General features: G+C 30.6%; 1 non-coding gene across 1 annotated transcript; it reads left to right on the top strand.

Annotated features, from left to right (window-relative positions):
* The first annotated feature begins 71,145 nt into the window (after positions 1-71,145).
* Positions 71,146-71,216, top strand: Trnat-ggu. Its single transcript has one exon. It is a non-coding gene; the product is annotated as a tRNA-Thr (tRNA).
* Positions 71,217-72,089: the final 873 nt, after the last annotated feature.

The following is a 72,089-nucleotide window of genomic DNA, read 5'->3' as shown; positions in this document are numbered from 1 at the left end:
TAAACCATAATTATCAATGATGTGTTAAATTCGATTTTATTCAATTCTATTTCATTAAAAAGAATTACTTAATTACAATTTGTAAAATAATTATTTTATATGATAAATGGATATTAGTTTATTCCATTATTTTGTGTAAACACTTGAGTGTCCACGAAATATTGTTAGTGTTGAACAAAACGAGATTTTTTTGCATATTTCTCATGATTGTTGAATGGTAAAACGTTTGAAATTTTGTTTACATATAAATTAAACGAAAATGCAATAAAATCTGACGAAAAAGGTAATAAATCTGAACAAAAAGACATAAGTGATGTTGTGTAATAAATTGATTACAATTTTCTACTTAGTCTAGAATCTACTCAGGCAAAAGTTGGCATTTCGAACTAACCTGGATTTGGTTTTCCAAACTTGGTTGTAACTCGAGAGTGTCAACTCTGACACAAATTGGATCTGCAACTCGTATTTAACATTGGAAACTAGTACAACAGACTATGACGAAACTACGATTCAACAAAACTTACTTCCTAGATGCACCTGTCACAAATTATCTCTTTAAAATTGTATAATATATTTGTAAATTTTATAAAAGTATATACAGCGTTTTACAAAAGGTAGATAAAAATATTTTGGGATATAATATATTAGAAGGAATATATTAATATATAATTCTTCTTCAAATATTTACCAACAAAAATAAGTGCCATTTATTATGTTTCTTTTTAATCGATAAAAAAATTCAAATAATAAGTATTGACGTTGAAAAAAAAGAATTCGTATATTTTTGAAATCAATTTTAATATTATAGTGAAGCTTAGTACTTTAAGAAATACTATTACTTTCTAAAGAAGCTTTATTAAAAAAAATAGTAAATACCTGTTTTATAAATTCATGGGTTAGGTTTTGTGTGTAAAACAAGTAACAATCGGTGGGTTTTACCCTACAGTATTTATTAAAAAACTAATTGTAATAAAAATGGTTCTGTAAAAATGTCCCAATAAATAAAATTCAGTTGACAAACTAAAACATTATTCATTAACCTAATACGTATTGAATATAAAAGGATCAAAGTGGATCCTTGCCCTTTTTGCAGCTAAGCTAGCTTTATAACCATTTTATAGCTGTTTTCTTTTCCAGAATATTTTCAGATATACAGGGTGTAACTGAAATACACTGAAAACTTCAGAAGATTTTTCATGGGTAAATACCTATAAATGTATGTCCTTAAATGCATCGTTTTCCGTCTGTCCATCTGTTTGTTTTTTACATTAAAATGTTTTGTAAACAACAAGTAATGGTAGAAAGTAAAAATTTTCAACATATGATAACGTAGTAAAGATCGTAAATTACAAAAAAATTAAACCGTGTTAGTCAACAAAATTCAAAACTACTTGTTATGAATATTTTAACGATTTTATTACAAACTACTTCCTGTATAACAAATTTACTAGAATAAAACAAATTTTAAATTTTATTTTGAAAAACAAACTGTACATACTTTTTTTCATCCCTCAAGAGTGAAAAAGTTGTGGCATTTTTCTTAATCTAGCGACATATCTTATTCAGAAATTCAGAAAATTAAAATATTCCACAACTAGAAAATCGAACAAACATCTACATGCCAAGTAGTTTATTATCTCACCTAATATGCAAGTAAAAAATGCAAATTCAAATACATGTATTACTGTAGAATAACTATGAAATGGTAATAGTACCAAGGATCATTATTCTCCAATCTAATGAAAAGGCTATATTGACATGATGATTCATTAATGCACTCAAGGCACATCAGGCGTGTTGTTTTAATGATCGCTCGCCAACATCAATAGCATCAAAGGGAATATTGCTGATGCAGAAACAAGTGCTATAAAGCCAAAAAAATTCCGATATATCCATTTTACGCAGATATCATTTGTCTGTCACGTTCCATTACGATTGGCTTTACAAATATCAATCAGAGTGCTCTCAATGTTCGTCTTTCATTTCTTTAACTATAGAAAACAATTGTGATAGCAAGTACGGCTTTCATTACATTTCCGTTGTTCCCACAACCTTTTGATATTTATGCCTTTTTTATGAGCTTTAGCATTGTATGTTACAGGAGAGTGGAAAGTTTTACTGCCATCTACTTATTAAACAGATCTAACCCATAACGCTGCAGAATAGAACATTGCATGATTGTCATATATTTGACCATATTGTAATAAATTTTTAATAGCTAAAGAAAAGTAACTAAAACACTTTTAAAAATCTTTTGATTGTCATACACGTGTTTCGGTTTTTCAACCATCATCAGTGTAAATTAATCTCTAAATAAATAAATAATAAACAATTAAATATACACATGCAGATCTTTTAAATATATGTTAAATTTAAATAACACATTTGTAATTTTTGATTAGTAATCTGAGTAATTACAACTTTGCCATTTAAATTTAACATTTGTTTAAAAGATCCATATGTGTATATTTAATTGTTTTTTATTTATTTATTTATAGGTTAATGTACACTGATGATGGTTAAAAACCGAAACACGTGTGTGTCAATAAAAAGATTTTTAAAAGGGTTTTAGTTACTTTTCATTACATTAATATATATATATATATATATATATATATATATATATATATATATATATATATATATATATATAGATAATCCTATAAGTGGAGTTAATAACATAATAGCAAAAGAATATATTTAACAACTAAAAAGACAGATAATAGTGAAATTACTCGTAATACCATAACTTTTTTTTAAATAATTCTACTACTTAGTTATAACAAAAAATATAATATTAACATTCAAGTTGTGCAAGGTTAATGTTTTTTTTTTTTTTTTTTTTTTGTTAAGGAAAGGCAAGGAATGGATAAATATGTTGCTGCATCTATTTTTAAAATAACAATTTATTTGATTACGGAGTGACAGGATGGATTAGGTTGGAGTAAGGAAGCGCATCCTGTCTAAATTGTTTGTTGTATTCAAAATGGGGAAATAACAGGGACAACTTCAGTCGTTTGACCTTGGAAGAAGGGGACGCTAAACCTTTTTCGTATAACAGAAATTTACAAATTTATCTGCAACATTTCACACTATTTTAATTATAATTTATAAATTTCGTTAACACTTAAACTATTAGGCCAGAGTTAAGATATACTACATTAGTTGAAATTTAAGCGAAAGCACTTATGATTTATTGTAATTTAGAATTTGAAATAAACATGTTAAAATATATATTATTTCACAGTTCCTTGTAAAGAGGATGGAAAGTTCACAAAGTTGACATAATTAACACTCGATAGCTATATGTGTACCTGAATAATTCCAAAAAGTTAACACACAAAAGTAAAAACATTATTTAAACCGAAATAGCTTACACTACAAAAGAAATAATAAAATAAGTCAATCTCTTTATAAAGTAAAATAAATTATACTTAAAACTGCATTATTCACTTTCTTTATGAAATAACTTCTAATGCCTATAACGACTTGGATTGTAGATATTAATATTCCAGAGTATTAATATTTAAATTATCAATGAGACATCCAAGACGATATAAAATATTTTTTGATTAGTAAGCTCCTAGTGAATATTCAGCACAATTTATTACTAAATTGTTTAACTAATAAAATATTATCTGGTTTGTCTAAAATAAAAATCACAGTTCTAAATAAAAACAATGGACTTATTATAAACTGGCAAATTAATAAGTTCAACGTTTCAGAATTGTTATCACTCTATTTTCCACAAAAAATTGACAAACCTTTTAGTAAATTTAAAAATTCCTTTGGCAAGAAATAAAAATATTAATAAAATATAGGCTATCAAACTAAAAATCAGAGCTCTCTTCTGAAATAAAATAATAATTTTTTAAAATAAAAATCAAATACCACTTGGAAATAATTAAAATAAAAATTTTCACTTCTAAGTTCACTCAAAATTCAAAAAATAAAAATTTAAAATTCTCTTTACACTAGTTGAACCTTAACTTTCAAGTCTCTGCAATTCAGATTACAACTCTCTCCAACAATTATTAATGTTCAATTCATTTCCAATTAATAATTCACAATGAAACAGTTCCAGTTAAATATTAATAAATTTTTACTTTTCCAAATCTCAATTCAAGTTATTAACAAAGTTCAATTTTAATTCACTTTTCTTGCAAGCATGAACCAAATGTAACTTGTATGATTGTATTATGCTCTATTGTTCCTCGAGAATAAGTTATTCAGATTGCTCTGTAGTTTCTATGAATTTAATTTTTTCCTATAAAAAAGACAACAAAATTAATTTAATATCAGATCTGGTAGAATATTTTAATAAAACGTACAATAAATTTGGTGCTTACCTCAAAATCCCTCGCGGAAAAAAATTTAAGAAACACGGCGCACTGTAATCAACTTAATCACGTAAATAACCAAAAGAAGGGCGAAAATTATGAGCGGGCGCTTAATTAAATACTTCCCTTTCCAACCAACCCTTCAGGACATCCGCGGTGTTCTCTCATTGGTCCAGCTGTATTAAACAAGGAGAACAATACTCGCAACAAGACAAGTTCTTATCAATTCAAGGCAGTCAACCTGCCTTCCTAACAGTTTAAAACTACCAGTACTAACTTGCCAAAGGATTACATGTTCGTTTTTACCCTGACATTTCACAATCTCATTTTAAATTAAATCCCAATATTTCGATCCCAAAATTTGTATTTAATTTAAGTTTTAATTAAAAAAATAAATCAATGTAGCTTTAAAAACGCTACAAGGCCCTTATTGAGTACTTTATTAAATATAAAAATAATAGTTTTAGTTATAAAATAAAACCCTAGGATTATGGAAAATTTTCATTTATACATTATATAAAAAGAATAATTTTCATAACTGGTAGACTAATAAATATATATGTACTGGCCGGAGGGATAAATTGTGCCCTTCAGTAAGGGTCATGAAAGAGTGAAGTTAGCTCAAGCCACGGCGCTGCGGCCGTCACAGACCTTTGTCACACTGTTGAACTACAACTACAAACCTCAAACTGTTCAGTTCTCTTTGGCTGCTCTAAGGTCACAAGCCTAATACACTCTTTCCTCAACTGCACTTCTTGGTGGTCCTTACTATAGAGGAAACCATACTATACAGGAAACTTACTATACAGGAAACCATATAGATAGAAATAGAAACTTTTACAACCCTATCCGTGTTTTAAATTAAAAGACAAATGTAAAATCATATTTGCATATGGGGATATGATATTGGACTCATAGCAAACAATTCTTCCGTCAAAACTTTATTTTCAAAATTCCCCACACTCTGAGCGCGGACGGAAATAGCCCAGAATGACAGGACGCTATCGATCTATATGACCTGGCTTCAGATCCTGGCACCTACACGTGTGTGTGGGAGAGAAACAAATGTTTACACTCCAGTAAAGTAACAAATAAAACAAAAATACGCAATAGAGAATCCTTCTCGCCATATTACTAATATCGGTCTCTTATGGATTTCTTTAACATACATTAACTTTCTTGTTTATTATAAATTTACGAAAACTATTAGGTTGGAAATTATTTATTATTGTTTAAATTTATTGTTTCACATGGCGTTTGAAGTAAATGTCTATCTGAAACTTTTATTTAATTTTGAATATACGAAAGTTACATAATTAGGTCTAAGGTTTTACCTGGATTATATTGCTAAGCCGAAGGATAGCAAAAAATTTTAAAACCAGCCAAGTTACGTTCTTGAATGATATAATTTTGCATTTTTTTTAGGATGGTAAGACTGACTTTCCCGACTAAGTACGAGACACGTAAGTCTTACGAAAAGGTTGCCAGTAACCTTGAGATGTAGCATGAGGTAAAAAAAGGATTTGCTTGTTGTATTGTGCAATTTATTTAATATCCAAGTGAACACGCATATATACTTATAGGTTACTGTCTGTTTAAAAGCATCTCTGCAACATTCACACATTCAATAAAACCTTGCTATAATGTTACTTAGTGTTTAAATTTATAGTTTGAGTTCATCCTTATTCTTTCAACCACAATGCCTTTTACTCCCATTTTCATAACCACTCGAAATCTCTGTCACAAATAATTGAGTACCAAAGTTAAGAGATGATGCGTCAGAATCATCAATTCTTTTGGCTACTTCATGTGTTTCTTTCATGGGCTTATATACTGCACGGTTTATATAAGACAGAACAAAAAATGCAATTCAGTAAATATTGAATGAACACTCAAGCACATTTCATTGAGTAAATGACGTGTTTGTGAGAGTAAAAATATTATACAGTAGAAGTAGGCAACGCGTACTTTTATACCACACGTTCTTATCACGACTAAAATGATTATTGACGCAAGTGTAATACAAGTTATGAGTACGCCATACCTTCTGTTACGTAACATGCCTTAATGAGGTAGCGAGCAAAACTTTTAATCTGCATAATATTTAATTCTCGAGATATACCGCGGACATATAAATGTACATATATGTATATAGAGTACAATCATACAGGAAAAAAGATTTATCCCAGGTAGAAATTAGGTTTCATGCCCAAATTAAATTCTACAGATGAAATATTTCTCAAGATATCTCGCCAAATAGTACATTCACAACTGTGTTTGGTTTCATAGCAGTATTATATTAATAAAAGTTCCCATGGGCTTGGGTAGGTACAACAACGAAAGAGTGCGCAGAAATTCAATTGTTTCACTCTTTAAGATTCAATTTGCACTCTATTATATTAACTCAGGTAAACTGGTTTGTTTGTGATCCGCAGACAATCCACTATGGCTTGCCGAAATGTTTCGTAAATTTTCAAATCATTATAAGTATATTAATACCATTTAATCTAAATTATTACCAATGGAGACAGTTATAGTGAATTTGTGAAGGTATAGATACGATTAGTTTTTTCCATAATCCTTTGAGAAAAAGAGGAAGACTTACAAATAGGCCGCGAGGGCAAAAACTTGTGCTCTAAGCCCTAAGTAAGTATTAATCATTACACTTTCCAGTAATGTTAATCGACGTATTTAAACTATCTATCCTTTAATTGGTTAAAAAATATAAACCAGAAATGTATATTTAACAAAATGTAAAGGTAACAAAATTTAATATCCTATCCATAACATAAACTATAGTATTACATAACTATTTCTTAATGTCTATATGTGTGTTTGTGTGTGTGTGTGTGTGTGTGTGCGTGTGTGTATTTTAATTATTCTAATACTACTAGGCCGATTGTACTACAATTTGTCATGTACGTACTGATTATCACTGATTAAAATACATGTCTGTTCCTATTTCGACTATCCCGCCGTGCTTCGCTTTACTAAATGTACTAAAGAATTCAAGCCAAACTAAGAATTTATCTTAATACAAAAAATTTTTAATGTGCATGAATAGTACTTGAATTTAGTTTCCTTAGATATCGTACGACGGTATATTTACAGCAGTTGCAGGAACAAAAACGAAGGGTCCGAGAGTCACTAACATAAATCAATGAACCATTCGCTCTGTCACTATAGTTTGAGAAGTGTTTGAATTCCAATTTATTTTAACACCGACTATTGTTTTTATTGATCTATAAATTATTGTACGGTAAGTAGCCATAATTTTCAGCAATAGTTGTATATTCTCACTACAAACACAAAAGATAACAACATAATTAAACGCGAACCATAAAATCGAATTGGCCATAATAACATAAACGCTTATGAGGACGGTAAAGAAGAAAATGTAAATACGTGATACCGACAGCAATATTAGGATGTTGAGATACAGTCCTTTATTGCTCAGGTTCGTAGTTAACCTTAACCATCAGCGATTAGAGCGGAGGGTGATAACAGTTATTTTCGTAGCATAACTGTTATTGTTGGCTGTTGTGATTTGAAACCATAAATGCTCACGTACTTCAATAACGGTTATTTCAGGTCAGATAGAAGTCTGAGCGTTCAGCGATTCCTGCCTGACAATTAATGTTTTATTTAGATGCCTAAGATTAAGAAGTAATTGGATTTCAACATAGGTAGTGTATTAAATTATATAATCAATGACATTGATTTAACTTGATATAAGTTTCTCTAATAGAACGTATTATATCGGTTATATCACTTAACAGCAAAATGAGTGTAAATGTTTATTATTCTATTACACTTATAAATCGAGACCAAAATATATAAAAATCCAAAGATACACTTTATTTAAACGAATGTAAAAAGTATGTTTCTCTGAGAGACATCACAAACTGAATTTGATTATAATATAATTTTGTTTGATTATGTTGCTATTACAATATAACTACACATTTTGCTATATATATATATATATTTTTTTTTGGACAAAGCTACAGGACTTTGTCCAAAATTCTACCATCATTCATAAAAAATTCTGATGACTTTTTAGATAAACTTAAAAATGTACCCCAACCTCTTCCTATCGATGCAATATTGGTCACTGTTGATGTCACTTCTTTATACACAAATATAGAACACGATGAAGGAACTGAAGCTGTAACATACTATCTTAATCAAAAACAATTTGACACAAAACCTAGTACTTCATTTATTACAAAATTAATCCATTTTGTACTTACAATGAATTGCTTCCGTTTCAGGATACATTTTATTTACAACAAAAATGCACAGCCATGGGAACTCGTATGGCTCCGTCATATGCCAATCTTTTCATGTGAAAACTAGAAACAGATTTTCTCAACAGTCAAAATTACAAGCCTATATTTTGGAAACGTTTTATTGATGACATTTTCTTTATTTGTACACATGGGAAGAATAATTTAACCAACTTTTTAGAACATTTAAACAATTTTAGCAAAGTAAAATTCACATTTTGAGACGTCTTCAACATCAGTAAAAATTTTTAGATATGGAAGTATTTATTGAAAATGGACATTTAAAAAGCAAAAATTAACGTAAAACAAACGAATAATTTGGAGTATTTAAACTGCGACAGCTGTCATCCTGTCCATATCAAGAGGAATATACCAAAAAGTTTAGCATGCAGAGCTCAAAAATTATGTAGTAATACAAATGACTTGGAAAAATACATTGACGATATTATGAACGCATTCTTAAGAAGAGGTTATCCACGAAAATTACTTAAAGATAAACTTAATGTAAAAAAGAAAACACTACATTCTAAATTTAAAAACAGTGATCCAAAAATTAATAGTTCAATACCATCCAGGGCTTCACAAAATTAATGATATTCTTAAAACAGCAATTTAATACCTTACAAAATTCTAGTTCAACTAATGATATTTAAAAAAAAAACTCCTAGAGTAATCTTTAAAAGACCTCCTATTCTTAAAGATATTTTGGTCAAAACCTAAATTACCAATGACAAACACCAATGAAAAAATCAATACCAAAACAAAAAGGATCACATCCGTGTAATAAACCAAGATGTTTGATTTCTATAATGTTACCCAAATTCTTCAAAATTCACTAGTAGCAAAACACGCAAGACATATCCTATCATCGGCAACTTGTCTTGTGAATCTAAAAATTTGATTTACCAAATTCAATGTAAAAAAATGTCCAGCAGATTATATTGGCTCAACAACAAATACCTTGAGGACAAGAATGACAGGATACCGATTTGATTATAAAGACCAAGATTTAAAGAAAACTGTCGTGACTCATGGTATATAAATAACAATTAATATTTTGAAAATACATATTCAGTCAAACGTATTCGGCAAGTACATACAAATTCAAACCCAATTTACCTCAGAACATTAGAACAAGCACACCAATTGGTTTTAAAGAGCAAAAATTCCACATGGACTCAACATCAGATAACTTAGCCAAAAACGTCTAAATTTGAAATCAACATATGGAAAAATGTTTAGTTCATGTCATCTGCATTTATTATTATTACTTATTCACTGTTTATTTACTTTCGATTTTACTGTTTTCTTTTATATTTTTATATTTTATACAATTTTTTCACCTGAAGACGGTTTTCACCGAAATATAGTGCCAATTGTTTTAAAAACAATTTGTTTTTAATTGTAAAGTAATTTCACTACAAATAATATATATATATATATATATATATATATAGCTGTTACTTAACAGCTGTTAGCACTTTCAGTTTAAGTTTCAACAAAGAGGCAGAAAAATTTGCTTACATTTATATTGTAGAAAATATTACGTTATTATAAAGTGCCTGATCAGTAGTGTAATGCAGATTGCAAAGATGCAGTTTCACCAATTATTGTTCTATGTAAACAATATAATATTACAACACAGCCATAATGTTTTTCTATTTTAATTCTTGGTTTTCCCGACAGTTTGTGCTGCTATCAAATTTGTGCTGTTTTGTAACATCGTTTAATCATTGTGTGATTGATAATTGTAATAATACATCAATAGAGATTGGAGATGTTTGAAGTGCATAAAAAACTATTGTTATTTATTGAAGTTATTGAACTCATTTTGCAAATAAGTGAGTATATTGGTTGCATAACCTCAAATAACCTAAGTAGCATACAAATCAAAAGGTTGTGTTTCTATGTGTGAATAACTATTGTTAAAAGTTTAGATAATCAAGTTTTTAAACTAATTGGTTTTAAAATAATTTGTTGTAATTTACATTTTTAATCTGCAGTCAAAATTGGTCACATAAGTTCAGATTATGTAGCATACAAATCACATGTGTGAATAACTATTGTTAATAGTGCAGGAATTGGTTTTTTTTAAATTAAATTCTGTTAGCCAGTTTTGATACTAGGCTATACTGTAATTTTAAATAACTAATTTTATAACAGGTATATTTTTTTCAATTTACAACTTAATTTATCGTAATGCCATTAAATGAATGTACAATAATTTTTGTTAAATCTTCAGGAGTATATACAAACAAATTAGATGGTTATACGACAGAGCTGAAGTATAATAAGTGGCCTCCATCACAATCGAATTATTGATATTTCTGAATAGCCTATCTAAACTACTAAAATGACGATCCGAATTAGATTATAGTTATTTTAAGGCTGAAGTATAATAAGCGGCCACCATCACAATAATATATAACCTAATTCAGAAATTGAAAACATATAGCTGTTATAAAAATAGTTTGTTTCAACTTCTTTTACCTTCAGATTAAGTAAATTTAAGTTTTCATTTAAAACATCCTCTACATTTCACATCACTCATGTTATACTCACACACTATCGGTTGGTCGAAGTGTGATTAAATGTACATGTAATGAAGTTAGATATTGTAATAACTTTTCAATAGAAATTTTTATCAAAACAGCCCAAATTGTTACAGAGTAATCAAAGTTTAAAATTTTCGAATTAAAGACGTGTTTACAGGGTCTGTCGGGTCTGCTAGTATATATATATATATATATATATATATATATATATATATATATATATAATATATATATATATATAAACATAACACTTTTCTTCAAATCGAAATGCTTAATATTTCGTTACTTTTCAGTAACATTATCAAAAGCATGTATAAAATAAAATATAAACAAACAAAAGAAATGAAGGTTATAAAAACATTGCAAACAACAAAAACATATGGTATCAAAACAAGTAAATTAAACATGTAAACTTTCCTAAACACAGAGATAGGTAAAATGTTTGAATAATAAATTTAAATTAACTGTGTCTCAAATTTAACCCAACTAGTGATTTTAATTGAAGAGCCATTATGTTTGCTTGTTCATATCTTCTTAGTAATAATTTGGTGTAGTCTTTATTGTCATAATTTTGAAACTTCTTGATGCCAATTAAAGAGAAACAATTTTCAAAGGTTTCAGTAACATTATCAAAAGCATGTATAAAATAAAATATAAACAAACACAAGAATGAAGTTTATAAAAACATTGCAAACAACCAAAAACATATGGTATCAAAACAAGTAAATTAAACATGTAACCTTTCCTAAACACAGAGATAGATAAAATGTTTGAATAATAAATTTAAATTAACTTTGTCTCAAATTTAACCCAACTAGTGATTTTAATTTGAAGAGCCATTATGTTTGCTTGTTCTTATCTTCTTAGTAATAATTTGGTGTAGTCTTATTTGTCATAATTTTGAAACTTCTTGATGCCAATTAAAGAGAAACAATTTTCAAAGGTTTTATTGTGTTGGACAGCATGTGATGTCCATTTGTACATATGTATAAATTATATAAATATATGTATAATGTTGTGCACAGACAAATTGTTAATATAAATGAATATTTATTTGAACAAACGCTTCAAATAATAACATACCAGTATTCATATAAGGGATTCAATTCTTGCGTATTAAACAATAACTATTACTTTGGAATATTTTATGCTGAGGTACCATCCGCTACCTATACGAGCAGTACATACGTACATACAAGGAGGCTTCAAACTGCGATAACTTTATCTAAAATTTAATGCCTTAGGAGAAGTGAACATCTCTTAAAGCCATTATTTGCACCTCCCTTTCACTGGCTGGTTCTCCTTTTCTAAATTAGTATTTTTAAATATAAGCCTAATATTGTATATGTTTTATTCAGTAACCATAGTTAATTATTTTTGATTATGAACTATTATTACACATTTATTTTATATTCTGCTCTAAATACGAGTGATATAGTTTTTAATTTCAACCTATACTAATTTATAGTATTTTTTATTTTATTTAAAGTAATCAATCCCCGAATTGACACTACACAAACAGCGGCACTGCTTCACTGCTTGTTAAAATACTTAATGTACGGGATTATTTTTTTAAAAAGATATTCATAAATATAAATTGTCTTCGATGTGTGATACACCTAGCAAGAGAGACATTATATATAACCACAGATGCTTAGTTGTGGAGTGCTATTAATGCAGTGACTAATGTATATACCTATAGTTAACAACTAACTAGCGCATAATAGGATATTCTTCTAGAAATTGTGTGTTTAATCAGTTTAACAATACGTCTCAATTATTAATGTACGCAAAGAATGTGAAAAACAGGTGTTTTAAAATACTTTATTAACTTTATCTTCAATAAGCAACTACATGTAATTTATGCAAACATATAGTTACATACGATTACTTCATTAATAACATATTCTCAGAGTAACTAGTTTAGCAGCATACTAAGCTCTCAACATTCTAAGCAGTTTCACGAGTTATTGTGTTGTCCGCTCTCTAAAGAACATGACAGCTCTAACTCAGTTACGGGTTCTAGCTGAAGCATAGCACTCTTGCTCAGCTGTCAGTTTAAATCATATTCTATCCAAAACAGATTTGAATTCAACTTATAAACTCATTTTGTAACAAAAATAAAAGTCTTCTTGTTCCTTTAGTGTCTTTTATTTTAATACATGACATGTTCGTTCGGCTTTTTGGAGAAAAACAGGCCTCTTCTTCTAACATTAGATGGCTTTGTTTTTGTATCCTTGCATTGGATAATAGTTGTTAAATATGTTGATGTGTTTTCATGGAGATTTATTGTTGTTGTGGTTATATAGGAATACTACTGTTACTTGTATTAAATCCTTATAACAGTAAAGGGTAGAACCGGGTGGGGGCTCTATGTGTGCGGGCTATCCATAATGTAATACTGAGGCCGAAACCGGAAACTCGCCAGGAGTTGTGAGTGTTTATTGAATGTTAGCGGTAGATGTTGTGTTTGAGCAGGAAACCTTAGAGAAACTTTCCACTCTCCGAGATTAGCCGATCTGATACCAGGATACTTTATATGTTTATGTCTTGACATTTTTTCTCAATCCACTACCTGGACCTGTTTCAATGTACTTTGTAAATTGTTATTTGGGTGTATTAGATGTTTATTCACTAGCATTTTAGTCACTACTTACTCTTACAAAATAACATATTTTTGTATTTTACTTTATAAGGTAACACAATATAATGCATCAATTGATAAACATCACATCATGATGAAATATATTATATCTTTACGTAAAAAACTTAAAATAAAATAAATTAATTTGAAAGTAGACATGTTTGACTTAATTTATTAGAATTTACATAGGCTAATACTACTTGGATAAGTACACAAAACTTCATACAAAAGTAAACCAACAGAGTACAGCCGTATACAATTAAAATATAAAATATGGAATATAACGACATATTATATCTAGCTGTTAGAATGAAATGTGTTTTAAACTGGAATCATATTTTCCAGTTACTCATATTACTCCATATTTGGATTACATTGATTACGGAAAACTTTTCTAGATATTCTTCAGGTTTTCCCTTATGTTGGATATAGTTATTAGTTTCATGCCACATTATATGTTAGATAGAACTGTTTCCAAAACTGTTTCGTTTATTTAAATATTTAACTGTTATCATGAAGTAATACAATATTCCGATAATTTTCCAATTGCTTGAAAGTTGTAAACAATAAAATACTTACTCTTGAAGCAGATCATTGATAAGATAAAAAATGGAGTTCAGCTCAAATCTCTCACAATATGAAGACGGTACGGATGTACTCATCATGCAAATTACCACAGCTGCTAAGGTAAAGTTGAATATTTACACTTCGTGCAAAAAGTTTCAGCCTGTAAACTTATCAATATACAGCATTTATTACCTAATATTGGTGAACTGCTTATTGGAAACTTCTATACGAAATATTCAAGAGTCGTAGTATTCACCTTTTGGTACATATCAGAGAAATAAATAAATTCTGTGGCCTTAAATGGCTTGTTTACTGTATTTTGTTTAATTTGTAGCTTTGTCCATATATCATTGAGTCACAAACACTTCATAATTAATATGGCAGAAGCAGATTTATCAAAAAGAATTATTGTTGTAATAATATATATGTTTTATGATAGCTGAGGGCATAACAAAGGGAATGTTGGAATGGCCAAAGAGTAAATATAATTCTCAGCTATAATATATAATTGAACATAAATAAATGTTGATGAAATTTTGCTAAGATCATGTAAAGGGTTATCTATATATATATATATATAATTAATGAAAGTAACTAAAACCATTTTAACAATCTTTTTATTACATACACGTGTTTCGGTTTTTAACCATCATCAGTGTAAATTAACCTCTAAATAAATAGATAAATTATTTCTTCTTTAAAATGACAGGTTTGATCCATTGCTACGTATTAATATCAATTTACTTCAATGCTCTCTTAGTGAAATGTTAATTTGATTTCTGTTCTAATATCTTCAATTGATCTGACTATTACATTTTTTGCATATAAACTGTTAATTTCTTCTTTTATCCATACTATTTTCCCTCTTTTTAATGCTTTTAGCAGCTCTTGATATAGATTTAGTTTTTAATTGAACATAATTTGGAATAATAATTTCACTCAGGCATATCTTATTAAACTGTATATCTTCTCTTACCTTTGTCAACTTAAATGAGAGGTATTTGTATTTGTGGACAATGGATTGGATGTTAATCATATTTGTTGTGTTATTAACTACCACTTATAGAGTTAGCTACATAATATATATTAATGTCATGAAAGTACACTAAAACACACACACAAATCTGACACAAACACACCATATATATATAATATAATATTTACATGTTCTTAGCAAAATATAACATTTATTTATGTACAATTATATATTATAGCTGAGAACTATATATATATATATATAGATTTTAAACAGGACAGTTACTTGTAAAGACAGTCTACTGGAGAGATTGTCAATTTTAATATTAAAATAAATGTATTAAAACAAAATTTACAATGAAGGTTTACCTGTCCTGTGTTTGTATTTATACTTTTCAAGATTCAAACACTCTAGTGTTTTATTCAGGGACACTTGGTAAATTTAAACTAATTTTATCAGGTAGCTGTTAGCCTGTTTATTAGGTTGAAATTTTTTTTGGTTCAAGCTCATACTGTTCTCGTTATATAAATAGTGAATGGGTTGTTTCGGACACTCTGTATACATATTATTTAAATATTTTTAGGTAAAACAGTTATGTTATCTCATACTATATACTAAGTGTGTAAACTATTTACAGTTTGAGTCCAGTAGAGAGATGTACTCGTATGTCACCTGCTACGTTTATGCAATACAGCACAACGAGCAACTCGGATTAACTAGCAGTAATCTGTTCTAAAATGACAACTGCGATATTTACACAATAGTTAGACCGAAGTCGGTTTAACTGACACTGAATTATTTCTGCTCACTTGTTGTGATTTGACAACATATTTTTTTGCTTAAAGGGGATTTCCTTTTTAGTAATACATATTTTCAAGGTAACACAGCCCATTTGCATAACCCTATCCGTTGTCAGCTTTAATATTTTTTTTGCTAAACTGTCCACAGTACTTCAAAGCATAATCCAATCTACAAAATGTCTAATAAAATCTGTAAAATAAAATTTTTATTCAATAATACAACGAAATATTCATACCATCAGGGGGAAAACTGGTTTGGTTTATCCCATGTAAAATTTACTACAGGGTCGCAAGAAATATAAAATATTCTCTTTGTTTCGTTATCCGTCCGGTAAGAAAACGAAAACATGAGAAATTTCAAGAATATTCCACGCCGTAGCAAAGAACGTCTGTCATGTTTGATTAAAGTAACCTGATTGCATATTCTCTTAATGATTACAGGTAGGCTTTGTCTCCGTATTCTTAAAACAAAGGAATACATTTATCTTGGGAAATTCCTAATTATTCTGCGTTTCACTGTACGGAAAACTTAAATTGTTTACTTAAAATGCCCTAATAATCGTATAAAGCTGAACAAAACCTTATTGTCATGGATGCTGAAATAATCTATGGTGTATTGTACAAATGTAGGCTCTAGATAACTTTACATTCAAACGATTTAATTATTTGCCCGAACAACTCCGTAAGGAAAAATTAAGAGATAAAAGTATTACCAATATTGTCCTACTGGTATGTATATAGGGACTTCATAATTGTTTATTACACTGTCTTTACTCATAATGGTGGCAATACTCTACAGGCAGGTATGACTTAATAACTGAACCTATAGTATATCACCAAGGTGATATTTATAAAAGATAAAGTATTCCTTTTCTTGCCTTATAGCAGATAATTATTGAGTAAAATGTTGTAATTCTCAATTAGTAAAAGAAAAATGGAGGCTTTAAGGTTAATTGTTTAAAGTTGGGATAACATTTTATAAAGATATATCTACTGAATATTATACAATATCTTAATTAATATAACAGTAGGAAGTAATAGAGGACATAACTAGAAATTTTAATTTTACTTATGACCAAAAAAATTTATTTATAGATCAAAAGAAATTGATTAACGAAGAAGATCAAAACGAACTTTTACAGCTTTTCGATATCAGATACACCTCTTGCGTAAATAGGTGAAGTGACAGTCTCATAGTTTTATCAGACGCACAAAGGAGTACACTACCGGTTTTCTGACACGATCACTGAGCACGGTGGAGCAATCGAGTTTTCTACTCATAACATAGCTAACGTAGGAATTGGTTTACGATGGGATTTTTAGGATGAATGGATTGTGAAGGGAACATTCTATTGTAAAGCGATACAAATTTAGTTTTTCATTTAATTAATAGTTAGAAATTATGCTTTTTATTACTTATTTTCTTCTATACGTTCATATAGATAAAAAATAATCAATGAGATATTTATTACCCTATTAGGCTGTATTTAATTAAGTATCCCTCCCATTAGTTGGATGAAAATAAAATTCAATACTAGGTTTTGCAATTAGGCAGGCACCCTTTACACATATTACACATTTTGGACATAATTAGACCTAAGCAATTAAACTGAAATATTCTCTCGTGTTATAATGTCTTTATTGCAAAAAAACCGTTGCAAATCATGTTCATGTGATCCTGGTACACTTGGTTTTGACACATACAAGTTATGTTATTTTCTTATCTGAGACGCTTGGACAAGTTGAACATCGACTATCAATTGCGTACCATAGAGATGCACTTGTACTTCGTGTTATTCAGCACCTAAAAAGAACTTTAATCTGTTCTGAAGTTTTTATAATATTGTTGTTAGACGTATTCAACTGTTGACAGCAATTTTCACACTCAATGGCCAATGTTGATCACATATTCCGGTAAAAGAACATTTAGTTGTTGTTATTGAATCAAAAATGTTTCTTGCATTTACAGGAACGTTAATTAGGTAAAAAAATTATGAGTCATCTGTAATTTATGCTGGTTTCAGACAGGTGACATTTATCTGGTGCATAAAAAAATTTGGTTTCGTTGGATGCCGTATTTATCATAGGTTTTTTCTTTTAATCAGTGCTTGGAAGTGCTTCACCGCTTCGGTGCATTCTAGATGAAGCAATTAGAGTTACAAGCTACTACACTTTACTCTGTTTGTAGTAAGAGCTTTGCAGTAATTTTATGCCTGTTACCTCTCCTGGCACCTAGAAGTGTCAGTTGTCTTTCTTCAAGAATGACGTCAACAAAGATGCAAGGTCTTCTTATTGTACATCAGGATCACCGAATCCAAAAACATTTTACTATCACTTTATGTCTTATTTAACCATGCAAAAAATGTGTATAGATAGTCGTCAAACATTGTATTTACAATTTAGATATTCAGCATACAAAACACATCTAAATACAACATTTGTATGGCGAAATGGTTGGTAGCATAGGGAAGTAAGTTACCCCAGTTTTTACATACGTACTTTTAAATGGGCACACGCAAACAAACAGATCGGCCAAGACAACTGAAACTAAACTGACGGATTCTAAGATACAAGGAAAGAAATTAATGAAACGCTTAAATTGTACAAAATAAAAATGCGCATGGTACAAAATTAACCCCACGACTACTCAAGTTGTTATAAAGTTACGATTACGAAGTCTTTAATAATTTTTAACACATTAGATTTTTCAAATTCTACTTACTTTCATGCAAATAATATAATGAAATTGAAGCTGAAAATAAAGTGACGTAGTCTTTATTCCCAGAGGCTGAGTTAGAGAAAACATTGTTATAATAATTGTTGCCGATTTGTATTATTATAATGAATCTGATTATACATAATCTGCTAGTGAGAGCGCCCAAACGTTTTTTTAACTGCAATAAAACATAAAGACATTCTTCCTATCAAATATATACAAATATTTGTAAATTAAATGTTTCATATTTTTATAATTTTTATTCTTATGTTATATTAAAATGCGTTATTTGTGTACTTAATGAAAGGATTTATCTCAGTATTTATCTGAACTTACATCCATGAATTTCGTTAGTTCTAGAATGTAAAACATACTGGTCATGTCTATATTAACAACACAATTTAATTATAATATTAATAATTACTATTATTTATAATTTACACCAAAATAAGAAAACTCAGAGGTTTGTATAAAATAGACCCTTAGGTTAAAATTAAAGAACACCAGAACACTGTTTTTAATGCGCCAAATACATATAATATGTATGTATAGTTGTCTACAACTCAAATTTATAAAAAATTGATGTAACAATAATAGTAATCATTTTGATGTAGATCTAGTTCTCTTCACTTAATGATATATTTAAAAACATTATTGGGATGTTCTCTATTGTACTTGCAATATATTAGCCGAATACTAATACCTACTTTTCAATCAAAGATTACGTTCTTTAATTATAATCAAATAGACAATTTTATTTTAAATCAACTGTATGTGTTAATTATTTTAAATCTTCGTAACGAAAAAAATAATAAAGGCTTATATCGTTGAGTTTAATATATCTTATAAGCCATAGTAGTAAATTAAAATACATTTACAACCTCAAACTTAAATGGAAACCATAAATGGTGAGACTACAATAGAATACTTTGGATTTTTACAGATTGGTGACAAAAACTCCTGTGTGAAAGTCATATAGAAAGTCGTCAGTTGCTTTGTATGTTGTGACAGAGGCTCAGAAAGATAAGATTGGCTTCAGGAAAAGTAAACATCGCTTGTGACGTCAGAACTGATGGGATTGTGGTCTAAATCTGGAGTGTTTTGTTGTCTCACCTGCCTTCTATATTAAGTTTTCTGGAGTGTCAGTCAATACTGATTTATATGTCGTAGTCAGTAAAAGAAAATATTAAATGATCTATCAGTGTTTAAGCTCTAGTCAACTTAATCTAATGAAAGTAGGGGCCGATTTACCACTTTTAAAAAACTGACATATAACCATTATCAATGGTTAGCTTAATGTTAAATTGGTAACATAAGTTTCCTACGTGCATTGAATACGATGAATTTCTTGTTTTGTTTAATAAATCAGTAAGTATTACTTTCGATTATATTTGTTACAAATGAATGAAATTATTTATTTTCATGGGGTGTTCTGATTTCTGTGAGATTGACTAGTTTGTTTGAGGCCCGACCACTAGGCTTGCACGGTGGTCACCACGTGCGAGTATTCGAAATTCTTTCATGCAATTCGCAAACTTTCAAGAAATAATCACCCTCTCTTTTGAAATTAGTTAGGGAATGTTAGCGTTATCGCCAGCGTCACGATTCATTCATTTTCTTCTAATTCAACAGCGTTGCACATCAAAATCTGTACTTGTGATTCTCGTTAGCAGAGCTAACAGAGGCAAGTGTGACCTAAAAATTACAATCAAATGTAATTAAAAGATTGTATATAATCATAGCTATGTCTATTGATACTGCACTCACAGATATTTGCTGTTGTTGACAGTGTTACCAGATAATATTTTCTTACATTAATAGACCATAAACTGTAGACCATATTTTTACTCATATACATGAATGTGTTAGGGATAGAGAATAGTGCAGTTGAACGCGGGATTGCAAACAAAATAACTGCAGTATTTTCTTACTAAATTATTCTAACCTTTAAGGAATTCTGAATTTAGAATGACCAATTATGACTTAAAGAATTGTCAGTATTCATCATCATACCTCTTTGTCGTGACATTATCCCAACATTAGTAGGCTAGAAGTGTTTGCGTTGTTGCAAACCATTCTTTCTTCATGATTTACTTTACAGTACTCCAGTACTATTATTAATCCATGCTTAATCCTAATTATTTCCTGATTATTTTACTCAATATGAGTACGTTACCTGCTTTATAAATTCTGTCCAATCATATTGAATCGAATATATGACATGGGAATTGTAGATATATCGTGGTACTTATTTGGTTTACAAAAATCTAAATAGCTCTGCACACTTCCTTATGTTAGCCGAAACTGAATATCAAGCCTGTCTGGCGAGTTAGGTGAGCAATTTGTAGGACTGGAACATCCCTTTTCTGTCTACCTGTCTATCCAGATCAATCTGACATATGTAGACCTAATATTTTTAATGAAGCTTCATTTATATATCAGTCACAACAAGTTCAATGATGGTCCGTGTTAGCTATGAAAGAATTGTGCTCACATTTGTTATTACACAACTAACCGACTACACCGACTACATGGTGCTTTGTTTCCCTATGCTTATTTGTACAGTATGAATATGCATGTCACGCATATGTACCTGCTGTTTGAAATTGAAAAATTTCTTAAGGGGATTAATAATATTTTAGGCTTTCGTAAGGGTTAATTTGAAAATAAACCTCATTATATGAGAAGTAACGAGAAAGTTAGATACAAATATTTGCAAAGTTGAGTTCTGAGAATTCCAAGAGCCGAAGAGATTTGAGATCATTTAATGAGAAACCCTCAATTATTATCCAATAACTTCACATTACTTTATTCCAACAATGGATATAAGTTGTACGATAATTTCGTTTCTTATAGCGCCGTGAATTAAAGCACAGCTTATGAAATAATATAGATGCTACTTTTAGGGTAACATCTAAAATGAAGATAAGCACATTTCAACGGATAAGCAAGCTTATGGCATTATAAGGTACAAGGGATGGCACTCAAGTAAGATACGAATTTCATTTGCCAGCAGGTAACGTGCCGTCAGCAGCTGATTCAATAAGACGTGATCTGTCAGTCCCGTCAGAGACACGTTATGTTCCTTAATGAACTAGAGATCAAACCAAGCGAATGTATCTACGCTTAGTGCTGTACAAAACGAGTGCCAAATAATTGATATTGAACCGAAATAAAATACTGTGAACATTTTTATTTGTCCATAATTTTCAACCGAGATTTTAAATTTTCTTTACGTTTAATTGCATTCAAATGGAAATAGCTGGAAGTCTTAACGTGCCGATAAACAATATAAAGATGTTGTTTTAAAGCTTTAGATCTCTAGTTTTATAAAACTATAAATATTTAGTTATAAAAATTCGCTTCTTTGTTCAATGTTTATTATCTACAGTAGATGATTTGAGAGATTGCAGAATTTCGAAAAATTCCCGATAATTTACAATTCCCGAAAGGTTGCAATAAAAGAAGTGAGAAGTTTCTGAGACTAGAGTCTCTCCTCTTATCGCTATGCAGGATTTTTATACTCAGAATAAAGCAAAATATAGAAAGTTGTAAACATATTGATAAGTTAAAGTTAAAAATAAAGGTTTTATTCACTAAACATAAACACACAAATCCAGGACGACTTAGCAGACGTACTAACGAAAAATCACAACAGCTCCACGATATATTATTGTATTAAACATAATTTTACTTCTACGGACAAAGACAGTGCCGCTAGATTTTGAGCCAAGGAGAATTTTTAGAAGTAGCCTATACGTGTAACTTGTTAGGCCAATATTGAGAATATTTTTTCTCCATAGACTAAGTGAATTATTAGACGAGTAAGCTTACCTCCTCTCAAGATTGACGTAGGTACGTTACTATTAGGATAACATCCCAAAATTAGTGTTTAAATGTGTAATATAAAAACAGCTGAGCGTTGTTGGACAATTAGAGAGTATGTTTGCATAATCGAGATAAACCGTACACACATTTGAGCATTGTTGAACATTTGAGCATTGTTGAACAGTTGAGCGTATGTTGGCAGTTCTTGAGATTGCAAACTTTTGTAATGCTGTGTTGTATAGTATGCTGTGTATTGGATAAATGTCGTTACCAATATTGATGTTCTGGCTCATTGTTCTTTCTGTATAAGTCTTCGGTTTAAGAATCACGGTAAGCTTAGTAAAACAATTTAACTTCCAGTAGTTAACAAACAAACCAAACTAATATTCAAATTTCAACTAACGAAAAACAATGGCCAATTTGTAGTGGTGGTATATTTATTAATTTATTTTTAAAATCATGTTATGTTTTAAGAAATTTGTGTCAAATGCTAGATTATGTGCAAAAAAATAAAGTGAAAATCATTCAACAAATAATGCAGCTTAAAAAAAAATCGTTTAACATATGTATAAATTATTTCCCATGAAGACAATATACGTGTGTGCTCTGCTATCTGATAAGGTATCTATAAATAATTAAAGTTCTGATGGAACGTTTTGTTAAATTTCACCAATATACTACACGAATGTTTAGGTTCAAAATTATTCGTTATTAAGATCTAATAAAAATAAAATTACATGATAAAAACAAAAATCATATATTGTTGTTTATGTTTAACTGTACTTTTCTGTGATTCTACCTGTCTACATGAAATAAAAAATATTTTTAATATTAGTTTCGGTTTGATTGAAAATTTTTGTTTAGACATTCAGGAAAGTAAAAACTACTATTACACGGAAAGGAGAAATATTATTTTGAATTAAACTGGTTGGTAGAATGTAAAAAGTGACTAAGTCCTAACTTTGATATATCCTACTATATATACAAAACAAAACATGGCATTTTTAAAAATACGATAAAATGGGGAAACATTTATATATTTGTTGTGAATAAAAGTTTCTGAATGCAAAATTGTAAGTTAAGATATTCTGAACCGTAAAATTGTGTAAAACAATCATAAAAGTACATCACTGCTAACGATCATTCATTGAAAAAATCGTCATAAATTATTTTAACTTGAAACAATTTACCTTTCCTATGGAATGCAAAGCATTCTTCTTATATAATAGGTTTTTCATTAATGTTATTGTAACGAATGGGCCCCACAAATATCCCTTCGTCTGAATATTTGAGGGAATTCTCACTCCAAGAAGTGATGGTATGGAGTGGGGAGTAGACTGAGTGGACAGTGGACAGCAGGGCAGACGGACCGAGAGCGGTGACGGGACGAGACGGAGACGACGACGACGGAGGCGGTGCGGCGGGACACTCACGTCACTGGCTGGAATGGCTACCGATGCCGGCCAGCCGAGAGTGACTTTATAATAATGTGTTCGAAAGTTTGTAATGTTATGTTTTGGTTAGGGAAGTTACGGAGAGGGCATCGTACAACTAAATAAATCGTTAAGTGAAAAGTAATCATTTATGTATTCTTTTATTTAGCATCCCTTGCGGGGGGTACCGCGTCATCCTTCTACTGAGTGGTGCTTGACATTATAATAAGTTAGTTTCATTTGATTTCAGCGTCTAAACCAGAGATATTTCAACATAAACTTGGCATTGTGTATTTTTAAAATCATAATAAATTAAATTTATTTGGAAATTAATTTTAGTTAAAAAAATTTTGAAAATCGATCTGTTAAATGGGATGAAAATTTAAACTACGCGTATATAACAAAACACTAAGCTCACATAGAACTGCGAACATTTTCATTTTTAAATTAATTTTTCAATTTAATTCTTATTGATCAATTCCCTTTTGTATAAACAAATTTAATTTCCACTACTGTATCGTAAAAACGCCATTCTATGCTTTATTGTTTCTTATTTTTAGTTCAAGACTATAATTGTTCGGTAAATATAAATATGTAATTACAAGTTTATTCGAGCAATGAATAGTTTGATATTTAAACATTAGATTATAAGGTTTGAACAGGAGGAATAAAATTTTTATTATACATAAATCCTCTGAGAGATAGAAGTGAACATGGATTTTGCAGCGAATCGGAATGGTTACCTGACGTAGCATACGTTCAAATGATGCAGTGCTCACGTACATGAATCCTTGCGTATATAACAAGTTTAGCTCTAAGTCTTTTTGTATAAGGTAAGTCAATCAGGAGAATGCTTCAAAGCTTGAGAAGTTACAATTTAAACTTCAACTTTCTAATCATTATAGGTTAGGCTTTTATTGCTTGAAGATATTCATGATTTTGACAGTTTGCAATAAAAAGCTCAAATTAATAAGTATTATTGATTTTTGTTGTACAGTAAACCAAAGTTAGTGCCTTATAAAACTTTACTATTAATTCTCATTTTTAATCAGGACAAGAAGCTAAGGAAATGTCTCGTTACACACACATTGTCCTAAAAGAACTAGTGCACTGCTTCCAGAAAGACAGGATATTTAAGTAGCTTAGGTTTGAAATAGGGCCTCCTCCTGTCGCGATCCTATATAACATCCAATAAGAGAAGGATAATGGGCTCTGAATCTCAATAATGACACCTCGGATGATGAGAGATTCAAGAAAACATTAAACCCTCCTCTTTATATTTTGAGGCAACTTAAATTTGATGGTGAATGTATTTTTCTTTAAATGCCACACAAAGAACCTTTCAATGCACAATATTAAAATTACCTCATTACTCTTCAATAAGAGATAAATTTTATCATTTTTATCTCTACACACGTTTGAATGGAATAAAACTAAACATCTAAATACCTTTACTGTTTATATAAAACAACTTCAGTATCAGTGCTCAAGTGACATTACCCTGAAGTACGACTATGTGCACCAGTAATGTTTGGTACGTCAAGTCCTACTGACGTTTATCAGTTCCCTTCGTGTTTTATGAGTACACACTTTGTTGCATTATTTCCCTGCCTTACCAGCTTCGTTCAAGCTAATTCCAATGTATTTTTGTCTTACAAAGTCTTATACGTTTATATTTAGACGAGAACGGGAAGTGAAACTTTACGGGTTTTGACAAAGCTTTTGATCATGTTGTTACTTCTGGAGTACCATAGATTTATCTCAACTGTCCATGAGAAAAGTTCATAGAAATTAATTTTTATTGGTATATCTATTTTAGCTTTTACCAATTCAATAAGTCTGCACTGAAATTATACACTTATATTAAGCTCAATGTGAATCTGTTGACCCAGTGGGGGAAATTAAAGGATGTAAAAGCAAAAAAAAGTGAACCTGTAAATGTTCATGAGCTTTCCGCAGGAACTGGAAAACTGTAACAATAAATATCACCACCAAGTTACGTCGAATGCATATTAAACCTTCTTTGCAGTTACAGTATTGTTCAATACAATCATGAAAGTTAGTTTATTTCACCACCAGTGGAGTGGTTGAAAAGTGCTTACGAATAGGAATTGGTTTCTAAAGTGATTAATTTAATAAGTTAAAATAAAGCCCCGTTTAAATTATCATGAAGTTGATATTATATTTATATATAGCACATTTATGAAAATGAGTCCAGGTATTATGTGTTTTTAAAATTAATTTTATAAAATCTTTCCTACCGTAACAGGCTCCGGTCAGACCTATTTCAATAAGATTTTATTTAAATCTGTTACCGAAACTTTTATTTATTTGCCGTAATATTAGTTAAAGTTTAAATAAATAATTTTTAATTTATTTTTATATACTTGACATAAAATTATCCAAATTTCAAGTTAAAAAGAAAACTTACTATGGTAAGTCTTAACTAAATGGAAAGATAACGCCTCGCTGCAATGCTTGTTTATTTGCTACGTCAAAACAAAACGTGCTTAGTAAAATATTGTGAATACTGTTCACAAAAAGGATGTCCCCTTTCAAAGTACAAAGGGAAATCTTTGCTGTATTTGAGAGGACTGATAGCAAACTGCACGTATATTCAGTCCACACAAGAGAGGGTGGATTTATTAACCCTTTCTGTACGGTATATCTCAAAGCGCACATTACATTTATTACTAACACGGGGAGTCCTTTTACTTCCATCCACTGTTAAGGTTTTATTCGTTCATTTATTTTTTACTTCAAAATTACTAGTGTTGTGAATGTGAAAAAGTTGCAGGTAACTAAACTTTAAAGTCAGTGACAACCGTGAAATCTCCTTTTTTACTCACATGATTTTGATATTTTTGACAAATGGCACACATTAAGTCGAAACAGATAACATTCTTATGCTCATGCACCAGTAAATACGCTGGATATATTACACCACAGTCATTTCATCTCTCATATGTGATGTTGATTAACAGGAAAACATATGAACATAGATGAGGTACATTAACTTAACGTGTTTGTTTACTCATGTAAGTGTAATGTCACTTTGGACTGCTATTAAGCTATTTTTATAAAACGTAAAAAACCATAGTTTTTATGTTTGGTATCGTAAGGTTTTACGTTCTTATGTACACCCTTTAATGTTTACACTAGTAATGTTTTACTGTTCTTGATTTACATTTTCAAACCATGTTAAGTTGTCTGTAATTCCATAAATTTATTTGTTTCATTCTGACCACATCCCTTATAAGGCCAGAACCATTTTAATGCGCTATCTCATTAATATAGTTTTGAATGCTCTATTTTTTTGTATTTAACACTTTCACTGCCGACAACGTAATTTGACGTCGCGCAAGGAGTTCTATAGACTGCCGACAACGTCATTTGACGGCGCCGACTTTTACAGTAATAAAAACTCATTTAAACGACTATGAAATTCGGCATTGATAGTCATTCGCTAATTCGATGTTTTTGTTTCTTACTCTATGTATTATAATCTATGAAATGTTGTTGGCAGTCATCTGTAACATCGGAAAAAAAGTGGTTTGTTTACCGCTTCGCGTCGGGCGTCGGCTATTTGTTGTCGTTCTGCTACCGTAGTTCGTCGTCTGCGTCGTTATTGTTTTTGCTTGCTATTACGTTTGTTTATGATTGTTTTGTGAGTAAATACAATGAATCGTAACAGTATTGAAGACAATCAAGTTCTAGAAGAGTTACTCAGATGTTCAAGTGACAGTGAAAGTGATGATTTATTCCAAGATGACACAGATAATGATCCCGATTTTACTACTGATGGACTTCTTGGAGATGCAAGTAAGTTTGTTGACAATTGTATTTTTACTCAAATAACAAATATAAGCAAATTAGTAATAAAAACATTTATTCTTGTGTTTTGTAAATAATTGGTTTATTACAGAATTTTACAGTTTATTGTTTATTTTCAGCTTCTGATGAAGATTTTGATGATGGTCCTGGAACAAGTGGGCTAGGCCTATCAGACACTCCCAATAGACCAAGTACAATTGAAACTAGTAGTCATGAAAATATACTTCATCATGAATCTAGTAAGTAGATATGGTTTTGTTAGGCAGTGCAGACAATCTTTTAGGCTAATATAGCCTACTGCAACAAATTTGTTTGATAGTGTAGGCTATTTTGTTTTCCTTTGTCAATAAAGTTTATTTTGCAATCCTTTATAATAGTCCTGGCCTATTGTAGAGTAATTTAGTTTGTTTATTGTAGGCTCTGAAGATGAAGCCATGGAAGAAAGCCCTAGGCCTAGAGCCATCCGTGGAAGGCCATTGGGGCACAGTACAGCTAGGCCAACTGTTCGAAGAACTCAGGCTAGACCTACAAATACATATAACTGGACTGACAATGATGTGACTCCAAACATTCCTGTGTTTGTTGGGCAAGGTAAACTGCAGACAGGTACAGTTCTGGAAGAAGGATGTTCAGTAAGTGACACATTTTCTCATTTCATTGACAATGATATAATAACCCTATTGAAACATCAAACAAATCTATACGCCTCTCAAAAAATAAGACAATTGAGGGCAAAACAGGCACTTTCACCTTCTTGTAGGATGTCTGAGTGGAAGAGTGTTAGTCTACTAGAAGTAAAGAAGTTTCTAGCAATAATTTATACATATGAGCTTCAGCAGCAGACCACAGATCCAAGATCACTGGAGCACTGATCCTGTTGTCTCGTGCAATTATTGCCCTAATATTATGGGAAGGAACAGATTTCTTTTGATTCTCTCTAACCTTCATTTGAGTGACAGCTCAGTCCAGCCTAAAAAAGGAGAACCCGGTTATGACCCCTTATACAAAGTTAGGCCACTGATTGATCACGTTGCTGAACGTTTCAAGGAAACTTACCGCCCAGGGGAAAATGTAACAATTGATGAGGGGATGTGCAAGTTCAGAGGAAGACTTGTTTTCAAACAGTACATGCCCCAAAAGCCTAGCAAGTATGGAATAAAATTATATATGGTGTCTGAGAGTACCTCTGGCTATATTTGGAATTTTCAGGTTTATTGTGGGCAAAGCAATGTTGTTACACAGATTGTAATAAACTTACTGGGTAATCTTGCTGGCGAAGGGCGTACACTCTATACAGATAGGTATTACACAAGTCCAACTTTAGCTACAGCATTAGAACAGCTAAATACAGGTATTGTAGGAACTGTAATGCCAACACAGAATTGGGCTGCCACAAAGAACTGAAAAAACCCCGATTAGAGAAAGGTGCTCAGTTGTGTCGTAGGGATGGAAACATCTTAGCCATATGTTGGAGGGACAAAAAAGATGTCCATATGCTCAGCACCAGACACAGAGCTGAAATGGTAACCTACACAAACAAAACAGGCAAAGAAATGACCAAGCCAGCCTGTGTTGTAGGCTACAACAAGAACAAGTATGGTGTCGACTTGTCTGACCAGCGCAATGTCATACGGAGCTTTTGATCATAAATCAATAAAAATGGTGGAGAAAGCTTTTCTTTCATGTAATACTCATGTGCCTAGTTAATTGTAACATTATTTACAATAAAGTAAATAGAAAAAAAATTACCATGACACAATTCATGAAAAAATTATGTGGGGAGATGGTTGTTTCAAGAAGATGTTCCACCAAATACTAACGGTAGGCATCTAAGCAGACTACAAACTGGGAAGCATTTCTTAGAAAAGATTCCAGTGCCTGAAGGAAAGAAAAGAGCTCAAAAAAAAGGTGCAAGGTATGCTCTTTGATAACTAAAAAACAATCAGGCAAGGCTGCAAGAAGAGACACTTCATATCAGTGTAGCGAGTGCAAAATTGCCATGTGCAAAGAACCATGTTTCAAGACTTTCCACACTAAAAAAAATATTTCAGCATAAGTAAATTTTAATTGTAAACATGTGTAGCTATAGTGTTAGTAATGACAATTCTAAATACAGAAAAAAATAATAAAAAATATATTATGCTACAGACTAGTACATGGTGATGTTTTTTTGGTCAACTTTTTTATTTTTTACAAAAAACGTTATGTTTTTAAGTTTTCAACCAAGACTTTCTGTTTGAAAATATTTATGCATGAGCATCTGTGTAGAAAGAGGAAGAACTTAGCTTTAAAAAAATGTAAGTCCTATGGTTTTCTTATAATTAGTTAAAAAATTATATATATTTAAAAATCGTTAAAAATGGGCGGCAGTGTAAGAAAGTTGTCAAAATTAGGAGGCGGCAGTGAATGAAAGTGTTAAAATCATTTCGATTGTTATATATATTGTGATATATCACTGTCAGCTATAGGTACGAGTACGTGTTGTAAACCAAAGTTCGTCATGGTATTGGTTGTTTGTTTATCATTGTTATAATTCAATCTTTTTCATGAAATTTAGTACCCGTAAATGAAACACTGACTGAATCAAACTGCTCAAAATAGTAATTTTCTTTTTTTAATTGAACCGGAATAGAAGAAATTTTCCGGGTGGTAACTTTTACTAAAACTCCACAGTACTTGGCTCTCAGGATACGTTAATTTTTGTATTTCATTGCTATCTTTAGTACAAGATACCAGCAACTATGGACTCTTTTAAGTACCGTTAGCTCAAGGATTCTCAAACCTTCAGTCGAGGTTCAATGTTGATCCATGGCACCGCATGGGACTAGTTAGGCGAACATATTTACATTGATCTCATTCTTTACAATATTAGTAGAAAAAACAAATCTGTAAATAGATTGAATACAATGATGAGACATTTTAACATGTGACATAGTAACAGCTGTAGCTATAATAATGATAATCAAAACTGAATTTGTACATAGCCAATAATAATTTCTATGTTGGTGCATGACCAATCCTTTGAGTAATGAAAACGAACATTTGTAGGATGGCCAATTTTCTTCTACTAGGGGATTGCAAAAGTTACTTCTCTGTATGATACTCTGGCTGGTCTATGCTCTGTATATTCCAAGTGTTCTAAACTAAACTTTGCAAAAAATATAATTTGCAAAGTTGATTTTTGAGAATTCCAAGAGCCGAAGAGATTTGAGATCATTTAATGAGAAACCCTAAATTATTATCCAATAACTTCACATTACTTTATTCCAACAATGGATATAAGTTGTACGATAATTTCGTTTCTTATAGCGCCGTGAATTAAAGCACAGCTTATAAAATAATATGGATGCTACTTTTAGGGTAACATCTAAAATGAAGATTAGCAAATTTCTACGGATAAGCGAGCTTATGGCATTATAAGGTACAAGGAATGTCACTCAAGTAAGATACGAATTTTATTTGCCCGCAAGTAACATGCCATCAGCAGCTGATTCAATAAGACGTGATCTGTCAGTCCCGTCAGAGACACGTTACGTTCCTTAATGAACTAGAGATCAAACCAAGCGAATGTATCTACGCTTAGTGCTGTACAACGAGTGCCAAATAATTGATAGTGAACCGAAATAAAATACTGTGTACATTTTTATTTGTCCATAATTTTGAACCGAGACTTTCAATTTTCTTCCCGTTTAATTGCATTCAGATGGGAATAGCTGGAAGTCTTAACGTGCCGATAAACAATATAAAGATGTTTTTTTAAAGCTCTATATCTCTAGTTTAATAGAACAATAAATATTTAGTTATAAAAATTCGCTTCTTTATTCAATGTTTATTATCTACAATAGATGATTTGAGAGATTGCAGAATTTAGAAAGATTCCGGAGTGCGATGTTTCGGAGAATAGAGTCTCTCCTCATATCCTCTATGAAGGATTAACTCAGAATAAAGTTAAATATAGAAAGTTTGTAAACATATTGATAAGTTAAAGTTAAAAATAAAGGTTTAAGTCCGTAAACATAAACACACAAATCCAGGACGACTTAGCAGACGTACTAACGAAAAATCACAACAGCTCCACGATATATTATTGTATTTAAAACATAATTTTACTTCTACGGACAAAGACAGTGCCGCTAGATTTTGAGCCAAGGAGGATTTGTTGAAATATAAGTGTAACTTGTTAGGCCAATATTGAGAATATTTTTTTCTCCATAGGCTAAGTGAATTATTAGACGAATAAGCTTAACTCCTCTCAAGATTAAAGTAGGTACGCTACTATTAGGATAACATCCAAAAATTAGTGTTTAAATGTGTAATATAAACAGCTGAGCGTTGTTGGACAATTAGAGAGTATGTTTGCATAATATAGATAGACCGTACACACATTTGAGCATTGTTGAACATTTGAGCATTGTTGAACAGTTGAGCGTATGTTGGCAGTTCTTGAGATTGCAAACTTTTGTAATGCTGTGTTGTATAGTATGCTGTGTATTGGATAAATGTCGTTACCAATATTGATGTTCTGGCTCATTGTTCTTTCTGTTTAAGTCTTCGGTTTAAGAATCACAGTAAGCTCAGTAAAACAATTTAACTTCCAGTAGTTAACAAACAAACCAAACTAATATTCAAATTTCAACTAACGAAAAACAATAGCCAATTTGTAGTGGTGGTATATTTGTTAATTTATTTTAAAATCATTTTATGTATTAAGAAATTTATTTCAAATGCTAGGTTATGTGCAAAAAAATAAAGTGAAAAAAATCATTCAACAAATAATGCAGCTTAAAAAAAATCGTTTAACATATGTATAAATTATTTTCCATGAAGGCAATATACGTGTGTACTCTGTTATTTGATAAGGTCTCTATAAATAATAGAGTAACGTTTTGTTAAATTTCACCAATATACTACACGAATGTTTAGGTTCAAAATTATTCGTTATTAAGATCTAATAAAAATAAAATTACATGATAAAAACAAAAATCATATATTGTTGTTTATGTTTATCCGTACTTTTCTGTGATTCTACCTGTCTACATGAAATAAAAAATATTTTAATATTAGTTTCGGTTTGATTGAAAATTTTTGTTTAGACATTCAGGAAAGTAAAAACTTCTATCATACGGAAAGGAGTAACATTATTTTGAATTAAACTGGTTGGTAGAATGTAAAAAGTGACTAAGTCCTAACTTTGATATATCCTACTATATAATATAGAAAAAAAAACATGGGCATTTTAAAATACGATAAAATGGGGGAGGAAACATTTATATATTGTTGTGAATAAAAGTTTCTGAATGCAAAATTGTAAGTTAAGATATTCTGAACCGTAAAATTGTGTAAAACAATCATAAAAGTACATCACTGCTAACGATCATTCATTGAAAAAAATCGTCATAAATTATTTTAACTTGACACAATTTACCTTTCCTATGGAATGCAAAGCAATTCTTCTTATATAATATGTTTTTCATTATTGTTATTGTGACGAATGGGCCCCACAAATATCCCTTCGTCTGAATATTTGAGGGAATTCTCACTCCAAGAAGTGATGGTATGGAGTGGGGAGTAGACTGAGTGGACAGTGGACAGCAGGGCAGACGGACCGAGAGCGGTGACGGGACGAGACGGAGACGACGACGACACCCAGGAGGCGGTGCGGCGGGACACTCACGTCACTGGCTGGAGTGGCTACCGATGCCGGCCAGCCGAGAGTGACTTTATAATAATGTGTTCGAAAGTTTGTAATGTTATGTTTTGGTTAGGGAAGTTACGGAGAGGGCATCGTACAACTAAATAAATGGTTAAATGAAAAGCAATCAGTTATGTATTCTTTTATTTTGCATCCCTTGCTACCCCCCTAATACTGAGTGGTGGTTGACATTATAATAAGTTAGTTTCATTTGATTTCAGCGTCTAAACCAGAGATATTACAACATAAACTTGGCATTGTGTATTTTTAAAATCATAATAAATTAAATTTATTTGGAAATTAATTTTAGTTAAAAAAATTTTGAAAATCGATCTGTTAAATGGGATGAAAATTTAACTAAGCGTATATAACAAAACACTAAGCTCACATAGAACTGCGAACATTTTATTTTTAAATTAATTTTTCAATTTAATTCTTATTGATCAATTCTATTTTGTATAAACAAATTTAATTTCCACTACAGTATCGTAAAAACGCCATTCTATGCTTTATTGTTTCTTATTTTTAGTTCAAGACTATAATTGTTCGGTAAATATAAATATGTAATTACAAGTTTATTCGAGCAATGAATAGTTTGATATTTAAACATTAGATTATAAGGTTTGAACAGGAGGAATAACATTTTTATTATACATAAATCCTCTGAGAGATAGAAGTGAACATGGATTTTGCAGCGAATCGGAATGGTTACCTGACGTAGCATACGTTCAAATGATGCAGTGCTCAACTACATGAATCCTTGCGTATATAAGTTTAGCTCTAAGTCTTTTTGTATAAGGTAAGTCAATCAGGAGAATGCTTCAAAGCTAGAGAAGTTACAATTTAAACTTCAACTTTCTAATCATTATAGGTTAGGCTTTCATTGCTTGAAGATATTCATGATTTTGACAGTTTGCAATAAAAAGCTCAAATTAATAAGTATTATTGATTTTTGTTGTACAGTAAACCAAAGTTAGTGCCTTATAAAAACTTTACTATTAATTCTCATTTTTAATCAAGACAAGAAGCTAAGGAAATGTCTCGTTACACATTGTCCTGAAAGAACTAGTGCACTTCTTCCAGAAAGACAGGATATTTACACAAAGAACCTTTCAATGCACAATATTAAAATTACCTCATTACTCTTCAATAACAGATAAATTTTATCATTTTTATCTCTACACACGTTTGAATGAATAAAACTAAACATCTAAATACCTTCACTGTTTATATAAAACAACTTCAGTATCAGTGCTCAAGTGACATTACCCTGAAGTACGACTATGTGCACCAGTATTGTTTGGTACGTCAAGTCTTACTGACGTTTATCAGTTCCCTTCGTGTTTTATGAGTACACCCTTTGTTGCATTATTACCCTGCCTTACCAGCTTCGGTCAAGGTAATTCCAATGTATTTTTCTTACAAAGTCTTATACGTTTATATTTAGACGAGAACGGGAAGTGAAACTTTACGGGTTTTGACAAAGCTTTTGATCATGTTGTTACTTCTGGAGTACCATAGATTTATCTCAACTGTCCATGAGAAAAGTTCATAGAAATTAATTTTTATTGGTATATCTATTTTAGCTTTTACCAATTCAATAAGTCTGCACTGAAATTATACACTTATATTAAGCTCAATGTGAATCTGTTGACCCAGTGGGAAATTAAAGGATGTAAAAGCAAAAAAAAGTGAACCTGTAAATGTTCATGAGCTTTCCGCAGGAACTGGAAAACTGTAACAATAAATATCACCACCAAGTTACGTCGAATGCATAGTAAACCTTCTTTGCAGTTACAGTATTGTTCAATACAATCATGAAAGTTAGTTTATTTCACCACCAGTGGAGTGGTTGAAAAGTGCTCACGAATAGGAATTGGTTTCTAAAGTGATTAATTTAATAAGTTAAAATAAAGCCCCGTTTAAATTATCATGAAGTTGATATTATATTTATATATAGCACATTTATGAAAATGAGTCCAGGTATTATGTGTTTTTAAAATTAATTTTATAAAATCTTTCCTACCGTAACAGGCTCCGGTCAGACCTATTTCAATAAGATTTTATTTAAATCTGTACCGAAACTTTTATTTATTTGCCGTAATATTAGTTAAAGTTTAAATAAATAATTTTTAATTTATTTTTATATACTTGACATAAAATTATCCAAATTCAAGTTAAAAAGAAAACTTACTATGGTAAGTCTTAACTAAATGGAAAGATAACGCCTCGCTGCAATGCTTGTTTATTTGCTACGTCAAAACAAAACGTGCTTAGTAAAATATTGTGAATACTTTTCACAAAAAGGATGTCCCCTTTCAAAGTACAAAGGGAAATCTTTGCTGTATTTGAGAGGACTGAGAGCAAACTGCACGTATATTCAGTCCACACAAGAGAGGGTGGATTTATTAACCCTTTCTGTACGGTATATCTCAAAGGGCACATTACATTTATTACTCACACGGGGAGTCCTTTTACTTCCATCCACTGTTAAGGTTTTATTCGTTCATTTATTTTTTACTTCAAAATTACTAGTGTTGTGAATGTGAAAAAGTTGCAGGTAACTAAACTTTAAAGTCAGTGACAACCGTAAAATCTCCTTTTTACTCAAATGATTTTGATATTTTTGACAAATGGCACACATTAAGTCGAAACAGATAACATTCTTATGCTCATGCACCAGTAAATACGCTGGATATATTACACCACAGTCATTTCATCTCTCATATGTGATGTTGATTAACAGGAAACATATGAACATAGATGAGGTACATTAACTTAACGTGTTTGTTTACTCATGTAAGTGTAATGTCACTTTGGACTGCTATTAAGCTATTTTTATGAAACGTAAAAAACCATAGTTTTATGTTTGGTATCGTAAGGTTTTACGTTCTTATGTACACCCTTTAATGTTTACACTAGTAATGTTTTACTGTTCTTGATTTACATTTTCAAACCATGTTAAGTTGTCTGTAATTCCATAAATTTATTTGTTTCATTCTGACCACATCCCTTATAAGGCCAGAACCATTTTAATGCGCTATCTCATTAATATAGTTTTGAATGCTCTATTTTTTTGTATTTAAAATCATTTCGATTGTTATATATATTGTGATATATCACTGTCAGCTATAGGTTACGAGTACGTGTTGTAAACCAAAGTTCGTCATGGTATTGGTTGTTGTTTATCATTGTTATAATTCAATCTTTTTCATGAAATTTAGTACCCGTAAATGAAACACTGACTGAATCAAACTGCTCAAAATAGTAATTTTCTTTTTTTAATTGAACCGGAATAGAAGAAATTTTCCGGGTGGTAACTTTTACTAAAACTCCACAGTACTTGGCTCTCAGGATACGTTAATTTTGTATTTCATTGCTATCTTTAGTACAAGATACCAGCAACTATGGACTCTTTTAAGTACCGTTAGCTCAAGGATTCTCAAACCTTCAGTCGAGGTTCAATGTTGATCCATGGCACCGCATGGGACTAGTTAGGCGAACATATTTACATTGATCTCATTCTTTACAATATTAGTAGAAAAAACAAATCTGTAAATAGATTGAATACAATGATGAGACATTTTAACATGTGACATAGTAACAGCTGTAGCTATAATAATGATAATCAAACTGAATTTGTACATAGCCAATAATAATTTCTATGTTGGTGCATGACCAATCCTTTGAGTAATGAAAACGAACATTTGTAGGATGGCCAATTTTCTTCTACTAGGGGATTGCAAAAGTTACTTCTCTGTATGATACTCTGGCTGGTCTGTGCTCTGTATATTCCAAGTGTTCTAAACTAAACTTTGCAAAAAATATAATTTGCAAAGTTTATTTCTGAGAATTCCAAGAGCCGAAGAGATTTGAGATCATTTAATGAGAAACCCTAAATTATTATCCAATAACTTCACATTACTTTATTCCAACAATTGATATAAGTTGTACGATAATTTCGTTTCTTATAGCGCCGTGAATTAAAGCACAGCCTATGAAATAATATAGATGCTACTTTTAGGGTAACATCTAAAATGAAGATTAGCAAATTTCTACGGATAAGCGAGCTTATGGCATTATAAGGTACAAGGAATGTCACTCAAGTAAGATACGAATTTTATTTGCCCGCAAGTAACATGCCATCATCAGCTGATTCAATAAGACGTGATCTGTCAGTCCCGTCAGAGACACGTTACGTTCCTTAATGAACTAGAGATCAAACCAAGCGAATGTATCTACGCTTAGTGCTGTACAACGAGTGCCAAATAATTGATAGTGAACCGAAATAAAATACTGTGTACATTTTTATTTGTCTATAATTTTGAACCGAGACTTTCAATTTTCTTCCCGTTTAATTGCATTCAGATGGGAATAGGTGGAAGTCTTAACGTGCCGATAAACAATATAAAGATGTTGTTTTAAAGCTCTATATCTCTAGTTTAATAGAACTATAAATATTTATTTATAAAAATTCGCTTCTTTATTCAATGTTTATTATCTACAATAGATGATTTGAGAGATTGCAGAATTTATAAAGATTCCCGATAATTTACAATTCCCGAAAGGTTGCAATAAAAGAAGTGAGATGTTTCGGAGACTAGAGTCTCTCCTCATATCCTCTATGAAGGATTAACTCAGAATAAAGTTAAATATAGAAAGTTGTAAACATATTGATAAGTTAAAGTTAAAAATAAAGGTTTAAGTCCGTAAACATAAACACACAAATCCAGGACGACTTAGCAGACGTACTAACGAAAAATCACAACAGCTCCACGATATATTATTGTATTAAACATAATTTTACTTCTACGGACAAAGACAGTGCCGCTAGATTTTGAGCCAAGGAGGATTTGTTGAGAAGTAGCCTAAGTGTAACTTGTTATGCCAATATTGAGAATATTTTTTCTCCATAGGCTAAGTAAATTATTAGACGAGTAATCTTACCTCCTCTCAAGATTGAAGTAGGTACGCTACTATTAAGATAACATCCCAAAATTAGTGTTTAAATGTGTAATATAAATTCAACAGCTCAGCGTTGTTGGACAATTAGAGAGTATGTTTGCATAATATAGATAGACCGTACACACATTTGAGCATTGTTGAACATTTGAGCATTGTTGAACAGTTGAGCGTATGTTGGCAGTTCTTGAGATTGCAAACTTTTGTAATGCTGTGTTGTATAGTATGCTGTGTATTGGATAAATGTCGTTACCAATATTGATGTTCTGGCTCATTGTTCTTTCTGTTTAAGTCTTCGGTTTAAGAATCACAGTAAGCTCAGTAAAACAATTTAACTTCCAGTAGTTAACAAACAAACCAAACTAATATTCAAATTTCAACTAACGAAAAACAATGGCCAATTTGTAGTGGTGGTATATTTGTTAATTTATTTTTAAAATCATCTTATGTATTAAGAAATTTATTTCAAATGCTAGGTTATGTGCAAAAAAATAAAGTGAAAATCATTCAACAAATAATGCAGCTTAAAAAAAATCGTTTAACATATGTATAAATTTATTTCCATGAAGGCAATATACGTGTGTACTCTGTTATTTGATAAGGTCTCTATAAATAATTAAAGTTCTGATGGAACTTTTTGTATATTTCACCAATATACTACACGAATGTTTAGGTTCAAAATTATTCGTTATTAAGATCTAATAAAAATAAAATTACATGATAAAAACAAAAATCATATATTGTTGTTTTTTATGTTTATCTGTACTTTTCTGTGATTCTACCTGTCTACATGAAATAAAAAATATTTTAATATTAGTTTCGGTTTGATTGAAAATTTTTGTTTAGAAATTCAGGAAAGTAAAAACTTCTATCATACGGAAAGGAGTAACATTATTTTGAATTAAACTGGTTGGTAGAATGTAAAAAGTGACTAAGTCCTAACTTTGATATATCCTACTATATAATATACAAAACAAAACATGGCATTTTTAAAAATACGATAAAATGGGGAAACATTTATATATTGTTGTGAATAAAAGTTTCTGAATGCAAAATTGTAAGTTAAGATAATCTAAACCGTAAAATTGTGTAAAACAATCATAAAAGTACATCACTGCTAACGATCATTCATTGAAAAAATCGTCATAAATTATTTTAACTTGAAACAATTTACCTTTCCTATGGAATGCAAAGCATTCTTCTTATATAATAGGTTTTTCATTAATGTTATTGTGACGAATGGGCCCCAAAAATATCCCTTCGTCTGAATATTTGAGGGAATTCTCACTCCAAGAAGTGATGGTATGGAGTGGGGAGTAGACTGAGTGGACAGTGGACAGCAGGGCAGACGGACCGAGAGCGGTGACGGGACGAGACGGAGACGACGACGACACCCAGGAGGCGGTGCGGCGGGACACTCACGTCACTCACTGGCTGGAGTGGCTACCGATGCCGGCCAGCCGAGAGTGACTTTATAATAATGTGTTCGAAAGTTTGTAATGTTATGTTTTGGTTAGGGAAGTTACGGAGAGGGCATCGTACAACTAAATAAATGGTTAAATGAAAAGCAATCAGTTATGTATTCTTTTATTTTGCATCCCTTGCTACCCCCCTACTACTGAGTGGTGGTTGACATTATAATAAGTTAGTTTCATTTGATTTCAGCGTCTAAACCAGAGATATTTCAACATAAACTTGGCATTGTGTATTTTTAAAATCATAATAAATTAAATTTATTTGGAAATTAATTTTAGTTAAAAAAATTTTGAAAATCGATCTGTTAAATGGGATGAAAATTTAACTACGCGTATATAACAAAAACACTAAGCTCACATAGAACTGCGAACATTTCATTTTTAAATTAATTTTTCAATTTAATTCTTATTGATCAATTCCCTTTTGTATAAACAAATTTAATTTCCACTACAGTATCGTAAAAACGCCATTCTATGCTTTATTGTTTCTTATTTTTAGTTCAAGACTATAATTGTTCGGTAAATATAAATATGTAATTACAAGTTTATTCGAGCAATGAATAGTTTGATATTTAAACATTAGATTATAAGGTTTGAACAGGAGGAATAACATTTTTATTATACATAAATCCTCTGAGAGATAGAAGTGAACATGGATTTTGCAGCGAATCGGAATGGTTACCTGACGTAGCATACGTTCAAATGATGCAGTGCTCAACTACATGAATCCTTGCGTATATAAGTTTAGCTCTAGTCTTTTTGTATAAGGTAAGTCAATCAGGAGAATGCTTCAAAGCTAGAGAAGTTACAATTTAAACTTCAACTTTCTAATCATTATAGGTTAGGCTTTCATTGCTTGAAGATATTCATGATTTTGACAGTTTGCAATAAAAAGCTCAAATTAATAAGTATTATTGATTTTTGTTGTACAGTAAACCAAAGTTAGTGCCTTATAAAACTTTACTATTAATTCTCATTTTTAATCAAGACAAGAAGCTAAGGAAATGTCTCGTTACACATTGTCCTGAAAGAACTAGTGCACTTCTTCCAGAAAGACAGGATATTTACACAAAGAACCTTTCAATGCACAATATTAAAATTACCTCATTACTCTTCAATAACAGATAAATTTTATCATTTTTATCTCTACACACGTTTGAATGGAATAAAACTAAACATCTAAATACCTTCACTGTTTATATAAAACAACTTCAGTATCAGTGCTCAAGTGACATTACCCTGAAGTACGACTATGTGCACCAGTAATGTTTGGTACGTCAAGTCCTACTGACGTTTATCAGTTCCCTTCGTGTTTTATGAGTACACCCTTTGTTGCATTATTACCCTGCCTTACCAGCTTCGGTCAAGGTAATTCCAATGTATTTTTCTTACAAAGTCTTATACGTTTATATTTAGACGAGAACGGGAAGTGAAACTTTACGGGTTTTGACAAAGCTTTTGATCATGTTGTTACTTCTGGAGTACCATAGATTTATCTCAACTGTCCATGAGAAAAGTTCATAGAAATTAATTTTTATTGGTATATCTATTTTAGCTTTTACCAATTCAATAAGTCTGCACTAAAATTATACACTTATATTAAGCTCAATGTGAATCTGTTGACCCAGTGGGAAATTAAAGGATGTAAAAGCAAAAAAAAGTGAACCTGTAAATGTTCATGAGCTTTCCGCAGGAACTGGAAAACTGTAACAATAAATATCACCACCAAGTTACGTCGAATGCATAGTAAACCTTCTTTGCAGTTACAGTATTGTTCAATACAATCATGAAAGTTAGTTTATTTCACCACCAGTGGAGTGGTTGAAAAGTGCTCACGAATAGGAATTGGTTTCTAAAGTGATTAATTTAATAAGTTAAAATAAAGCCCCGTTTAAATTATCATGAAGTTGATATTATATTTATATATAGCACATTTATGAAAATGAGTCCAGGTATTATGTGTTTTTAAAATTAATTTTATAAAATCTTTTCTACCGTAACAGGCTCCGGTCAGACCTATTTCAATAAGATTTTATTTAAATCTGTACCGAAACTTTTATTTATTTGCCGTAATATTAGTTAAAGTTTAAATAAATAATTTTTAATTTATTTTTATATACTTGACATAAAATTATCCAAATTCAAGTTAAAAAGAAAACTTACTATGGTAAGTCTTAACTAAATGGAAAGATAACGCCTCGCTGCAATGCTTGTTTATTTGCTACGTCAAAACAAAACGTGCTTAGTAAAATATTGTGAATACTGTTCACAAAAAGGATGTCCCCTTTCAAAGTACAAAGGGAAATCTTTGCTGTATTTGAAAGGACTGAGAGCAAACTGCACGTATATTCAGTCCACACAAGAGAGGGTGGATTTATTAACCCTTTCTGTACGGTATATCTCAAAGCGCACATTACATTTATTACTCACACGGGGAGTCCTTTTACTTCCATCCACTGTTAAGGTTTTATTCGTTCATTTATTTTTTACTTCAAAATTACTAGTGTTGTGAATGTGAAAAAGTTGCAGGTAACTAAACTTTAAAGTCAGTGACAACCGTAAAATCTCCTTTTTACTCAAATGATTTTAATATTTTTGACAAATGGCACACATTAAGTCGAAACAGATAACATTCTTATGCTCATTCACCAGTAAATACGCTGGATATATTACACCACAGTCATTTCATCTCTCATATGTGATGTTGATTAACAGGAAACATATGAACATAGATGAGGTACATTAACTTAACGTGTTTGTTTACTCATGTAAGTGTAATGTCACTTTGGACTGCTATTAAGCTATTTTTATGAAACGTAAAAAACCATAGTTTTATGTTTGGTATCGTAAGGTTTTACGTTCTTATGTACACCCTTTAATGTTTACACTAGTAATGTTTTACTGTTCTTGATTTACATTTTCAAACCATGTTAAGTTGTCTGTAATTCCATAAATTTATTTGTTTCATTCTGACCACATCCCTTATAAGGCCAGAACCATTTTAATGCGCTATCTCATTAATATAGTTTTGAATGCTCTATTTTTTTGTATTTAAATCATTTCGATTGTTATATATATTGTGATATATCACTGTCAGCTATAGGTACGAGTACGTGTTGTAAACCAAAGTTCGTCATGGTATTGGTTGTTGTTTATCATTGTTATAATTCAATCTTTTTCATGAAATTTAGTACCCGTAAATGAAACACTGACTGAATCAAACTGCTCAAAATAGTAATTTTCTTTTTTTAATTGAACCGGAATAGAAGAAATTTTCCGGGTGGTAACTTTTACTAAAACTCCACAGTACTTGGCTCTCAGGATACGTTAATTTTGTATTTCATTGCTATCTTTAGTACAAGATACCAGCAACTATGGACTCTTTTAAGTACCGTTAGCTCAAGGATTCTCAAACCTTCAGTCGAGGTTCAATGTTGATCCATGGCACCGCATGGGACTAGTTAGGCGAACATATTTACATTGATCTCAATCTTTACAATATTAGTAGAAAAAACAAATCTGTAAATAGATTGAATACAATGATGAGACATTTTAACATGTGACATAGTAACAGCTGTAGCTATAATAATGATAATCAAAACTGAATTTGTACATAGCCAATAATAATTTCTATGTTGGTGCATGACCAATCCTTTGAGTAATGAAAACGAACATTTGTAGGATGGCCAATTTTCTTCTACTAGGGGATTGCAAAAGTTACTTCTCTGTATGATACTCTGGCTGGTCTGTGCTCTGTATATTCCAAGTGTTCTAAACTAAACTTTGCAAAAAATATAATTTGCAAAGTTGATTTCTGAGAATTCCAAGAGCCGAAGAGATTTGAGATCATTTAATGAGAAACCCTAAATTATTATCCAATAACTTCACATTACGTTATTCCAACAATGGATATAAGTTGTCCGATAATTTCGTTTCTTATAGCGCCGTGAGTTAAAGCACAGCTTATGAAATAATATAGATGCTACTTTTAGGGTAACATCTAAAATGAAGATAAGCAAATTTCAACGGATAAGCAAGCTTATGGCATTATAAGGTACAAGGAATGTCACTCCAGTAAGATACGAATTTCATTTGCCAGCTGGTAACATGCCGTCAGCAGCTGATTCAATAAGACGTGATCTGTCAGTCCCGTCAGAGACACGTTATGTTCCTTAATGAACTGGAGATCAAACCAAGCGTATGTATCTACACTTAGTGCTGTACAACGAGTGCCAAATAATTGATAGTGAACCGAAATAAAATACTGTGTACATTTTTATTTGTCCATAATTTTGAACTGAGACTTTCAATTTTCTTTACGTTTAATTGCATTCAGATGGGAATAGCTGGAAGTCTTAACGTGCCGATAAACAATATAAAGATGTTGTGTTAAAGCTCTAGATCTCTAGTTTAATAGAACTATAAATATTTAGTTATAAAAGTTCGCTTCTTTGTTCAATTTGTATTATCTACAGTAGATGATTTGAGAGATTGCAGAATTTCGAAAAATTCCGGATAATTAAATGTTAAAATAAAAGAAGTGAGATGTTTCGGAGACTAGAGTATCTCCTCTTATCCTCTATGAAGGATTAACTCAGAATAAAATTAAATATAGAAAGTTGTAAACATATTGATAAGTTAAAGTTAAAAATAAAGGTTTAATTCCGTAAACATAAACACACAAATCCAGGACGACTTAGCAAACGTACTAACGAAAAATCACAATAGCTCCACGATATATTATTGTATTAAACATAATTTTACTTCTACAGACAAAGTCGGTGCCGCTAGATTTTGAGCCAAGGAGGATTTTTAGAAGTATACGTGTAATTTGAAATATTGAGAATATTTCTTCTCCGTAGGCTAAGTGAATTATTAGACGAGTAAGCTTACCTCCTCTCAGGATTGACGTAGGTACGTTACTATTAGGATAATATCCCAAAATTAGTGTTTAAATGTGTAATATAAACAGCTGCGCATTGTTGGACAGTTAGAGAGTATGTTTGCATAATCGAGATAGATCATACAAAAATTTGAGCATTGTTAAGTTATTCTGTTAAGTTAAGATATTCTGAACCGTAAAATTGTCTAAAAAATAATCATAAATGTACACCAATGCAAACGATCATTCATTGAAAATTTAACTTGACACAATTTACCTGTCCTACGGGAATGCAAAGCACTCTTCTTATGTAATAGGTTTTTCATTAATGATATTGTAACGAAGGAACCCCACAAATATCCCTTCGTCTGAACATTAGAGGGAATTCTCCCTCCAAAAAGCGATGGTATGGAGTGAGGGTAGACTGAGTGGACAGTGGACAGCAGGGCAGACGGACCGAGAGCGGCGACCGGAAGAGACGGAGATGACGACGACGGAGGCGGCACGGCGGGGCACTAACGGCCTTGGCCGGAGTGGCTACCGATGCCGGTCAGCCGAGAGTGACTTTATATTAATGTGTTCGAAAGTTTGTAAAGTTATGTTTTGGTTAGGGAAGTTACGGAGAGGGCATCGTACAACTAAATAAATGGTTAAGTGAAAAGTAATCATTTATGTATTCTTTTATTTAGCATCCCTTGCGGGGGGTACCGCGTCATCCTTCTACTGAGTGGTGCTTGACATTATAGATAGATAGTTTTCATTTGATTTCAGCGTCTAAACCAGAGATATTTACATAAACTTGGCATTGTGTATTTTTAAAATCATAGTAAATTAAATTTATTTGGAAATTAATTTTAGTTAAAATAAATTTGAAAATCGATCTGTTAAATGGGATGAAAATATAAACTACGCGTATGTAACAACACAATAAGCTCACATAGAACAGCGAACATTTCATTTTTAAATTAATTTTTCAATTCAATTCTTATTTATCAATTTCCTTTTGTATAAACAAATTTAATTTCCACTACTGTATCGTAAAAACGCCATTCTATGCTTTATTGTTTCTTATTTTTGGTTCAAGACTATAATTATTGTTCGGTAAATATGAATATATAATTACAAGTTTATTCGAGCAATGAATAGTTTGATGTTTAAACATTACATTATAAGGTTTGAACAGGAGAAATAAAATTTTTATAATACATAAATCCTCTGAGAGATAGAAATGAACATGGATTTTGCAGCGAATCAGAAAGGTTACTTGACGTAGCATACGTTCAAATGATGCAGTGCTCATCATGTTCATGAATCCTTGCGTATATAACAAGTTTAGCTCTAAGTCTTTTTGTGTTAGGTCAGTCAATCAGGATAATGCTTCAAAGCTTGAGAAGTTACAATTTAAACTTCAAATTTCTAATTATTATGGGTTAGGCTTTCATTGCTTGAAGATATTCATGATTTTGACAGTTTGCAATAAAAAGCTCAAATTAATAAGTATTATTGATTTTTGTTGTAAACCAAAGTTAATGCCTTATAAAACTGTACTATTAATTCTCATTTGTAATCAGGACAAGAAGCTGAGGAAATGTCTCGTTATACACACATTGTCCTAAAAGGACTAGTGCACTGCTTCCAGAAAGACAGGATATTTAAGTAGCTTAGGTTTGAAATAGGGCCTCCTCCTGTCGCGATCCTATATAACATCCAATAAGAGAAGGATAATGGGCTCTGAATCTCAATAATGACACCTCAGATGATGAGAGATTCAAGAAAACAATAAACCCTCCTCTTTATATTTGAGGCAACTTAAATTTGATAGTGAATGTATTTTTCTTTAAATGCCACACAAAGAAACTTTCAATGCACCATACTATAATTACCTCATTACTCTTCAATAACAGATACATTTTATAATCTTTATCTCTACACACGTTTGAATGGAATAAAGCTAATACATCTAAAATAATACCTTCACTGTTTATATAAAAAAACTTCAGCATCAGTACTCACGTGACACTATCCTGAAGTACTACTATGTGCACCAGTAATGTTTGGTACGTGAAGTCCTACTGACTTTAGTGAGTTCCCTTCGTGTTTTATGGGTTCACCCTTTGTTGCGTTATTACCCTGCCTTACCAGCTTCGGTCAAGCTTATTCGAATGTATCATTTGTCTTATAAAGTCTTAAAAGGTTTCATTTAGACGAGAACGGGAAGTGAATCTTTACTGGTTTTGACAAAGCTTTTGATCATGTTGTTACTTTTGGAGTACCATAGATTTATCTCAATTGTCCATGAGGAAAGTTAATAGAAATTAATTTTTATTGGTATATTTACTTTAGCTTTTACCACTTCAATACGTCTGCACTGAAATTGTACACTTTTTCACACAATGTGAATCTGTTGACCCAGTGGGAAATTAAAGAATGTAAAAGCAAACAAAAGTGAACCTGTAAATAATCATGAGCTCTCCGCAGGAACTGGAAAACTGTAACAATAAATATCACCACTAAGTTACGTCGAATGCATAGTAAACCTTCTTTGCGGTTACAGTATTGTTCAATACAATCATGAAAGGTAGTTTATTTAACCACCAGTGGAATTGTTGAAAAGTGCTCTCGAATAGGAATTTGTTTCTAAGGTGATTCATTTAATGATTTAAAATAAAGCCCCGTTTAAATTATCATGAAGTTGATATTATAGTTATATATAGCACATTTATGAAAATCAGTCCAAGTATTATGTGTTTTTAAATTAATTTTATAAAATTTTTCATACCGTAACAGGCTCCAGCCAGAACTATTTCAATAAGACTTTAATGAAAATGTTATCGAAACTTTTATTAGTTTGCTGTAATTTTAGTTAAAGTTTGAATACATAATTTTATTTCATTTTTTATATGCTTGACATAAAATTATCCAAATCACAATTTAAAAAGAAAACTTACTACGGTAAGTTGTAAATAAATGGAAAGATACCCCCTCACTGTAACGCTTGTTTATTTGCTACGTGCAAGCAAAACGTGCGTAGTAAAATATTGTGAATACTGTTCACAAAAAGGATGTCCCCATTCAAAGTACAAAAGGGAAATCTTTGCTGTATTTGAGAGGACTAAAAGCAAACTGCACGTATATTCAGTCCACACAAGAGAGGGTGGATTTATTAACCCTTTCTGTGCAGTGTATCTCAAAGCGGAATTACATTTATTACTCTCACGGGGAGTCCTTTTACTTCCATCCACTGTTAAGGTTTTATTCGTTCATTTATTTTTTACTTCAAAATTACTAGTGTTGTGAATGTGAAAAATTTGCAGATAACTAAACTTTAAAGTCAGTGACAACCGTGAAATCTCCTTTTTACTCAAATGATTTTGATATTTTTGACAAATGGCACACATTAAGTCGAAACAGATAACATTCTGATGCTCATGCACCAGTAAATACGCTGGATATATTACACCACAGTCATTTCATCTCTCATATGTGATGTTGATTAACAGGAAACATGAACATAGATGAGGTACATTAACTTAACGTGTTTGTTTACTCATGTAAGTGTAATGTCACTTTGGACTGCTATTAAGCTATTTTTATGAAGCGTACAAAACCATAGTTTTATGTTTGGTATCGTAAGGTTTTACGTCCTTATGTACACCCTTTAATGTTTACACTAGTAATGTTTTTTACTGTTCTTGATTTACATTTTCAAACCATGTTAAGTTGTCTGTAATTCCATAAACTTATTTGTTTCATTCTGACCACATCCCTTATAAGGCCAGAATAAATTCAATGCGCTATCTCATTAATATAGTTTTGAATGCTCTATTTCTTTGTATTTAAAATCATTTCGATTGTTATATATATTGTGATATATCACTGTCAGCTATAGGTACGAGTAGGTGTTTTAAACCAAAGTTCGTCATGGTATTGGTTGTTGTTTATCATTGTTATAATTCAATCTTTTTCATGAAATTTAGTACCAGTAAATGAAACACTGACTGAATCAAACTGCTCAAAATAGTAATTAAAGGAATTTATTTTCTTTTTTTAATAGAACCGGAATAGAAGAAATTTTCCGAGTGGTAACGTTTACTAAAACTCCACAGTACTTGGCTCTCAGGATACGTTAATTTTGTATTTCATTGCTATCTTTAGTACAAGATACCAGCAACTATGGACTCTTTTAAGTACCGTTAGCTCAAGGATTCTCAAACCTTCAGTCGAGGTTCAATGTTGATCCATGGCACCGCATGGGACTAGTTAGGCGGCGAACATATTTACATTGATCTCATTCTTTTACAATATTAGTAGAAAAAACAAATCTGTAAATAAATTGAATACAATGATGAGACATTTTAACATGTGACATAGTAACAGCTGTAGCTATAAGACTGATAACCAAAACTGAATTTGTACATAGCCGATAATAATTTCTATGTTGGTGCATGACCAACCCTGCGAGTAATGAAAACGGTCATTAGTAGGATGGCCCATTTTCTTCTACTAGGGGATTGCAAAGTCACTTTTCTGTATGATAGTCTGACTGGTCTGTGCTCTGTATATTCCAAGTATGAAATTAACTATCTACTTGAAATTGTGCAAGGCTGTCACGTGATATGTGGTGAGACGTACTCTCACCTACTGTTAAAAGAAAACTGTACAGTATAATATAAGTATCGCATATCACAGTCTAGCTAATGCCTTTTTCCATTTTGAAAAAATAATATTAACTTGTTATTTCATACCATAATGCGATTTTTAAAATATAATAGTTATTATCTCAATATCAATGATTGGAAGGGTTTTGGTTTTGTATTTTTCTTGTAGTACGTTATTCTAATGAGTAGATCTAATGAGTAGATTTATTCTAAATTGGTTGTAGATCTACCACAATAGGGCGTCATAATAATGGTTTACTAGCAATATAAAATATATATTTTTATTTTGTGATAAATAACATAAAACTGATAAAGTACAAACAAGGTAGCTGCTCAAAGTCTAAAGCATACATAATTTAAAGTTAGCATTAGAAAGAAACTATTTAAATTTAAACCATTCATATTTTGCTTTAATATTTTAAAGTGATTCTGACAAATTTAAACATGACACACGTCAAGCGATACACTATTTTGTATGTAATGTTTAACATATAGTACATACTAATTACTTGTATGTAATTTTTTATGAGATAAAAATAAATTAAATAGGAGTAAAAGAAATAAAATTTAGTTTTTGTAATATTTGGTATAGAATTAGGAAAGAAAAATAGGCACCGTAAAAAAGTTACTTTTCAACTTTCAAAGTATATCGTAAAACAATTTGATTTGATGGTGATTATTAAAATTTACTGATTACAATCCAGTCATTTTTGGCTTAGATATTTTGGATAGGTAGTTTATCATTTTTCATTTATCTTATAAATAATTGTAAATAAAATAAGATAAATAAATACAGTGCCTAATAATTTAAGTGAGGAATGGGATCTTCCGATTACCGGTAATGTCCAACGTTTTCTAAGTTAAGATGGAACAACTTCTTGTTAGAAACAGAAAACTAAACAATTGGATTTTCTTTGAGACTTTGATGATAAAGTTTATAGTGAGATTTCAAACGGAACTTCAATTTAAACTATTTTAATTTGTTTTAGTTTGAGAAACTCTGCTATTAAAATTGGAAATGTTCCATTCTATTATTTCATTTCTCTTATTTCTTTTTCACTGCATCCTGAAGTATCACTATTCAGCAGAATTTACAAACACTAAATACATAAAAGGTAGAAGTACTCCACATCACGTGTCGAATAACAAGCTTCGGTGAGGTTACATGCAAAGTTTCACGTCTGTAGATTATTTAATTTTAGAGATGTCCTGCGGAAACATATACTGGCAGACAGTTAACATACAACAAAATTCAAAAACATATCGGCAAAGTAATTGCGTCAGCCAACTGATTGAAAGACTTCAACGATACTTCCATGGTTTTCTGTCTTGACATGAAATTTGTAGCAGGTTTAAAGGACAAATGAAATATTTTTCAAGATATACTACCTGTTTAAGTTATTTTTTCATGTGTTAAAATAATAAGTTACGGTGACCTAGGGAAACTATTACAACTCATAGTACGTTGAAGTGTAATCTGAGAACCAATTTTAAATTTTATTTTCCTCCATACGAATATACGAATAAGATTCCATAAACAAAATCACCAAAGTTTATGTTTATGTTATGGGTAGGGCCGTAAATAGGCTACATATTTCGGCACTTAACTTGTTAAAATCACACACACACACACACACACACACACACACACACACACACACACACACACACACACACACACACACACACACACACACACACACACACACACACACACACACACACACACACACACACACAAACACACACACACACACAAACACACAAAACACACACGAAAACTTGTAAAAATATTCACTAACACGCAGCTAAGGTCAATTGAGTGACAAGCACCATCATTGAACTCAGTGTTGCTTATACAGAAATAAAGCTTCCTGAAGATTTGCAAGCCTAAATGTATTTTTTCAAGGTATTTTATCGACTAAAAGACAGAGAGAAATTATTTTTATGTTCCAGCCCCTCAAATGGTAGTGTTTGCTAAAAACAGTCGGTAACTTTAAAAAATGAAGTACAATTAACTTCTTCGTTACAGGCAACACACATTCAGCTACTGTTGCTTATTTAAATATTGTACGTTATATATCTAAACTAATTTATAAAGTATTACGTACAATTTTCAGTTTGAACATTATTATTATGTGAATTTTATAGCTAATTCAAATCACTTTCCTGTTTTAAAAAAAGTCTAAAATTGAAGTACGTAAATGAATTTTGGCTTAAAGAAGATACACGTTTTTATTAATTTACGACCCAAAGAAATCATATATTTTAATTAAATGTAAATAAAAATAATATTACGATATTTTACTTTTCATTATGTGAAGCTAAAACTCAAATTAATACCTTAAATATTTTAAATTATAATCTTCTTTAGACCTTTATTTGCACCTAGTTCTTATATATAACCTAAATTTCATACTGAAATTTTACGTAATTTCATGCTGAGTGGTCGATTACATCACTTCAATATCTATTTATATTAAAAAGAAGGAGGGGGTTTTATAAATAATACAGATTTATAATACGCAATTTAAAAAAAACCACTATTATTTTTATTCTTAAGAAGCATTTGCTTGATGTATCTCGGGTTGTTACATGTGACTTTTTCACGATCAATCAAGTTAGCAATATCGACCTATGAAGGATCTTAGAGCATTGGAAAAAGTTTTATTAAATATCACTGGTAAAATTTACCAGTCTTCATTAATTGAAGACAAATCTTAAAATATTATTTTTATTAACAAATATCGACCTAAATTGTATTTTTAGTCCAGCATTGATTTAATATATATTAATATTTTTTACATATAAAATCTTTTGAGTAATCGACCATCTGCCTGTGTTATTAGTGTCCACATCGAAATAAATGCTGACAATCTTCAGAAGGAACGACCTACTTTAAATAAAGCACACAGCTTGACAATGAGATTGATTGGAAAAGTTAAAGGAAGCTTTGTCTAAGATGCAGTTTCTTTTTAGTACAAGTTCATCTATTGAGAAAATCCTTTGTTGCTATAGCATTCTGTGACGTTGTAAAGGATTGATTAGAGATTCGAAAATTTGATTTTGGATAAAAATGCTGAAAAAAATTTACTTAAACATGAGTTGTAAAATATGAAAAGGAGTTTTGTATTATGGCTCCACATTTACAATGCAAAACCTAATGTAAATAAAAAATACTATATTGATCACTGCGGACGTATGCGACACGCCGAGAAGGGTCGCAGATCTAGAGAAGATTTGAGAGGACCTTGGAGCGGATGCGGAAATCTTAGTTCTTCTTGAACTGAATACAAAATGTACTATTATTTCGATCTCTTAAAAACTTTTAAAATTTGATAAGGGGTAGCTAAAACCCAATAAGTACACTAAATTATTGATATAAACAATTTAATATAAAATCATATTACACTAAATATGTTTTCATGTAACTTCCAAGATTTGAAGTTAATTGCAGTGTAATAAATATGGATCCTAAGATCGATTATCTCCAGTCCTTACCAACTGTATCATTTATGAATACGCACTGAAAAGTGAAATTTGATGATACGTCAGAGCATCTGAATATTACAAATTTTGTTTAGTTGGTAATATTTGTGAACTATTTTATTGTATGATATTAGTTATGTATTGTTTTAAATAATTTTTCCATTTAGTATTTTATACAATAAATGGATAATTAAAAGAAATTAATAGATTAATATTATTGAATACTTCTTACGTGTGTAAAACGTATTAATAATATTTTGTAACGGAAAGGTAAATTGGAGCAGGCTAATGGCCATTTTGTCCTAAAAACTGTGAACTTTTACGGTTGAAAATGTTTCTAAAAAACCGATAGAGGTCCAATAAAGTTAACCGGAAATAATAAGGCAGAGAGCCTGTGGTGGACACCTCATAGACGAAGTGTAGGAAGATGTGGTCATTCACTGATGATATTTGGTATAAAAATAGTTACAATTCTACACGAAAATTAAATATATACATTAAAACCAGCAACTGACTTTGTTTCTTGCAAAACGTTTAGTTAAATATAAATTTCAATCATTTTATCGGGTATGCCATTTATCTGCTTCATATCAAACATTAATAAAACGATTGAATTTATGAGGCCGTATTTTTCTTTGTAGAGTACCAATAAAAAAATCTATTTGACATCTAAATTAATGTAAATTTAGATATTACGAAGTGGTGTATATATATATATATATATATATTTATATATACGTGTGTGTGTGTGTGTGTGTGTGCGCGCGCGCACAATGTGAGCTCGTATGCCACATTATCACAATTAAATGCTGGTTTTCAGCGCTGGATAACCGAAATTTATGGGCATGAGATTCACATACTGAGGAGATCATGTGTATATGGAGTACGTTTCCCTCAGGTTTTATCTTGTCGAACCTTACACGTGCCTTCTCAGATATTAGAACGTCGGCTCTGTAAATGTAAGCTATGAAGTTCTTTCTTGTATTTAATAACCATAATGAGAACAATAAACTACTTAAAATTGGTTGTTAAAAACGGAATAGGTAGAACTGTACCCATGCATTAACAAGAGAAGCAGTATGTTCATATAAAAACTAGCTTAGAACATAAGGTATTATAAGGTATATCTTGTAAATGTTGTAGGTTAAATGTGGTATTGATATCGGGATCTGTGTGATGCGTAAAGGTTTATTTGATTTTCCTCCATTAACAATCGTCTCTTTCATTGCAAGGGTACTGATCTATTGCTGTGGGCTAAGACTACTGCAGTTAATTCATACATTGACGTAACTAAAGAATATAAATGTAACTGTTCATGTTAGAAAAATTAACAAGAACATTATAAGCACCAATCTTAAAACATCATTTGGCTTATTAAAATTGTTATTTAAACACATATGTGACAGAAGGGGTCAAATAATCTCCTGTATAAATAACAGATAACAACATGTAATACTGTCTGACTCCTAAAATAACACTAGTCTAATAGAACTTTAATTATTTATCGCCATAAAAAACTATTACTCTATGTGTAAATTTTTAAACATAAGAATCTAATAATCCGTAGGAATTATTGTCAGGCGAGTCTTTACTGATTCTTCATATTAGATTTCAGTTATTTTCCTGATTCAATAAGACATAACGTCTGTAAGCGGGAAACGTAATATAAAAGGCAGGTGGCACGATAAAAATCTCTGCAATTTTGATCCCAATCCTAACAGTTCTGACGTCACGGGCCAAGTTTGCTTTCCTCGGAGCCAATCTCATCTCTCTGATCTTCTGTCTCAACATTCAACGTAACTTAATACGTCGTATTGGACAAATTTATGCAACATTTAAACCATAGTAAACCTCTAGTATACAACAGTTATATACTAGTAATTGTTTATTTCTATTGATAAATATTTTCTGTTGTGCATAAACGGGCTAAATGCGTTGTTTAATACTATTTTACACAGTTCTGTTGATACGTCTTTTAAAAGTTGTAATGTGTTAATCCATATTCAATGTTAATTCATAAAATATCCAGAAATAATTTATTTCACTATCGTTTATTTAAAAACATTCAATATATTAATAATAGGAACAATAATAACAGTTAACCGGAGCTTTGCACCCAACAATCTCTTGATACATTTTTGAATAAACGAAATGTAATTTTAAAAAGCAGTGTTTTGAGGCTCTGAAATAAGAGAGTGAAACTACCATTAGAATTACAATTCGCCTCAATAACTATTTACAGAAGACTACATCAAATGGTATTTGGCTCATCAAAATAAATATATTTTTTTGTTATAAGCAGTATACAAAGAATTAAAACGTATTTCCATGCATAATTCTGATATCTAAGTAACATAAATGCCAAATTTGATCTTAATCTGTCCATTAGATTTGGTGTATTTGAAGAAACATACAAACGGATTTATCCAACATCGATATATGGTTCGTCACAAGTTTTCGCATTTATGATATTTTATAAGATTTCAATAAATCTCCAATAAATAGAGGTTTTATGAAATAATGTGACAATATTGCAATTACAGCAGAAGACATTTCAATAATACATTGGAAACTAATTTGCATCAAATGAACTATGTTGTATGTATCCATCATAAGTAACAACACCGTTTTATAATAAGTAACACATTTATAAAAGTTGTTGCTGTTGTTATAAAGAAGAAGTTAACATGCTCTATTGATGGTCTTTATTCTTTTTAGTTGAGGGACGGCAGATACTAAGCGTTTTTTGAGAGAGTTTTTCTGTAGTATGCATGAGAAACTTCGTTCGCAAAATGCAAAATCCTTTGAAGAAATACTCTCCAATTGTCTTTTTTACATTATTATGAAGAATAATGACGAAATAACATACGTTTTAATTTTAAAGTGTTATTAGTAGTATTAAAGGTACTACAATCTGATATTTTATACGGTGATAAGATATAATAATACTAGTCATTAAGGTTACTTGGAACTAACCTATAGGCAAAGTTTCATAAAGAACCACTCATTAATAATGTACCAGAAAAGTGTTGTTTGCAATGACATGTGTTTTAATGCTTTGGTACATTAGATTCCAATATATTAAATTTTAATAATCCATGAGATAAATCAAAGAATATCTACACTAAATCTTGGCAATAAAACGTAGTTAGCCTTTTGGTTACTCAAACATATTTTTAGTTGAATTTGAAGATGAGTGCAAAATTTAATAATAATTTGTTTTGCTTTTTAAAATATTCAATGGCTTTCAAGTGATTTAATATTTATATATTACTCTTTGTCAGAAATATTGGTATTAATTACTAATATATTTATTTTCGTTCGTTAGGTTAATATTTCTGCCTAATTAAATAGTTCTTTCAAACCATTAGTTTTAATTAAAGAACACATTTATATAATTACGTTATAAGACATTTTAAAATTCATGAAACCGACTAAAAAATCATCTGCAGTTCAGATTTATTATATTACCGACTAAGTCAAGATTAATGTGCCTAAGACAATCAAAGTGAAATGAAAGCCTGTCTCATAAATCTTGCTTGTTCTGGCAATGAACATATACTGTTTATTTTTTCTCTTTCCTCAAAGATATATCAAAGGTATAATATTTATTAATGAGATACTGCCTAAACTTGTTGCAGCAAATATATCAATTTGTTTAGAACCGCAACTTGTAATTTCTTGTTCTAGTTTCTGGAATATTATTTGATACGTAAAACATTTAACATTATTAATTATACAAATAAAAACACACTCCAATAATATACCAATGGAAATTTGAATATAATGCAAAAGAAACAATGAATTGTTGATTTTCCTAGGATCTGAAGTTCATACTTCGATGATGTTTTTGCCGCTATTAACAAGAAGGAAAATCTTCAAAATTTTATTAACTCTCCCAACTCCTTTTACCCTTTTATGAAGTTCTATTGTGAAATAGAAAATGATAATCAACTCCTATTTCTAGATTTAATATTTATAAAAAATACTCCTAGCCCTTTTTAATTCGATATGTACGCACACCATTAAAGCACTCATTTTTTTAAGGAAAAACGAAGTTTCATAAAAACTAAGTCATCGAGTTAAATATTCTTGGGGACATATTGCGGACGCTTAGACTACGTACGTTACTATGTCAGTGCTGAATTTTCATATGCTGTACTAACTATGTTAAAACATCTACGTATTCTGCAATGTACTTTCTGGTTGCTATAATGTTTACCAATAAGACCAATGTAAAGTTATTTGTTAACGCTCACCATAATATCATGGTAACATGAACCACCATCTAAATCAATGTTGCCTATATAAAATAAAGCTTCATGCAATGCTTGAAGAATATATGTCAGTTCATTTACAAGACATAATTCTTTACATTTTTAAAGTACTTTAAGTGATCAAACTCATAAAGAAAAGGAAAATAAATATGTTTGGATTGATTCAAATCCAAGGATTGTCCTTACGTAAGGCAGTCAGTGTATAGGAACACGAAATTCTGACTGAAAATCAGCATATTTTTTAAACAATTTGGAAATAGCCATTGATTTAAGATAGTGCTAATAATCATTTATTAATTAGAGGAAAAATGAAATGTTTAAAGATAATGTCAAATAATCGTTTACTGTGAAATTATTCAATGTTTATCTTAGTTTAATACTCAAATAGAACATACTGTAAACTTAAGAGCATACTCCACTAGAATAAAGACAAATTGTATTGAATAAGCATACAACTTGGGTTTTATTGAAATGTTTTTCTTAAAAATATCAATTGCTAGTTTCTTACATTTTAGCGGAGGTTAAAATTATATGTTTGTATAAGGTGAAAAAATACCACATGATATTTATTTCTCATAATGACTTATTGCAAGAAACAGAAAATCACCTCCTTGATCATGTATTTCGTTTGTATTTGTAGCTGACATCATTTAAAAGTCTAATGGTTAGGTTTAAATATTTGGAACAAATAAATTTTAATCTGAGTAATATTATCTACTACTTACCATTATAATTATTTTCTCTAGTGTTTGTGGTAAGTTACTTGAAGAGAGCAACCAACAAAATTTACCAAAATTGAGAATACTCCAATGGTATAAATGTGTTTTGTATTATGACGTTTATCAATAAATACTGGATGATATTCCACAGAGAAAGTGCACCGGAAGAAAATCGCTGTACTTGAAAAAGTTAGGCTTAGAAAGTTTCTGATCAAACAGTAAATATTAAACTTTACTTCAGAAACGATGCTGATTTGCAAGATAAGTACATACTTACCGTTTCCATAGGGAGATTTTCGAGATCATCTCCAATTTTAACGTTCTGCATGATCCATTTCCTGTGTTTTCAAGTTTATTTTCCACAATTATAAAAAAGTAAAAATGTCAAGAATAATTTTATAACTTAATGCTTTTATTAAATAAAAATATTTGCTTTTAAAAATAGATGTACAAGTTAATTTCTCAAAGATTTTAGCCTTATTTTCATAGTATTTTCAACTTTTGAATGTAACAATTTTTTTACATATTTTCAATTTATTTTAACCTGATATTAAAAAAACAAATACAACAATGTAATTTAATATCAAACGACATAATTTATATTATTTTAACTATATTGCTTTTCCATTAATACTTGTCTGTAATATAATGTTCGATAAGGATTAGTTTTATATGAGTTAAATACTACTTAGAAGAAGTTCTATACCAAACTGGCGCAGATTTATCTAACCTAACTTGGCTTCACAACTCCGAAACTCCAGTTGGAGACAGGCTCTCCGACATCTGCTGGCAGCTGAGTTCTAATAGTAGTAATAATAATAATATTCTTTATTGCAGGAAGCAATTAACAATAATTCTATTGCAAGCGTCATATAGAAATAAATGTCCTAATCTAATAACTAACACAATTAATTTTAATTCTGTGTAAAAATAATAGATAAATAAATTTAAAATAAAAATTACTCTTGCCACCTGTCGCCGTTCCTCGTTAGTGGCAAAATTTTCTTGGATATCAGAAGAGGAGTTGGAGTTTTTTTAATGTTAGTGAAGACTATCCCAGCGACCCATCGCAAACTCGTCAACTGAGTAAAATGCTTTGGACATTAAGAAGTGTTTTTATCGAGATTTAAATTTTTTTGGTTATTGACGTGTTTGATCTCTTCCGGGAGCCTATTGATTAGCCTTACACCAACCTGAGATGGCAAGCGTTCAAAAACAGTAATTCTGTGCTGTGCCATACGAATGTTGTCCCGGCCTCTAGATCCGTATTGGTGTACGTCACTACCCCGAAGTGAGACACACTTGAATCGGCAGTATAGCACGACGTCGAGAATGAAGAGGCTAGGAAAAGTCAGTAATCCAAGCTCCCCGAAGGCTAATTTATACGACTCTCTTTGATTTAATTTGTAAATGATTCTGACAACTTTCGTTGGAATTCTAAACACTCTATTAAATTTGTATCTAGATCAGCCACTCTTTTAGCCATTAGTCTGTTTTATAAAGCGACAAATCTTAGACCAACTCTCATAAAACAACTGTGTCCGGTGACTGTTACGATAATAGCTTCAAGCAAGCAGCATTATCTACCTAATACATTAAACTGCAGTATAGGATTGCTCCAAACTATATCGGTTTCGAAATGTCTGTGCTTACACTCTGTTTATGTCTCATATTACAAAATCTAAAGATTATAGAAGTGTTTTCAGTGCTATAGAAGTAACATGGAATGAATAGATATAAGACAACCCCCATTAGATGTATCCTAACTAATAAATGATTGAGGAAAACTTTTAAGTTCGCTAAATAACAATTATTTAAGTAAAAGAATGTAAACAAATAGGGAAATATCTGGGCTATACGTCTTATAATAATTTGTACTTTTATCTATCCGCAGGTCGTATCAATAATCATTAAATATAGATTAAACATGTTGCATACTACCTCAGGGATGACGATTACGAGACACGTATTGTAACGTTCTCCCAGCATCTAAAATTTTCTTTGGCATTGCTTAAAATGAATTTACATCCAACCTACCAGAGTTGACGTTGATTAAGTTAATATTTTACCCTTCATTTGCCGCTGTATCTCAGTTTTTAGTACGGGTGGCATAAATATTGACTTGCTAATGAAAAACCTGTAAATGTGAATAATTACAACCGGCGAGGCTTTTATTCCTGTAGTTTAAAGTCTATGCTTGAACAAAACATAACTATTTTGGTATAATTGTTTTAGATTAACTTTTTCAAGTTTAGGTTTTATAATAACTGTACTATAAGTCATGTTGACAGCAATCCATATGATCATGGACAGTTTTAAACATCTCGTGGCCATATTTAATTTACACGTTAAGTATTTGCGAAAATTAAGTTTTATAAATTTTGGATAAATTTAAGTTGTATTGAATTAAATATTTATGTTGTTTGTTTTGAAGTTCCTAAGAAATATTTCTCATAAATTAATTACTTACACTCATTTTCCATTAAGATAGTACAACTTAATTATTTAGATTAGATTACCTGCACAACGTGACTGAACTAAGGGAGGAGAAAATTAGTATATAAAATATAATACTGAAAAAGCAGTAACACGGAACCAAATTATATAAGATTATTTTCAAACGTTTATACACTTAATAAGCATTTACCCAAATAACTTGAAGGTAATCTGTCCTACGTACGTATTAAATATTCTTCTTAAGGTTAAGAAAACCCTAATTGTAACACTGTAAGTATCACCGAAAGTAAATTACCAGTCCCTTAACTATTTTTAAACCGAAGCAGTGATCCCAAACCTGTATATGTACCTATAACCTTAATAATGACAGTAGGTAAACTCAAATATGACACCGTAAATACATTAGCCGTAAGTGAATTTAAAAGGCCGGGACCGGACTTTTTTGACCACAGTAGACTTTTCAGTCCTAGGGTTTTACTTAAATACGGTCTATTGGCACAGGAAGGCAAGAAGTACTGTGGTATTGGTAATATATTAGATCGAAACTTTTGTCCAGATTCTCAAATGAGAAGACAAAGTATACTGTGGCACTGTAAGTACATTACATTGAAAGTGAATTTGACGGTCGCAGCTTCGTGACGTTTTTGACTTCTACGCATGACATAAGTATTTTATTCATCGGAACAACAAACTAAACCCCAAAATTTATTTCCTCCCCAGTCTTTTATCATCCCACATACGTGCAAAATGTTTCGTGCTCTTTTATCCGTGCAGTGGCGTCATTTGTGTTTTACCAGTCTGGACAACGCTGTTGTGGCGTCAGTAAAATATATGCTTCATTGTTTTATATACAACATATCCTGGTGTTAAATACAACTTGTAGCAAGTTACTGTGTGGAAGTTCAGATCGCATCTTTTTATATTTAAGGTTATACTCTGGTTGATCATTATATCTCGTATGACACCTAAGAAAGAGAACAGGTTTTAATCCTCAAAACGAAGAGTTCAATTTTTTTAATTTAAGACTATTACAAAATCCATTCCAAATTTATCGTCGTTAATGAAGCAACTAATCGGTCTGAATATTTAACAGGTTTGCAGAAGCAAAAACAGACCATGACAAATTAAATTATAATTGATATTACTATTAGCAGGAAAAGATAGTCAGCTGCCGACTTGCATATAAGTCTGTGTGATATGAAGCTAACTTTACAATTTGCTTTGTGGTTAGAAACTCCTATCCAATCCATAATATATGTTTAATTTTTGTACTACTTTTGTTTATAGTATATATTTATTGTAGATTTTCCCACAAAACCCCCATATTATTCACAATATGTTGTAAGGTTGTGTTACGCGAAATTATATGTCCTGAGGGAATAGGAAACTATGATATATTTTTTCATGAGGGCTTCAAAGGCTACTGGACACATTTTCGAGACAGTACACTACCATGTTTTTGATCTACTTTGTGTATATTTGTGTATAACCGGTAAATCCTAATCTTTATTGTGAAAAATTTATCAATTATTCAAAATGTAATCAAATTCTATAACAAATACGGTAATAATGTTCAGGAATTTTGACACAGCCGACGTGTTGATTATTATTTCTATTGTTTAACAAATGCGTGATAGAGGCAAACGGAGAGGATAAGCTATATTCCAGAATCCAGCTGTCAACCGTGTAATACCAACAACAGAAGCAATACCAATCACTGGAAATATTTGTTTTATTCTGATTCCAACAAATCCACTTGCATTCCTGTTATATGTATCTCACCTGATTGATTCAATAAATATTTTATTCGCACTTCATGAAATACGAAAAATAAAATCACAGCACCTAAATAATTTATAAAGTTGTTTATATTAGTTTTAAATTAATCATTCATACTAACTTGGTGTGCTGAGTTTGATGGGGGTTATGTCAGTTAGACGCTAGGACCACGCAGCTAAATGATTGTTGTAAATTGATATCATTTTTTGTAATTGATTTGGCTTAATTGATTGCTATCATTAAAATATTTGCCACCTAATGCTATCAAGCCACAGACGGTAGTGTGAGTGTTCGTTTTTGCCGTAACTAATACGAGTACAAATAATACTAGAAGCGAATACTCATTACTAATACATCTTTAAAGTAAACTAACGTTTTCACATAAGTTTTACTTAACAATAAAACTAACATACTTAAATTAGATATCAAAATCTTGACCTTATTTTTATACAAATGTGGTATTCTTGAAACCAATGAGAATATTAAGAAAATCCCCATTCTGTGTTCTTTGTAAGTTCAAGTTGTACCAATATCATTTACACAATATAATCTACCGATCACAAAATTCCAGTACTGTAGGTTTCTTAATAGTGTGATTTAAAAAAAATGCATTTGTAGTTATACTAGTAAATTTTTTAATTGTAAATGTGTGACTACTGGAAACAGGTTCAGTGTTGTAACTAAAGTTTCACTTATTAGGCAGTTACGTCACAATATAATCCGATAATAGAGCCTATACTATGAATAACTTATGTATGTTATATTACGACTAATATACGGCTATTTAACTATGCCCCGTCTACTCTGTCGCTTCATTAAGTCGGACATAACAGGCTGTACTGAAATGCCTAAAATATAAATATAACATTTTACTTTTTTAATTGTTACCGTGATTTAGTTTTGAAATTCTGAAACAAGTAATATTTCAAATTTAACCTCCTTACATACAATATGCATAAAATGTTTAAAATTCAATGTTTATCAGGCATGTTCGAAGATACAATGTAAATAGCGGAAATTTTAAAATAAATCTCAGTACTGATTGTAGTAATAAATTATGAATTTATTATAGCCTCGTATGTTTTTATCAGGAATTGATATTTATATCCCAAACCATGAGTGAAGTCACGTTTTACGAAAAATGCGTGTTTAATATAAATGTATATTATTAACAAAAAATTTTCCACATATAATTTCAAGTATAATGTTTATAATGATAATTTTATCTAACTCCAATAGGATACAATACGTGGTTATGAACAGGCAGCAGACTATGACGATTACGAGATCTCCCTCTTGCTTCTGATTTATCTTAATTTGTAAATTTCAATTCTCATTTTAACCTTTTGTAACCATGCTTAAATTCAGCCATTTCTGTGTATTATATATTTATTCTCTTCAGTGTATAAATTTTCGGTTCTCTAATGACAGAAATCCTCTTAATAATAATAATTAAACGTTTGTTTAAATAATTCTCTTAATTATGTTGCAACAAAACAAATAGTTCATTTGTGTTTTTTAAAATTTCGTATTATTTTTAGACTAGTATATAATCTTTAAAAAAGAGGTGTTATTTTATATTTTTTAATTTTATTAACTGTTTTAAAAGGAATAATAACACCATTGTTTTATGTTTCTAACACCATAGACAGACAAAAATGAATCTAGACCCTCAGTGAGTTTTGTTACCGCTAAGCTAATAAATATTATTATTATAAGCTTTGCCCAATTTCATCATAATATTATTTTTTTACCAAGAACATCAGAAAGAGGGTTGAACGTGGTAGTTGTAAAAACTGCGCTTTATAAAAAGTTTTATTTTTTATGCGGTGAAATTGCAATGTTCTTGAAGAGAGAGTATATAGAAAAAAACATTGTCTCTGTTGAAAAGATTCTAATAGATAAAAAAAACATTGCCAGTTTACGCAGAGCAAACTGTCAAAATCTCAGTTTATCTTTTTAGTATTTTTATGGTTCAGAAACTTTTCAGAATAATAAGATTCACTCGAAAAAAATGTATTGATTAGCAAGAACTTTAGTTTTAACTTATAATTAAATATGGCACTTCATTACATAAGATTTAAATAATTTATAACTGCAAAATGTGTTTTTTTTTATACGGTTAAAAATAATAAGTTCTTCAATAACACTAAAAAAGCATATAACTTATCTAACTGAGCGGGTTGTTGGGTCAGACACATTGAATGATATGCTTTCATCTTTTTGGCTGGTGGGATCGATGAACTGAAATTATACCGTGGGAAATTTTTATTAGTAAAAAAGAAACTAAACTAAAATTAACATTAACATATTAAAATTGTTTTATTGTTTGATTTTTACGTAAGCTACATGGTAAAATGGTATATAAAATTTTATTAGTATTATTAAAAAGTGTCTAAAATTAAAAGGTAATTACTTTTATATTAACAGTGTCAAAGTATGCCAGTGTAGAGAACCTTCGAAATAATTGAATGTTTGAGACAAAGTGCGTAGGAAAAGTTTAAAAATATATCCTTTATTACTGGTGAAAGTACTCGCAGTTTGCTCTCAGCTCACTTAGATAAGGCAGAGCAGTGCCTTTGAACTTTGTATGAGGAAGTTCTTTTTATGAATAATATTTAAGCGCTTTAGTTTTTCAACGTTAATTTGAACATGGCAAGCAAATATCAAACCAAGAGAGGAAAAGATGATCTACTTTTAGGTATAATGGTAACCATGATTACTGTGAATGATTTTTTTTAATGTACAATATTCATATCAAAAGTTCAATCTTTTAAAAGTACAATTGCATTCAGTCTGATACTAAAGATATGCATGTAAAATTACTGTTTATGGAGTAAATTAATACGAATCTTATAAATATGTTTTTAGAATCTAAGCTTTAATCTTTTTTATATTTAAAGTGGGTTCAGAACCACCTAGAAATAAAAAGTAGTACAATCGATATCAGTTAGCTGTTTGCACGACAAGACATATATGTCTTAGAAAAATGTGAACCAAATTCTTGATCCATCTCATTCCTCAAATACTTCTAGCTACAAAAAATCATATTAAAAATTTCCGTCCTATACGAAATTTCAAATATCAAACATGGTTTATTTTAAATACACACACACACACACACACACATATATATATATATATATATATATATATATATATATATATACTTTTTGTGAGGTTTTTGATCCAAGCAATAGATATGATATTGGGAAATTGAATTAATTTTAACATTTACTCGTACAAAGCGAACATTGTAATTATGTAGATTTTTCCAAAATTTTTGTATTTACATTTTTACACCATATGTTATTTTAATATTAATTGTAAAAAACAATGTGTAAATATTTATTTGTGGAGTTGCCTGAAGATGAAACCTTTGGTTTCGAAAGGCCTCGTCCGAAATATACAATTTTGAAAAAAGTAGTGTTTTTATTAAATGGTTTTTTTAAACACACACACACACACACACACACACACACACACACACACACACACACACACACACACACACACACACACACACACACACACACACACACACACACACACACACACACACACATATATATATATATATATATATATATAAAACATTAAATTGTATAAATGGTAATTGCCTTATTTTAATTTAAATAAACATTGAATCGCAAAAAAATACTTGCTCCGCCGGGAGTCGAACCCGGATCTCTCACTTGCCGGGTGAATGTGCTACTATTACACCTCAGAGCGCTCGCTTTTTCCGATTCAATTATTTTGTATTTGGCCGTATCTGTCACATATGGGTTTAAATAAGCAAACTAACATATGATCGGAAGACCAAATACCTGTCAAACATTAAATTGTATAAATGCCAAATTGCCTTATTTTAATTTCAATAAACATTGAATCGCAAAAAGTACTTGCTCCGCCGGGTACGATTTTTCGATTCAATGTTTATTGAAATTATATATATATATATATATATATATATATATATATATATATATATATATATATATATATATATATATACAGTGCATTTTGCATAGTTATTCCCTACAAGACCAGGTTCCAAAACATTTTATTTTTGAAACTCTTTTAAAATGTGGTAGAGATCCACCAGTTCCAAGATCCTTTTTCATAGTTTTTTGATTAATTGATCTACACTTTTTTTCCGAGTTTAAATACTAATAATTACACGGGTATCTTAAAAGTCCAACCCCCCTTAATTTCCTTATGCACATAGATGGAGATATTTGACTCACCTCCCCCCAATTAGGGTATTTTGGTGGTGAGTAAAGATTTTTAATTACTAACCCCTAGCAAGTGAGACCTAATTTTGAAGGTATTATAAAAAGAAGAAGTATCGAGAAAAGAGGTCTTTTAAATTTACTCTACCAAATGTGATGGTAAATTAATGTTAGAATCTTTTATCAAACCCACATAGTTACTTTGAAAACTTATAACACTAAATCATAAAAAATTATTACAAGAATAAAAAACCATGATTAACATAGCATTTATTAGGAATTGTTTTGTCTGACCGAAGCCTATTATGGTACTACGAATACCAATAGCTGGTTTTGCCATGTCATCTCTTATTGATATGCCATCAGTAAGTATGTGAGGCACATTCAGTCCAGTTACTGTGTGAAGGTGGTCTGAATGTGTCTCACATAATAAATATTGCAGATAGGTAATATTACAACATAACATACGTTGTTCTCACGATACTAAATATGTGGCTTAGCTGTGTCAGCAAACGTATCTACGAAAGTTAAGTAATTTAAAAGTTATAAAGTAGGTACTAATTTATTATGTTTATTAGGTAACTTTAATAAGGTTCTGAAAAAAAAAATTAAACATAAACTTGTATCACTATGCACACAGACGGAAATCAACATTTTGGCAAAAGCTTTTATCTATGATCTTGTTACTTTTACTCATACTTATTGAATTAAAATTAAATTAATACTCATATTTAATTAAAAACTTTTGTCGTTGGGTCTGTTGGATGTTCCTTAACCAAAGCCTTTTAACTTACTTTAATAATATTTCTAAAACAAAATATTTTTCTTTATTTTTCCATTAAACGTTCAAAAATAATACAAATTACTTTTTAAATTTGCTCTCAGACGTATTTTATAAATTATTATTATTATTATAAATACTATTATATTAAAAACTTATGTTTAAAGTAATGTTTCTCACAAAAGATTGCATTGTAATAGTTCAGGTAATGTATATACCGTTAAATGTTCTTTTTTATTCTTACAAGAACATAAATTAAATGTACATTTATCGTTAATGATAATTTAAGATTTTAAAACCAATACTGGGCGTTCCTTAAATCCCTAAACCTTAATGAGTGTTAATGGCTGTAACAATAACACATTTTCTTGTCCCATGGAGGTAAATTTACGTTTTTATTGTTTTGACAGGAATCAATATTAAAAAAAGTTTATTTCAATTATGTATAAGATCAACGCTGTTTTCAATTTAGAGAAGGAAATATATTGTGATATATTTTTTCTTTATTTAAACAATAAGTATTAGACAAGCGTTTCAAAACTAAAAGATCGTATTTTTTTATTAATAAAAACTGTTTATTGACGAAATAGAGAATGAGAAATACGAGTACGAATAACCATAATCATGAAGAGGCATATTACAGAGCAATATTATAAGTTAAATAGAGTTAACACTAACTCAGCTTTGTGTTAGTAAAACCTATCACTTTAGAGACAGAAAGAATTAATTTCTGTTTGTTAGGCTGTGTGTATGTTTTCCGTTGGACAAAATATAACTGATCTACTTTTAAGGCAATGCCTATTTTTATGGTGGTAAAAAACCTGCGGTTTTCGCTGAGCCTATACGTAGACTACCTATTCCCATGGTACATTAAGAATGATTATATTTGTATATTATATATTTTTCATGAAATTTAATTTCCCCATAGACTAGAAGAATAGGTCAATGAATATGCATGCCTATCCATGGGGGACTGACTAATATTCATTGAAGTCCATCACTCGGTAGGCTGTCAGACTTTTTTCTGAATGATTTCCTGCTTTTCCGCAAGAAAAATCAAGTAAGAAAGGGGCTATAGGCTTGATATTCTCCATGCAACGTGAGCAAATATTATTAAAAACTACGCGATCTGACATACTCGTACATTGTTTTTCATCATGCATTTAAATTATAGTTTTATAAAATTCATTTATCAAATATTTTATATTGGCGTCATTATGAATTCAGAATATTTTTTTCACTTTCATACCCTTAATGTTTGTTAGAAAAATTTTGTTAACTTTATCGGAAGTTTATACAAACAGAAATCTTAAATTTTATTGCACTGTTCATAAAATGAACAATGAAACCATGTGTCGGATAGCAGGCTTTGCTGAGGTTGTTTCAACAATTTAAAGCGCACAGTTTTTGTTAGGTCTTACAATATTATAGAATTGTGATCACTTTCTTTACAAATTTATCTATCTTGTTATTTATAGTTGCAACAATGTTATTCCTTGAAGTGGCATGAAACATCATGAAATTCGAATAAAAGTGAGGCCTCATGCAAATTTTCAAGTCTATAGGTTAATTCATCTTCAAAATATCGTACATGTATAGTCACACAGATAAACAGAGAGAAACAGATTGTCAGAAATTCATACAAACTATTATGTGTAATAAATTATCGTAACTATTTAAAATTAGGATGGTTCACCTCTTTCTAAAGTTCCACCTGTCTCGAAAATAAAGTTTTATTGGTGTAATTAATGCATTCCAATACCCTTCGAAACAAAAATTAAAAAAAAAAACTCTCAGAGTGAAATGAATCAACCACAGGAGAAAATGTATTCAGATCGCCAAAATTTTTGGTTGAATTTATTGTTAACAGGTTTCAGTTCCGGCGGATTACTCATGAAAGTTTACGAGTTCGCTTCTGCTTTAGTTCCAATTGTTTTATTTCAGAGTTGGACAACTGAACCACTCTGATTTACATACGGAACCTCGTAAAATGTATTAAATTAATAAAATTATTTATAACATAGTGTTTTATAACCACAGTTCAGTATTTCTTTCTTGACTGTAATAATAATTACGGTAATTTTTTATTATAAAAGTATTTATAGATTTATTAAAATATGTGATCGTCTGTTTAATGGTACTTAATATAAAATACTAAGAAGTACTGGATTAATCTTTATAATTAGAATTGCTAAGTAACGATAATTATTTCTAACATTATAAACGCTAGAAGCGTTTGTATGGCACATATGGTATTTTATCATGACTAGCATATTTTGTAGTATGTACATTAAGTTGCATTAAATATAAAAATATTGAGACTGAAGTATATAAGCTCAAAAGGAGATACAGATACTCGTATAAGCACAGAGCTTAAAGGTACAGAAGAATGCCGATGAAAAAGAGCGTAAAAAGAATTACAAGTGTAAAATAAGATCTTTCCTTAAATCGATATTTAAAAACTAAACGGCATTCCTCCCAACTCATTGACTTTATAGCTTATTTCGTTTTGAATGTTAGGGAACTCACTGTCGTAATATGTATCACTACAGGTCTGTAATCGTATCTTCAATTTATTAATCGGTGCTTGATATATTAAATATTACAATCATTCTATCGGTAATTATCTTTGAGAGGAGACTTATGAAATGTACTAAAATGCACCCCACGATTTTTACTCTGAATTAATTTATTCTGTTAATAACTTAAATTTTATTATAAATTTATTTTGAGGTGATTGACTATGAATGATTGTTTTGCCTTCTACTACCAAAATATAAACTCTTTGCAATTATAAATTATTTTATATTTTTTAGTTTGGTTAGCTATAAAAGCGTGTTTTTAGTTTTTTAAACTATTATTTATTTTTCATTTTTTAGTTCGATTAATCAATTAGTTTCTTGTGGAAATGTGGTATTTCTTACGAATCATTCCGCAATCTCATAATTTCATTTAAAGCTTCACTATTGTATGGGGTATTTCCTGTTAACTTAGAGCAATCAGTTTCTTCAATCCGAATACCGTCTAAAGATCTTACTCGACTAAGTGCGAGGCTTGTAATAGGCTTGTCCAGCAGCAAACTATCGCGAGCCTAGATCAAGGATGTCGGGTCGGACAGGTTTTTGCCCGCTTGGTGCGTTTCTGTCATCGGTGCCTCATTAAAGGTTCTGTCCTATTAATAGCTACCAACGGGGAAATAGTAATCTGCATCGCCTCAATATGACTCCTCGAGCTTGCACTTAAGATGTTGGCTCTTATCCCTGGAGACTCGGAGCTTCGCAGTTCTCTTTAGATTAATTATTGTCGTAAAAATCGAAGGCTGGCATCTAAGCTACCAAGGAACTGTGGCTGTTTGAAATACCTTTGCCGGACTTAAGGGTTAGGTACGTGAAGTATTTAATAAACGTAATGTTGGCTAGTATACATCATTTATCATTCTTACTGAGCTGTATTAAAATTATTACTTATTTGAGATATACTATTATAAAATGTTACACCCTTAACTAAGTTGAATTTTTCGTATCGTAAATCATTTTATATTTTTATCATATAATTGCTATATTCTGATATATATATATATATATATATATATATCCCTGCACATAATATATATATATATATATATATAATTTCAATAAACATTGAATCGCAAAAAGTACTTGCTCCACCGTGACTCGAACCCGGATCTCTCACTTGCCGGGTGAATGTGCTACCATTACACAACAGAGCCCTAATTTTTTCTTTGATATGTAAAAGTGAGGGCTCTGTGGTGTAATGGTAGCACATTCACCCGGTAAGTGAGAGATCCGGGTTCGAGTCCCGGCGGAGCAAGTACTTTTTGCGATTCAAACATACACATACATAATAAAACTAATGGTTATTGTAGTTCAGAATTGAATATAACCATATTTTGGTACATTTATTATTTAATTTATTAGCTATACATCTTCGGTAATGTGTAAAATAACTAAACTGTATTTGTTAAACTTTATTTATAGTAAATATAATTGAAAATGCAAGAAAAATTTGGAATATTGTTAAAATGGAATTAGTTAAAAAACGCTAAGGGCTTTGTCTGATAAAAATACTATATATGTTTCTGTAAAGCAACAACTCCAATTAGTATTATGTAATGTATACTAAACAAAGAACATGCATGGATCGTGTACTTAGAGATATGGCTGTCAAGGAAACCACTGGAAATGGCAGAGACTGGATGACTACTATAATATTACTATATTAAGAGAGTCAGCACATCCGAGAATACCGAGACAAATGGAGACTTAAACGCTGGGTTAGCGCAGATTGAATGAAACTTGAACGCTTGGTTAGCGCAGATCGCACGCTAGCTCTATCACAGAGGATATATAAAAGAATTTATTAATCCTGGTGGTCCTTATAAGGATAATGGAAAACTATGATGAAATTATTGCATTGTCATCGGTCCATGATACGTATGCAAAAATTCAAATTAATCAGACTTCTGTAAATTGTTGAAAATTATGCTCTAAGATTCCGTTACATAGATACAACCGAAGCTAATAAAATCGTGTTAAAAAATAAGTAACACGTACTATATTATGATTGAGAAAAGGACTACTAAGTCCGAATAATTCTTAGTGTAATTACTTAAGATATATTTTTAAAACTGAATATTTATGCCCTACTCTGAATCGGTTGTCAAGGTTTACAGAATCAGTAGAT

Source organism: Homalodisca vitripennis, chromosome 8 (genome assembly GCF_021130785.1).
Source record: "Homalodisca vitripennis isolate AUS2020 chromosome 8, UT_GWSS_2.1, whole genome shotgun sequence".
In the NCBI taxonomy this organism is placed as follows: Eukaryota; Metazoa; Arthropoda; class Insecta; order Hemiptera; family Cicadellidae; genus Homalodisca; species Homalodisca vitripennis.
This window is presented reverse-complemented; position numbering and strand designations above follow the sequence as displayed.